This window comes from Eleutherodactylus coqui, chromosome 5, assembly GCF_035609145.1.
Source record: "Eleutherodactylus coqui strain aEleCoq1 chromosome 5, aEleCoq1.hap1, whole genome shotgun sequence".
NCBI classification, from domain to species: Eukaryota; Metazoa; Chordata; class Amphibia; order Anura; family Eleutherodactylidae; genus Eleutherodactylus; species Eleutherodactylus coqui.
In genome coordinates, this window is record NC_089841.1 from 95,675,868 (window position 1) to 95,747,956 (window position 72,089).

The window sequence follows — 72,089 nt, forward strand, 5'->3', positions numbered from 1 at the left end:
CCATCATCTGGCATGCCTGTGCAACATAGGAGGAAAACTGTAAATAAGGGAGATAGAACAATACCCCTGCAGCGCCACCTATTGGAAGGCAGCATTCCTACAAGTCAATGTTAGACTCTTTATACAAGCCTTGTAACAATGACTGGGAACTGAAAGCCAAGTCAGAATCCATACATAGACAGCTGTTTCAGGGTGTTTGCTCCTCATCAGTGTGCAGTAGGTTTCTGGCTTGGCTAGAGAGAGGCCTGTGATGTGGGTCAGAAACGCTATCTTTTCTCCTTAGGGAGAGCACCTAGAAGGTGAGTGAGGAGACTTATAAGGCCATTCATGCTCCCCTGGGTAATATTTGCATATTACCCAAAGGATAAGTGATAGGGTTCCTGACCCACAGAGGAAAACTGACACAAGAAGTTATCTCATTTTAGTCTTTGAGATTGTTCCCTATATATGGCATTTCAGTTGTTGCCCCGGACTTGTCAAGAAACCAGATATCAGAATGTGGGATTTGGCGGTCTAATCTGGCTCTAAAGTATGTCCAGCTATGGACGCCGTACTGGATCTTAAAATACATCAAAATAGCATCAGTTGTGCCTGGCACTGGTGTGAAAACACTGGCCGATACAATTGAAGTAATGTGAAGCCAGCCTCAATCATTATAAAAGCATTTTGAAAACTTTTTCTACGAGCTTGAACATTTCTAGATCAACACGTTCCTATTCTAGCTATTGCCCAAATGGGAACAAGCAAATCCCCTGGTGGGCTTGAGCTAGGAGTGGGCCCCTAGTCCCCACATCCTGCATGAGCGGTGCACAGCACAGTGCACTTACATTACATATAAATAAGGGGTGCTCACATGATATTTCAGCCACCTGTCAAGCATATACATTTTAATGCAACCCCCCCTAAAACATATTGTTTAACCCTTTGCAATCCAGTTTTGGATTCAGGGTTTCCTAGGGGGCTTTCTCTTTCTGCCATTATACAATGGCGCCGTCTGCTGGCTAGAGCCAGTACTGTGGTATGGGACATGCTGGAGAGGCCCCCAACAACAGAGCATTCAGTAATATACAGTAAGAATACCCTGCCAGATGTCTTAGAACATCAGAGCTGTACAGCCTTCAATCAGAATGTCTTCAGATGTCAGACAGTGGATTGGAAAGGATTAATGTACTCATAGGCTACAATTAGTCAAACATAGGTCCAAAGTGCATATGAATAAGAACTCTTTTCGAAACATGTAAGCGCAAAAAAAAAGTCTAAATAAAATACTGTTCTTATTCTGGTATCCGCGGAAGTGCAGAAGGTTCTGTTTTCTATATTTTTGACTATGTTAATCTCCCTTATATTACTACGCTTTTCTTTCACACAAAAAACATATGCTCAGCCCATATGTTTTTTTTCTTTACATAAGGGCTTTTCATGCTCTACTAGCATTACAAAAAAATTGCATAACGCTCGGGAGAAAATAGCGTGAACGAGCAATTTCCAGCTATTAAGTCTCAAGCTTAATTAGCAGTAAAGTTGCCCGTTCTCGCGATCAGGAGGTGCGTGTTACTCTGCTCCCATAGGAGTCTATGGAAACTGCACTAAAGATCCTATCAGGTCCTATGTTTTCTCGCAACACGGACCTTAGATCTGAGCTTCGCACACGCATGTTCTATCTTTGTTGGGTGCGAGCTTTTTGCGCGTCTAAATTCCTTCATCTGAACGTTTCCATAGGAAATCATTGGTTCTATTAGACGTGATCTTTTCACGTGCCTACACTGCACTAACACCACGCTCCCATGAAAGAGCTCTTACAGTCAATCGAAAACGTTTGGAAACATAAAGCTGTACATTTTCATGCATTTAACGTATATACGTTTTTTTCTTTTTAGATGCCCCAAAAAGAACTGTTCAACTACAAAAATTTATAAAAGACCTTACAGTGAAAACCTATGTTTTGATGTAAAAATGGACGCAAACATATGGAGACGTATGGCTATATGTTTAATGTATCTACTAAGAAAATGTAGACGTATGATTATAATTGCATACATTTGTATGTTACTTTTTCAATACACTAAATGAGCATTGTTGCTCTGATCCACTCTCGTCTTGATTACTGCAGCTCTCTACTGATCGGTCTTCCCCTCAGTAAACGCTCTCCAATCTATCGAAAATGCAGCATCTAGGTTTATCTTTTTGTCCAGCCACTACACTGATGCCTCCGCCCTGCGCCTGCCAAATAGAGAATACAATTTAAACTCATCACTCTTATCCATAAAGCTCTCTGAAGAGATTCACTGCTCTATATCTCATCCCTCACCTCTGTCTACTACCCTATCTATGCTCTTCACTCTACTAATCTGAACCACTCAATCCATCTCCAAGATTTCTTCAGTGCTGCACCAGTTCCCTAGAATGTGCTACCCCAGACACATATGGCTGGTCTCCAGCTCATACAGCTGTTTTTGCTTATGTATATAGCACCCTATATTTTAATTTCATTTTTAAATTGTTGCTGGACTGTACAGAACAAGGTTTTAATACGTCTTGTTTCACCCCTATGTCCTTATAGTCTGTAAGCTCTTGTGAGCATGGCCCTCACCACTTTTGTGCAAATTATCCATCAGTTTAAAGCCTCAATCACAGGGGCGATGTGATTTTACACTGAACAAAAACCGCATCTATGAGGAATAAAAGCAATCGAGTCCTGAGATTAATTAGCGTTTTCTCGTCTGTATTGCGGGGGAAAAAACGCTGCTGCGCAGAATTCCGTCGGTCAGCAGAAATCCTCGTAATAACTTCAAATGCCTAACCAGCAGCAGCTGTCTTCTTTTCCAAGTGTTGGGCGCAAGTAAACTCCCTCCCTCTCCCTTTTTTTTCAGCTCCCATAGGAGTCTATGGAAGCCTCCAGTGTTTTTCACTAAAAGATAGGTCAAGACCTATCTTTTGACGCAGCGTGAAAAATTGGCGACCGAAAGCAGTTGTTGATTTGAAGTTTTGATGGTGCAATTTTTTTTAACGTGTCGCCCATGTGAATGAATGCACATATTAGTGATTTTCGGCTGGCGTATTATTTGGGCAAAATAGCCACGTAAAAACACTTGTGTGAATGAGACCTAAGGGCTGCTTCAGATGACCGTATATCGGCTGGGTTTTCACACCCGACCGATATACGGTGTCCCTCTCTGCAGGGGGAGGAGGCTTGAAGAGTCGGGAGCAGTGCACAGAGCTCCCGCCCCCTCTCTGCCCCTCGGCACTATTTTCAATGGGAGTGGTTGGACAGGGCAGAGTCAAGTTCCGCAACTTAGCCCCGCCTTCTCTCATTGCAAATAGTGCCAAGGGGCGGAGAGGGGAAGGGAGCTCAGTGCACTGCGCAAATAAACATGCCTTGTGGACATGTGCAGGTATGTAAAATGCGCCATTGCATGCGCAAAAAAATGCATAGTTCATACTGCAAATATGCACGCAATACGAATGTGCAGGTGCGAAGGGAGCTAAAATATTGGACTATATTGAATAAAAAGACCCTATACGGCATCTTTAAGACATTTTTTCTCTGGCATTTCTTAAGCAAGAAAAAAAATCACTTGTGAATTTTTGTTAACGCCTGCATTTCTTTACAGGCATTTTTTGCTGGTGTCATTTTTTGATCACATATTGTTCTTATTTGGTTTTATTTTTCCTTATGGTAAATTGTCAGAAAAAAACACACCATACCCACCATGCTGTGACTTTGAAAACATTCTATGGACTCAAAATTCTGCAAAAACTGAAAAAATGGCACTAGAAAAACTGCAATGTTGGTAGCGTGTCAAAATTTCCTAATGACCTACAACTGACATCTGGATGCTGCATTTATTGCCATAAAGAAAAAAAAAATGATGAAAAATGCCTGCAGCAAAAACTACAAAAATGCAGCATTTTTGCAGATGAACATGATTTCATCGTGTTTTGCTGCCGTAAAAATCACGATTTCATTTTGACTAGCGGGATTCTCGTACGTTAATACTACGCACGAGAAAAGATAGGACTTGCCCTATATTTCACACACATAGTTTTTTAAAGGGCTTTTTCACACATCTGTATATCGGCCGGTTTTCACGCCCGGCTGATATACGGTGTCTCTTTCTGCAGTAGGAGGAGGCGGGCTGGGCCAGGAGCAGTGCACTAAGCTCCCACGCTCTCTCCACCCTCTCTCCGCCCTTCACCACTATTTGCAATGGGAGGGGGTGGGTGGAACTTAGCTCCGCCCCTATCCCGGTCCTCCCATTGTAAACAGTGCGGAGGGGCGGAGAGGGGGCGGGAGCTCAGAGCACTGCTCCCAGCCCGGCCCGTCTCCTCCCCCTGCAGAAAGGGACACCGTATATAGGGCGGGCGTGAAAACCGGCCGATATACAGATGTGTGAATAAGCCCTAAGTGCGAGAAAATATAGGGCAGGACCTTTCTTCCTACTTTTTTTTTTAGCGCGAAAGTAAAAAAAGAAAAAGATTTTGACTGGTTCATATGCTGATGCGCTTCATAGCGGTGAACGTATTTGCTCATGCACCTTCCGAAGCCGCCCTCAGACTGTGTGACACCTGCCTGAGAAAAGGTTCTCATATACCTGGCTGTCAGACTTTGTTCCATGCAGCATTGTAGTGGATGCTGGAAGGAAACTGGGTCAGAAGTGATCCCATTAGGCATGGCTTCCAACGCATCAGTCTTGATACGATTCCTTCCTGTGCCGAATAAAAAAACATTGTTCGTAGCGTTTTTGTGCGGCTATGGGCTGGGCTGGAGTTTAAGGTCTCTTTTACACAAGAGTCTTTTTGATGCTCAGTTAGCCACTCTAAAAAATCGCGACTAGCTTGGCAGAAGATCATATGAACAAAGAATAGCAGTGGTGGCTATTCTTCGTGATTTTATCATCTATTTACACGGCTGGCTGCGGTGAAATAATGCCGCAGCCCTGAAATCCCTCGGTCGGCAGAATGACTTAAATGGCTTTTAAATGCCTCAGCTAGAGGCACCTGTCATTGTTTAGTAGCACCCTCCACCTTCCTTTTTCGGGTGGCTCCCATAGACTCCAATAGGAGTCTATGGATTCTCCTGCGTTGTGCCCTCAAAAGATACGACAAGTCCTATCTTTTGATGCTGCAAGAAATGTTGGCATTGAAATAATGTACTCATGTTCTATCTTTTGTGGTGAGATTTTTTAGGCGCATCAAAAATCATTTATCTGAAGGAATCCATAGGAAACCATTGGTTCTAATGGACACAATTTTTTGTGCGAAAGAAGCCTAAAGCTGGATTCACAGGAGCATTCTCTTATCAATGAATCCATATTTTTTTCTTTTCAGAACAAAAAAAGGATGTCTAACTGGTGAAAACTGAAGCAAACGGACCCATCGAAACAATGGATAGTTACTAGAGATGAGCGAACACCAAAATGTTCGGGTGTTCGTTATTCGTAACGAACTTCCCGTGATGCTCGAGGGTTCGTTTCGAACAACGAACCCCATTGAAGTCAATGGGCGACCAGAACATTTTTGTATTTCGCCGATGCTCGCTAAGGTTTTCATGTGTGAAAATCTGGGCAATTCAGGAAAGTGATGGGAATGACACAGTGACGGATAGGGCAGGCGAGGGGCTACATGTTGGGCTGCATCTCAAGTTCCCAGGTCCCACTATTAAGCCACAATACCGGCAAGAGTGGGCCCCCCCCCCTCCCAACAACTTTTACTTCTGAAAAGCCCTCATTAGCATGGCATACCTTTGCTAAGCACCACACTACCTCCAACAAAGCACAATCACTGCCTGCATGACACTCCACTGACACTTCTCCTGGGTTACATGCTGCCCAACCGCCCCCCCTCCCCCCCACAGCGCACACCAAAGTGTCCCTGCGCAGCCTTCAGCTGCCCTCATGCCACACCACGCTCATGTCTATTTAGAATTGCGTCTGCCATGACGAGGGACCGCAGGCACACACTGCAGAGGTTGGCACGGCTAGGCAGCGACCCTCTTTAAAAGTGGCGGAGCGATAGCCCACAATGCTGTACAGAAGCAATGAGAAATAGAATCCTGTGCCACCGCCATCAGGAGCTGCACACGTGGGCATAGCAATGGGGAACCTATGTGCCACACACTATTCATTCTGTCAAGGTGTCTGCATGCCCCAGTCAGACCGGGCTTTTTAATTCATAGACACAGGCAGGTACAACTCCCTATTGTGAAGTCCCTGTCGACCCACAGCATGGGTGGCTCCCTGGAACCCACTGGCGGTACACAGAAATATCCCATTGCATTGCCCAACACAGCTGAGGTAGTAATGTCGTGCTTAATGCAGGTGGGCTTCGGCCCACACTGCATGCCCCAGTCTGACTGGGGTTCTTTATAAGTGTACAGATGTAGTAAAAACTCCGTGTGCACCTACAGCATGGGTGGGTGCCAGGAAGCCACCGGCGGTACATAGAAATATCCCATTGCATTGCCCAACACAGCTGAGGTAGTAATGTTGTGCTTAACCCTTTCCAATCCAATTTGTATATGGTTTTCCTAGGGGGCTTACTCTTTTTCTGCTGTTATACAACGGCGCTATATGCTGGCTAAAGCCAGTACTGCATGAGCTGACACGTAGGATAGGCTCCGACAGCAGAGAGGCTGGCAATATACAGTAAGAGAACCCCGACGGACGTCTACCAACAACGGAGCTGTACAGCCTTAAACCCTAATGTCTTCACAGGTCACACAGTGGACTGGAAAGGGTTAATGCAGGTGGGCTTCGGCCCACACTGCATGCCCCAGTCAGACTGGGGTTCTTTACAAGTGGACACATGTAGGTTTAACTCCCTGTGGACCCACTGCCTGGGTGGGTGCCAGGAAGCCACCGGCGGTACATAGAAATATCCCATTGCATTGCCCAACACAGCTGAGGTAGTAATGTCGTGCGTAATACAGGTGGGCTTCGGCCCACACTGCATGCCCCAGTCAGACGGGTTCTTTAGAAGTGTACAGAAGTATTAAAAACTCAGTGTGCACCTACAGCATGGGTGGCTCCCTGGAACCCACCGGCGGTACACAAAAATATCCCATTGCATTGCCCAACACAGCTGAGGTAGTAATGTCGTGCGTAATGCAGGTGGGCTTCGGCCCACACTGCATGCCCCAGTCAGACTGGGGTTCTTTACAAGTGGACACATGTAGGTTTAACTCCCTGTGGACCCACTGCCTGGGTGGGTGCCAGGAAGCCACCGGCGGTACATAGAAATATCCCATTGCATTGCCCAACACAGCTGAGGTAGTAATGTCGTGCGTAATACAGGTGGGCTTCGGCCCACACTGCATGCCCCAGTCAGACGGGTTCTTTAGAAGTGTACAGAAGTATTAAAAACTCAGTGTGCACCTACAGCATGGGTGGCTCCCTGGAACCCACCGGCGGTACACAAAAATATCCCATTGCATTGCCCAACACAGCTGAGGTAACGTCAGCTGTAATGCAGGTGGGCTAAAAATTAATTTGATTACACTGTAGGCGAGGGCCCACAAAAATTGCTGTATCAACAGTACTAATGTACATCCCAAAAATTGGCCATGGCCAGCCAAGAGGGCAGGTGAAACCCATTAATCGCTTTGGTTAATGTGGCTTAAGTGGTAACTAGGCCTGGAGGCAGCCCAGTGTAACGAAAAATTGGTTCAAGTTAAAGTTCCAATGCTTTTAAGCGCATTGAAACTTATAAAAATTGTTCAGAAAAATTATTTGAGTGAGCCTTGTGGCCCTAAGAAAAATTGCCCGTTCAGCGTGATTACGTGAGGTTTCAGGAGGAGGAGCAGGAGGAGGAGGAGGAGGAATATTAGACACAGATTGATGAAGCAGAAATGTCCCCGTTTTGGATGGTGAGAGAGAACGTAGCTTCCATCCGCGGGTGCAGCCTACGTATTGCTTACGTATCGCTGCTGTCCGCTGGTGGAGAACAGAAGTCTGGCGAAATCCAGCCTTTGTTCATCTTGATGAGTGTTAGCCTGTCGGCACTGTCGGTTGACAAGCGGCTACGCTTATCTGTGATGATTCCCCCAGCCGCACTAAACACCCTCTCCGACAACACGCTAGCCGCAGGACAAGCAAGCACCTCAAGGGCATACAGGGCTAGTTCAGGCCACGTGTCCAGCTTCGACACCCAGTAGTTGTAGGGGGCAGAGGCGTCACCAAGGATGGTCGTGCGATCCGCTACGTACTCCCTCACCATCCTTTTGCAGTGCTCCCGCCGACTCAGCCGTGACTGGGGAGCGGTGACACAGTCTTGGTGGGGAGCCATAAAGCTGGCCAGGCCCTTAAAGACTGTTGCACTGCCTGGGATGTACATGCTGCTCGATCTACGCACATCCCCTGCAACATGGCCCTCGGTACTGCGCCTTCTGCCACTAGCGCTGTCGGCTGGGAATTTTACCATCAGCTTGTCCGCAAGGGTCCTGTGGTATAGCAACACTCTCGAACCCCTTTCCTCTTCGGGAATCAGAGTGGGCAGGTTCTCCTTATACCGTGGATCGAGCAGTGTGTACACCCAGTAATCCGTAGTGGCCAGAATGCGTGCAACGCGAGGGTCACGAGAAAGGCATCCTAACATGAAGTCAGCCATGTGTGCCAGGGTACCTGTACGCAACACATGGCTGTCTTCACTAGGAAGATCACTTTCAGGATCCTCCTCCTCCTCCTCCTCCTCCTCCTCAGGCCATACACGCTGAAAGGATGACAGGCAATCAGCCGGTGTACCGTCAGCAGCGGCCCAAGCTGTCTCTTCCCCCTCCTCCTCATCCTCCTCCTCCTCCTCCTCCTGTACGCGCTGAGAAATAGACAGGAGGGTGCCCTGACTATCCAGCGGCATACTGTCTTCCCCCGCCCCCGTTTCCGAGCGCAAAGCAGCTGCCTTTATGGTTTGCAGGGAATTTCTCAAGATGCATAGCAGAGGAATGGTGACGCTAATGATTGTAGCATCGCCGCTCACCACCTGGGTAGACTCCTCAAAATTACCAAGGACATGGCAGATGTCTGCCAACCAGGCCCACTCTTCTGAAAGGAATTGAGGAGGCTGACTCCCACTGCGCCGCCCATGTTGGAGTTGGTATTCGACTATAGCTCTACGCTGTTCATAGAGCCTGGCCAACATGTGGAGCGTAGAGTTCCACCGTGTGGGCACGTCGCACAGCAGTCGGTGCACTGGCAGCTTAAAGTGATGTTGCAGGGTGCGCAGGGTGGCAGCGTCCGTGTGGGACTTGCGGAAATGTGCGCAGAGCCGGCGCGCCTTTACGAGCAGGTCTGACAAGCGTGGGTAGCTTTTCAGAAAGCGCTGAACCACCAAATTAAAGACGTGGGCCAGGCATGGCACGTGCGTGAGGCTGCCGAGCTGCAGAGCCGCCACCAGGTTACGGCCGTTGTCACACACGACCATGCCCGGTTGGAGGCTCAGCGGCGCAAGCCAGCGGTCGGTCTGCTGTGTCAGACCCTGCAGCAGTTCGTGGGCCGTGTGCCTCTTATCGCCTAAGCTGAGTAGTTTCAGCACGGCCTGCTGACGCTTGCCCACCGCTGTGCTGCCACACCGCGCGACACCGACTGCTGGCGACATGCTGCTGCTAACACATCTTGATTGTGAGACAGAGGAGGAGGAGGAGGAGGAGGGTGCTTTAGTGGAGGAAGCATACACCTCCGCAGATACCAGCACCGAGCTGGGGCCCGCAATTCTGGGGGTGGGTAGGACGTGAGCGGTCCCAGGCTCTGACTCGGTCCCAGCCTCCACTAAATTCACCCAATGTGCCGTCAGGGAGATGTAGTGGCCCTGCCCGCCTGTGCTTGTCCACGTGTCCGTAGTTAAGTGGACCGTGGCAGTAACCGCGTTGGTGAGGGCGCGCACAATGTTGCGGGAGACGTGGTCGTGCAGGGCTGGGACGGCACATCGGGAAAAGTAGTGGCGACTGGGAACTGAGTAGCGCGGGGCCGCCGCCTCCATGATACTTTTGAAGGACTCCGTTTCCACAACCCTATACGGCAGCATCTCAAGGCTGATGAATTTTGCGATGCGGACGGTTAACGTTTGAGCGTGCGGGTGCGTGGCGGCGTACTTGCGCTTGCGCTCGAACACTTGCGCAAGCGACGGCTGAACGGTGCGCTGAACTACACTGCTGGATGGGGCCGAGGACAGCGGAGATGAGGGTGTGGGTGCAGGCCATGAGGCGGTAGTGCCTGTGTCCTGAGAGGGGGGTTGCATCTCAGTGGCAGGTTGGGGCACAGGGGGAGAGGCAGGGGTGCAAACCGGAGGCGGTGAACGGCCTTCATCCCACCTTGTGGGGTGCTTGGCCATCATATGTCTGCGCATGCTGGTGGTGGTGAGGCTGTTGGTGTTGGCTCCCCGGCTGAGCTTTGCGCAACAAAGGTTGCACACCACTGTTCGTCGGTCGTCAGGCGTCTCTGTGAAAAACTGCCAGACCTTAGAGCACCTCGGCCTCTGCAGGGTGGCATGGCGCGAGGGGGCGCTTTGGGAAACACTTGGTGGATTATTCGGTCTGGCCCTGCCTCTACCCCTGGCCACCGCACTGCCTCTTGCAACCTGCCCTGCTGATGCCCTTGACTCCCCCTCTGAAGACCTGTCCTCCTGAGTAAGCGTTGCACACCAGGTGGGGTCAGTCACCTCATCGTCCTGCTGCTCTTCCTCCGAATCCTCTGTGCGCTGCTCCCTCGGACTTACTGCCCTTACTACTACCTCACTGCAAGACAACTGTGTCTGATCGTCATCGTCCTCCACAGAAAGTTGTTGAGACAGTTGGCGGAAGTCCCCAGCCTCTTCCCCCGGACCCCGGGAACTTTCGAATGGTTGGGCATCAGTGACGATAAACTCCTCTGGTGGGAGAGGAACCGCTGCTGCCCAATCTAAGCAGGGGCCCGAGAACAGTTCCTGGGAGTGTTCCCGCTCCTGAGCAGGTGTTATTGTAGTGGAGTGAGGAGGCTGGGAGGAAGGAGGAGCAGCAGACAGAGGATTCGGATTGGCAGCAGTGGACGGCGCAGAACTGCGGGTAGACGATAGGTTGCTCGAAGCACTTTCTGCCATCCAGGACAGGACCTGCTCACACTGCTCATTTTCTAATAACCGTCTCCCGCGTGGACCCATTAATTGGGCGATGAATGTGGGGACGCCAGAAACGTGCCTCTCTCCTAATCGCGCAGCAGTCGGCTGCGACACACCGGGATCAGGAGCTTGGCCTGTGCCCACACCCTGACTTGGCCCTCCGCGTCCTCGGCCACGTCCACGTCCACGTCCTCTAGGCTTACCCCTACCCCTCAGCATGCTGTATTACCAGTGATTAGATTTCCCAGGCAGGAAATAAATTGGCGCAAGACTGCAGGCCAAATATAATTTTTGCCCTTTTTGGAAAACGAAAGGCCCCACTGCCTCTAGTGAATGAATAATCTAAGTTTAATAACTGTGCTGTGTCCCTGCTTATGTGTCACAGAACGTGAGGGTAGCAGAGTTATTATAACTCTTGGAGAGCAGGTATTTTTTTTCCCACTTAAGGAAAGCAAATGGCGAACCCAGCAGTAAAGCGTAGCTGGCTGCGTATGATTTAGCAATGTTTTTCACGCAGCTCACACGTCTCCACAGGCGTAAGGACGGACACAGGCTGGACAAATAGATTTGTTTTCAGTTTTTTCCCACCAACAGGCAGCACTGCGTATATTCAATGAACCTGAGAAGTTTAATAACTGTGCTGTGTCCCTGCTTATGTGTCACAGAACGTGAGGGTAGCAGAGTTATTAACTGTGGCAGAGCAGGTATTTTTTTTCCCACTTAAGGAAAGCAAATGGCGAACCCAGCAGTAAAGCGTAGCTGGCTGCGCATGATTTAGCAATGTTTTTCACGCAGCTCACACGTCTCCACAGGCGTAAGGACGGACACAGGCTGGACAAATAGATTTGTTTTCAGTTTTTTCCCACCAACAGGCAGCACTGCGTATATTCAATGAACCTGAGAAGTTTAATAACTGTGCTGTGTCCCTGCTTATGTGTCACAGAACGTGAGGGTAGCAGAGTTATTATAACTCTTGGAGAGCAGGTATTTTTTTTCCCAATTAAGGAAAGCAAATGGCGAACCCAGCAGTAAAGCGTAGCTGGCTGCGTATGATTTAGCAATGTTTTTCACGCAGCTCACACGTCTCCACAGGCGTAAGGACGGACACAGGCTGGACAAATAGATTTCTTTTCAGTTTTTTCCCACCAACAGGCAGCACTGCGTATATTCAATGAACCTGAGAAGTTTAATAACTGTGCTGTGTCCCTGCTTATGTGTCACAGAACGTGAGGGTAGCAGAGTTATTAACTGTGGCAGAGCAGGTATTTTTTTTCCCACTTAAGGAAAGCAAATGGCGAACCCAGCAGTAAAGCGTAGCTGGCTGCGTATGATTTAGCAATGTTTTTCACGCAGCTCACACGTCTCCACAGGCGTAAGGACGGACACAGGCTGGACAAATAGATTTGTTTTCAGTTTTTTCCCACCAACAGGCAGCACTGCGTATATTCAATGAACCTGAGAAGTTTAATAACTGTGCTGTGTCCCTGCTTATGTGTCACAGAACGTGAGGGTAGCAGAGTTATTATAACTCTTGGAGAGCAGGTATTTTTTTTCCCAATTAAGGAAAGCAAATGGCGAACCCAGCAGTAAAGCGTAGCTGGCTGCGTATGATTTAGCAATGTTTTTCACGCAGCTCACACGTCTCCACAGGCGTAAGGACGGACACAGGCTGGACAAATAGATTTGTTTTCAGTTTTTTCCCACCAACAGGCAGCACTGCGTATATTCAATGAACCTGAGAAGTTTAATAACTGTGCTGTGTCCCTGCTTATGTGTCACAGAACGTGAGGGTAGCAGAGTTATTATAACTCTTGGAGAGCAGGTATTTTTTTTCCCAATTAAGGAAAGCAAATGGCGAACCCAGCAGTAAAGCGTAGCTGGCTGCGTATGATTTAGCAATGTTTTTCACGCAGCTCACACGTCTCCACAGGCGTAAGGACGGACACAGGCTGGACAAATAGATTTGTTTTCAGTTTTTTCCCACCAACAGGCAGCACTGCGTATATTCTATGAATAATAACTGTGTTGTGGCCCTGCCTATACAATTCTTTCCCTGCAGTATCAATGGAGGGTGGAATGCTCTGCAGAGGCGATTTTGAGAAGCCCAAAAAAAATGCAGCACAGCCAACAGCAGCCTGGACAGTACTGCACACGGATAAATATGGCCCTAGAAAGGACCGTTGAGGTTCTTGAAGGCTACACTCACTCCTAACACTCTCCCTGCCTATGCAGCACTTCTGTCCCTAATGCCAGGTGCAACGGTCTGCAGAGGCGATTTTGAGAAAAAAAAAATCCCACTGCTAACAGCAGCCAACACACAGCTATCAGTGGCCCTAATAAGGACCTTTGGGGGGTCTTGAAGCCTACACTAACTACCAATTCTTTCCCTACAGCAGCTCCGGTATAAACAGCACTGTCCCTCATCTAACTCACACCGCATCTGAGGCGAGCCGCGGGAGGGGCCGACTTTTATATTAGGCGAACACCTGATCTCGCCAGCCACTCACAGCAGGGGGGTGGTATAGGGCTTAAACGTTGCAGGGGGAAGTTGTAATGCCTTCCCTGTCTTTCAATTGGCCAGAAAAGCGCGCTAACGTCTCAGGGAAGGAAGTGAAAGTAACCAGAACACCGCATGGTGTTCGTCACGAATAACGAACATCCCGAACACCCTAATATTCGCACGAATATCAAGCTCGGACGAACGCGTTCGCTCATCTCTAATAGTTACATTCCATTTGAATCAGTTAAGCTGGGTTCACATTTGTGTTGGAGGTTTTGTTTTGACCCTCCGACAAAGATCCGTCATAAAATGCTAGACTAAATAGTGTAGTAGGATGCACTGTTTCATCTAGGAAAATACTGATTGGAATTCTTTAGGCTGGGAGGACCCCATTATGGTCAATGGGGACCATTTAGCGCTGTTTGGGTCCAGCATGGGCTGGATCTACCAGTTCCTATATTTTTGTTATTGTTGAGAATGGAGCCGAACAATGGAAATAGACTGGAACAACCGGCAAAGGGGTGAATGTACCCTTAAAAATCCATTATGATCAGTTTTTAACGGATCCGTTTATTTGAAATGTAGCCCCGCTTTACATTTGCACACGTGCAGTTTTATTTTATTAATGGATTTGTAACATAGAATACGAGGAAAATAATTTCGATTTGTACCCTACCGCCATAGAGTACAATGAAAAAAAAATGAAAAGATCAATTCCATCCAGTTTTCATTTTTTTGGACATTTAAAAAAAAAATCCAGCAGGTGAAAGCTTATCATAATATCATCAGTTGTGTCTGACTCTGAAGTGAAAACAACGAATGTATGTGAACTCAGCCTTATACAAGTTTGCAATGTAATAGTATGGATACATGACCATTGCTAAGCACCTGCTAGAGATACTGCACAACGTCCAGTAGGTGGCGCTTGCGTCAAGCACAAATCACACTTGTGACTCCTTGTATAAAGACTTCAAGTCTCACTTGAACTGCAATGCATTTTCCCCTTGGTTGACGATAATCCGTATCACTAAATACATGGAACATATATGAGTTGCAGAGGACACAGACGTCCCCTGTGACTCTGTATTTTCAGGTTATTGTAGTATCACTGGCTATAGAGGAGGCACATGCTGCTGTCATAGTGAACTTTGTCACTTGTAGTCACCTGTGACTTGTCGTTTACTCTTATGGCCTGGAAGAAGAAGAACTTCAAGTCTACACAACTGCCAGACAGCTCTCATTGTATGTAACTGCGGAGTAGAAGAAGGAGAACAGCTGCTTGTAATATTAGTAACTGAAACCCATCAGGATGATAATAAGCAGATTGATAAACTGGTAATAATAGTTGCTGATCATTAGTAGTAATATTAATAATAGCAGCCGTCTGAAACCTCGGACTCTTGCTATAACTCCAAGCATATCCTGCGCCTTCCATGCTGGGAGCTGATGTTGCACAAAATCACTATTTGGCGCAGCTGCAGCTTTTGTCATCAGAGTGATAAATGTCGCAGAGATGACACATGTATCGTGCCGGTACTTGTGTAGTAGCTGCTCGGATGATGTGATCTATATTATCCATATTTCCCAGAGCGATACACAAATGATCTGCATTGAGATAAAAAAAACTAAAACATTTCATAATTTGTTTACAAGAAATATCAGTAATAAATGTCATTGATTCATATATAAGAATTATAGTGAAATGGTAAATTGTACAATTGTATAGTTTTATTGTAGCGGTATGTATATGGAAAGGAAACACATCAACTCCTTTCTATTTATATATCTATCTATCTGCCTATCTATTTATAACTATCTATCTATTTATATCCATCTGTATGTAACTATCTGTAACTATATATCTGTAGTTATCGAATATCTATCGATTATCTTTCTATCTGTAACTATCGTTCTGTATCTAATCTTGACTACGTATAATTACACAATAGTTGTATAAAAATACAATATGTCTATATATATCTATGTACTTTGGAAATGTTTAATAATATTCAGGCTTCTGTATTGACCCGGATGTGTAGTAGATTCCCATATACAATACAAATGCCTTGTAAGGAGGTTGCATAATAGACTATATATATATATATATATATATATATATATATATAGTCATGCAGCTTTACAGCTATAAATGGAAGACTTCATTACACTATGGATACTCGCTATATATACCCACTTAAAACATATATATATATATATATATATATATATATATATATATATATATATATATATATATATATATGTGTGTGTGTGTGTGTGTGTGTGTGTGTGTGTACTTGGGAAATGTTAAATAATATTCAGGCTTCTGCATCGACCCGGATGTGTAGTAGATTCCCATATACAATACTAATGCCTTACAAGAAGGTTGCATAATAAATCACACACACACACACACACACACACACACACACATATATATATATATATATATATATATATATATATATATATGTTTTAAGTGGGTATATATAGCGAGTATCCACAGTGTAATGACGTCTTCCATTTATGGCTGTAAAGCTGCAGGACTACCCAATACTACATGCACTAGGTGCTGTGTGCGGTGATGTGTTCGTGTATTCCTGTGTATTTCGTCTCCCTTTAAATAGTCTGCGATATGTTTAACAACAGGGAGATTATTCGCTTAGAATAAAGCACACACGCACTATATATATATATATATATATATATATATATATATATATATATATATATATAAAATACTTCACATTAAGGTATTTTTTGTAGCATTTTGTATTAATGAATTTGCTGTTTCTCAAAACTGCAATCAAGACATAACTGTGATCGATCTAGTTAGCGATCTATTATCTATCTCATCTTATCCCTCTCTAGGGTCAGTGTTATATACACAGTGCTGACAGGGCTGTGTGCAGGGTGAGATGCCATCTCCCATAGCAGGGCAGCACTATTGTCCTGGGCTGGGGGGGGGGGGGGGGCTGCCATGCCTGCACCAGGAGCCGGGGTGACGTTGGCAGCCATGTGATGTCCTGTGTTTGCTATAAGGAGTGTGAGACCCGCCCTCTTGTGGACTGAGAGCCAACCTATTCCAGGAGCAATGCCTCCTCATCCTTTCCTTGTCTCCTGCACCTAATGCCTGCATTCAGCAGGTCTGCTCAGTGCCCCATCATCACCCAAGCTCTGACCAGCACTGCCAGGCTCTGCAAAGAGGAGAGGGGGTCTCCTCCAGCCCCCAGCCATATGAACTGCCCTGCAAGCCATGACTCTGAGCTCTGACATGACCGATGCCTCTGCTCTGGCTGATGAGACCGACATCGATGTAGTGGGAGAGGGGGAGGACGAAGAGCCCAGGGGCTGCCACTATGCTCAGGAGGAAGAGGAAGAAGAAGAGGAGGAGGTGGTGGTGGCAGAGGACCTCCTGATGCCCAGGTCTCCCCAGTGCTCCTCAACCAAAGAGCCCTCATACAAGCCGGGGAGCGCTAGCAGCAAGACCACCCTGGTGAAGCCCCCTTACTCCTACATTGCCTTAATTACCATGGCTATCCTGCAGAGCCCCAAGAAGAGACTGACCCTCAGCGAGATCTGCGACTTCATCAGCCAACGATTCCCTTACTACCGGGAGAAGTTCCCCGCCTGGCAGAACTCCATCCGCCACAACCTCTCCCTCAATGACTGCTTCGTCAAGATCCCCCGGGAGCCTGGCAACCCTGGCAAGGGCAACTACTGGACGCTGGACCCCGAGTCTGCGGATATGTTTGACAATGGTAGCTTCCTCAGGAGGAGGAAACGCTTCAAGAGGCAGCAAACCCCAGAGCTGCTGCTCAGGGAGCCTGGGCATTTCCTGCCAGCTTATGGCTATGCACCCTACAGCTGTGGCTATGGCATCCAGCTGCAGCCCTATCACCCACATTCTGCCTTGATTGCCTTCCAGTCCCAACACAGACAACCAACCAATGCCACTGCTATGCCAGCCCCATCCCTGCTCCCAGATTTGCCCAGGACCTGTACATTCTACCCTCACCAACTCAACCCAGCACTTCCAGCTTCCTTACAGACTGCCAAGACCTCCAGCTCAGCACTCAGCCGCTCCTCAGCCTTCTCCATTGACAGCATCATCGGGGGAGACATGAGCCCAGTCCAATGCAGCAACTCTTCTTCCAAATCGTCCAGGGCCCTTGTGACTTTCTCCAACTCTCCTGTTGCTGCTGCAGCCTTAGGTGGGGCCTTGCAGCCTGGAACAATGCTTACCAATGGGGAACCTTATACCACTAGGATTGCAAACTCTTAATACAAATCAGGCTTGTGCTGAGAAGGTAGGATGTTTTCTATGGCTTCTGCATTACTGTTGCCTTTATATGCCATTGGTAATACAAGGAAGGCCCTAGCAGCCATACTTGCCACCTCTAATGTACTGTATTGTGTGGTCATACCAACCTACAAATGCAAAAAAAGCCTTCACCACAGTAGCATGGTACTTTACCCCCATAAGCTGCCCGTTTGTGGGGTTCTCAGGTCTGCCAGAGTCATAGCAAGTCTCTAGGAATGAAAGCAATAAGTCTCTTCTAGTGCACAAGAATGATTGACATGTTTACACAGACAGCTGTCATTTTTTTTATTCGATCCTGTGTTTTGTATTATAATAGACTGGGGTTTTTCTACTTTTAAGTGTTCTTATTAATGTAAAAAATCTTATGCCAAGTATTATTGTACCGAGCTCATGTCAACATTTTTCACAGTTTTTTTTGCAAAAAAAATAAAATCTGTAATTTTAAAAATACGAAAAGTGAAGTTTATTTCATTTATATCCATCATATAGATACAAAAACATGGAGGCAAACTATTTCCTGGCACTCTGTATTCTATATGTTATTCTATTTTAGGCTGGTATCCTGTATCATAAAATATCTATATATAATGAGGTGCAATATATAATATAACACACAGTGATACAATATCATAAACAGTAATACAATCAGGAAATTATTCTATCTTGGCCGGCCTTACCAGCAATGATCATAATCGTAGTACATTTAGTTGCAAGTGATTTTTTAGTTGCAAATATTTTTTATTCCCTCACTTTGGAAGTGGAAGTAGGAAAGTTTTCAGTTGAGAGAAGATAAAAATAGAAATAAAATGGTGTTTTTTTTATAAAAATTTACCCACACAGAGCGTATAATCTATGACATATATGTAACCTGTGTTACGTTTATTTTATTTTCCTCATCTGATACTTTTATGAGTGCAACAATTCCCGCTCTGTTTTTGCTGGATGTATATATAACACTATATATACATATATACATATATATATATAAATATATATATATATATATATATATATATATATATATATATATATATATATATATATATATAGTGTTTGATTTGTTATGCTATAATAATATATGCATATATAAATAGACGTGTGTGGATTTATTATATATAAATAGCTAGGTAGATTTTATATATATATATATATATATGATCCACCTAGTTATTTGGGGTTTACATGAATAATTAATAGATATTATATACACCGGTAGATAGGCAAGCTCATTCAAGTGCATCTATAGGCTGTGAGATGGAAACACATTTATACATATGTGTATATATATGATTTATTTAGCTATTTAGGGAGTTGGTGGATAGTTAATAGATATTATATACATACAGTATAGTATAGACAAACTTATTTAGGGGCACCTGTAGGCTATGAGATCGGATCAAGAAGATATCTACATGAATCTCTATATAGACACATTTCTGGTTATTGATAAACATGACATTTAAATAGCTAGAGCAAAATTTAAGATAACTTTTTATAAAGTTTGTTTCTGTTATGTTTATTTTCTTAACATTTTAAAACCTACCCAAATCAGAATTTCCTAGACTTCAGTAAACTCCCCCAGACACTGCACGCTCTACTAGGGGCATACAATTTCTATGCATTTCTGTTACCTTGCTGTTATATTACTAAAGCCAGTAATATGTGTGCTGTGCTTGGATATCGTGGCAGTAGTACTATTAGTAGGACAGATATTATGCAGTGTATTCGTGATCTTGTGTAATGCTCATGGAGCAGAATTAGGGCAATTGCAGCCTCTGGAGGTCACTTCTTCACCTCGGGGGCAATAATTTCACCCTGCGAGGAGATGGATTAAATTCCCTTCTCTTGTTCTTCAGCTCCTAATGGACTGGGGACGTAGAAAGCTTCTTCATGCCACTGACATCCTCAACACATTTTTATAATTCACTTCTAATGTATGTGTGCCTGCAGAAATAAAACACCAGTATATACAACATATTGAATATGCACAGTAACATCTATCTGCTTATAATATCTATATATTTATTTACCTATAGAATTGCTCCAGAAATGGGTATATAATAGAGGATTTTGGACATACAATGTTTCTTGTTATTTCAATGAATTAATCCAGTTATAACATACATTTGGAATTTAGTCTATAGAACATTATCTCAAAATGTACTTCTAATCTATCTATCTGTCTCACACCTATTTGTCTATCTATCTCACATCTATCTGTCTATCTATCTGATATCTATCTATCTATCTATCTATCTATCTATCTATCTATCTATCTATCTATCTATCTATCTATCTATCTATCTATCTCACATCTATCTATCTACAGCTTTCTGTCTGTTTAGTGTATTATCTTCCTGAGAAACAGGTCCACACATCTCTCCACAAGGCTTTGTTTGCAAACTCTTTGCTATGGGTCACCTCTTGCATGTAAAATGTTATGAATTATTAAAAACAGAAACATCTTGGTCAAGTGCATGCAAAGCATCAGGGATTTACATTCATTGTAGGAACTCTAATAAATATGTAATAGTAGCCTGCCAACCAGCACAGTGCCAGTGCTCTCCTATTATAATAGTGACTGTATTATTATAATGCCTGTGATCACATACTGTATACACAGTGCTCTCTATACAGGGTGTATATACTCATTTAAACTTACAGATCATCCATATAGTGAGAATAAATTATATTTAACCAGCTCAGCTGCCTTTGTAGGCAAATGCATACAGTGAAGCAACCACATGGTGCACAATACCTCCTATATAATAATCCTATGTGTCCTACTAGGATTTTACTTCTGTAGGGGCAAATATGGTTTACATTCAGCCCAGAATCTAATCCTGACTTATTTCTGGATTGAAATATAAATACAATTTATCTGGTTAAATATTTGTTCAGAAAGGCTAATGGTTACAAGATGCTGTACAGCAGCCCCCACTACAGACGTTGCTTTTCCACCAGGGTGGGAGTTAAGGTGCAGATGTGCAGTAACCCACAGTCAGTATCCCAGAACAGCTAGAACTTCTATGGACTATTAAACCTGTCTACCCTGTTTACTATATGAGTGGATAATATGTTTATATTATACAGCAGTGCTGTCCCTGTACTGTGGGATGCTTTAATTGCTACATAGTATTTAAAGAGCACCTTCCCCTTAAAATCATAATGCAAGCTCATGTGCCCTCTTGAAATAATTCAATATGCTATTTAATTGTTCCTTAGCATATCGAGGTGACAGCCATTGTAGGAGATTAGGCTGAACTGGATTGTTTTATGATTTTTAACTTTACAAACTAAAAGCGAGTCTAGGTGCGCACTCGCGTTAAAAAATACGTACCGCAAAAAAACAGACCTTTTTTCATATGTGTGCAGTTCCGTATAATCTCCGTATTTGTGTCCGTTTTTTTTCTCTGTATGCCATGGATTTTTCATGTCCACAAAAAAACCCTGAAAAAAAAACAATTCCTTTTTTCTGCACCTTTAAAAAAACGAACCAAAAAAACCCAAAACCAGCAGATGAACTGCATCCATGTTCTGTTTTTTGTCTCTCCCCATTGACTTAAATGAGCAAGCCTTGTCTGTGGGACAGATGAGACTCGTCCCTGTTTGTGTGAAAAAACTCACTATTGTGTGTTGCACTATAGAATAATATTGGTCCATATACTGTCTGTGTGTAGACCGCTGGAGTGCCGGAGGCCTATCTATGAGTAACCAGTGTGACCGCTATTATATCTTCCTATAGTTGGTCATGGTCACCCATCTTTTCCAGGCTCCTGAATGTTATATGCACTTCATTTTAAAGAAAATGCTTATGAGAAATACTAGGGGCTTTTGTAAAGTTGTGGCGCTGTTTGTTTTCATCCAGCTTTCTCGAATTTTTGTTGATTTAGGATTATTATATTTAGGACATTCTAATAGTTAATTAATAATATTATTTTGCCCAATGTGGCATTAAGTAAATCTATGCCAGCAACAAAGCAAACCCGTAAGGTTATATTCACATGGACAATTGTTCCATGCCATTTTCGCAGCGCAAAAAATCAGTGAAAAATCGCAAAAAAATAAAGACATTGATCTGCATGGGGATATTCACATGTGCATTTTTTTATTGGATGAACAATCCGAGTATGAAAAAACACGCATGTCCTACTGTTGTGAGATGGTCTAATGAAAACCGCCCATTCTAGTCAATGGGTGCATAAAAAAAAAAATCAAGTTTATACGCATGGAGACCATAAAAAAATAGAGAACCTGAAAGCGCAGAACCTGTACATTGATGTGTTTTTTAACGCTTGTCAAAAATAGATGCGAAACATATGCAAATTGCGCGTAAAAGTTGCAAAAGCGCGTGAAATTTGCACGTAAAATTGGACTGATTATTCAGGACTGAAAAAAAAAATCATTGAGTGTATACAGCTTAAAGCTGACACTTTATTGTACTGACTACTTGTAATATAGGCAGCTGTATCTGACACATAAACTAAAGCAGTGATATATACACTATGCAGGACATGGGCAAGGAGGGTGTGAGTAATGTTTTGTTAGACTGGAGATTAAGAGAACATTAATAGTGTTTAACCTGGTAGTAAAGCCTGGTTTAAGTGTAACCCCTATTATGTGTCCTTGGAAGGACTCTACAGCTGTAATCCCGATTTAGAGCTGTAAAAATAAATGTAAGGCGGTCAGGCCATTGAGAGTGACTGAAGAAGAGAGAGCAGGCCGCAGCGCTGGCAGTGCAGAGGATACACTGCGACTCACAGTGCAGAGCAGGTGCTGGAACAATGCCCCGGCCTGGGCTCACACTGGAGTCCACACATAGGGCAGCACTATTGGCATGCTAATGATCCGGCTCCTTGCCTATTACAGAGCCAGTCTTGTAGTCACACTGCAAAGAAAAGTTACTCAACAAGTAACTGGTGGCCATAACCTCCCTGCCTGATACATAGAGGCTGCAGAAGAACTCATTAACCCGCAGCCATTGCTAGGGCCTGAACCTGTGGTGGGAGCAAGAAGAAGAAGAAGGAAGACCACACAATAAGAAGCTTCTTATTCCTTGTGCTGGGACTGTGCAGCCTGGGCTGTGGTTACAAGAGGGGGTCATAATGAAGGCCTTATGGGGTTTGTTATGTGCCACACACAGAGCCTGCAGCGAGTGTTATCCGGCCTTCCACATACTCCTCCTGGTTTCCTCTCATTGATTTATTTATTCTAACTGGGAAATGCTGGATCTCTGATGAAATCTATCATTATCATCCTCATCAGCTCAGACAGTGCACAGTGCCGCTATGTAATAACCACACTGCATACTCCAAATAATTCACTTTCCAGGTAGCAGGCGTCAAGTGGCTCTTCATCACTCCTTTCTTCTATTCCCTCTCTTCAGCTTTCAACCCCACATAGAAAAATGACATGAAACAAATATGCTTAGACCCTTATTGTATGGAAGCTATAATGCTGTCATTTCTATCTATCTATCTATCTATCTATCTATCTATCTATCTATCTATCTATCTCATATCTATCTATCTATCTCATATCTATTTATCTATCTATCTATCTATCTATCTATCTATCTCATAGCTATCTATCTATCTCATATCTATCTATCTAGCTCATATCTATCTATCTATCTACCTTCTATCTATCTATCTATCTATCTATCTATCTATCTATCTATCTATCTATTAGCCTATGATTTATGAACAGATGTAGCAGGATTTGTTTATTTGTATCCTTTCTGAATTGTTTCTGCATCCATATAATTCTAAGTAGATAATGCAACAAGGTCGAGTTCCCATGTATCCAGCAGTCTAACTTTTTTGCAGTCTGGTGTTTTACGGAAACACTGGAGGGAAACTTTTGTCAGAGCTGCTCCCATAACTTTGTATGAGATCGTTTATGGCATCCACCACATCAGTTTTGATTCTGGGTGCTTCCCTATGCCAGACAGGAAAACATCGCATACAGCATTTTTCTGTCTGGCTATGTATGTGGGGGCACTAAAATGTCATCAGTTGTGTCCTGCTCCGGCATAGAAGAATTGGCTGGACACTACTAATGGTATATAGTAACCCAGCCTAAATCTTTTGGAAGCCCTGTGTGCCAAATGTAAAACTTTTAAGTGTGTTATCTATCTATCTATCTCTCTATCTCTCTATCAATCTATCTATCTAATATCTATCTATCTCATATCTATCTATCTCATATCTATCTATCTAATATCTATCTATCTATCTCATATCTATCTCATATCTATCTATCTCATATCTATCTATCTATCTATCTATCTATCTATCTATCTATCTATCTATCTCATATCTATCTCATATCTATCTAGCTATCTATCTATCTATCTAATATCTATCTATCTCATATCTATCTATCTAATATCTATCTATCTGATATCTATCTATCTAATATCTATCTATCTACCTAATATCTATCTATCTATCTATCATCTATCTATCTATCTAATATCTATCTATCTACCTAATATCTATCTATCTATCTATCTATCTATCTATCTAATATCTATCTATCTATCTATCTATCTATCTATCTAATATCTATCTATCTGATATCTATCTATCTATCTATCTATCTATCTATCTATCTATCTATCTATCTATCTACCTAATATCTATCTATCTACCTAATATCTATCTATCTATCTCATATCTATCTATATATCTATCTATCTCATATCTATCTATTATCTCATATCTCATATTTTTGCTAAAGATTCACTAAATCTTTAGCTTGTAGTTACCAATGTTCAATCAGAAAAAAAACTTTCCACCCAAGGTAAACGGAAGATATTTCGGGAAGGTATTTCTCTACATGCTGCATAATTACTTTAGTACTTGAGAAAGATTTTACAAGGTGAATTACATTTTTTTCTATTGCTGACAGCGCACTTTCAACCACTTTCAGGTAAGTTCAGGTGTCTAGGGAAATATGGATCATGCAGGTTGTATTTTATTCTAGCAGAAACCAAGGCTGGTAGCTTTGGGCTGATAAATCATTTACTGGTCTATGGCGAAGAAACAATATAAAATAGCTGTTGTAGCAAAAATGGCATAAATGGTAAAGCTAGTGTACAAGCTGATTTCAGATAAGCGTATTTTTACTCCGTATTTCGTCCATGTCTTCCGGGCCGCAATGTGGAGCTGATGTAAATCTATGTATCTAGTCACATAGTCATATTTTTCACAGCCATGTTTAAAAAATACAGCATGCGCTACTTTTGTCTATTTTTGCCTCTGTATTCATTGGCTTTATTTTCTATTGGGCAAATCCGGATCTGTATTTGCCCCGTAAAAAATAAAACCAATTGCAGCAAATACGGAGGCAAATACAGATCAAATACAGATCAAATACCAATGAAATACTGAGGACATAGGGTTGTAATGTTATCTGTAACACCTCCGTATTGCGGGCAGGTGCCAATATGCCCATCTGAAACTGGCTTAATAGTGAGATAATTGTTTGAAAATAAGGAATATGCACTGTTGTACCATATATATCATAGCTATATATCACATACATCAGTTTTATTTTTGCCTGAACATAGCTGATAGAAAAACAATAGATCTGCGTACCCACATATCATCGTATCCGTGGACAGTAAAGTTTTGCATGTAGTGTTTTTCTGTGGATGCCGGCAATCTACCAAGTGCACAGCTTTGTTATCAGTTGTGTACGGCTCTTGGATAACACAACTGGGCACCCACAACTGATATATGTGAACCAGCCTAAGCAATAATATGATGCATGTGCATACTGGACGGCTGGGTATGCAATGTAGTTTGAGTGAATTACTTAGTCTAGGTTCTCGTATATCGCTTGTGTCTAGTCAGTGGTTTCATCCCAGAGTCGAACACAACAGATGACATTTTGGTGCACTTTGAGTACCGCTCCAGCGTCCAGAACCAGACAGAAAAACGCTACAGGCAATAGTTTTCTTGTCCGGTGTAAAGAGGCATTTGGTGTCAAAACTGATGCAACAAATGCCATGAATGATCCCATATAAAACTATGCGAACAGTTCTGGTACCAGTTTCACTGTTGTTTCACTACAACGCCAATCGGGAAAAAGTTGGACAGGCAGATAAATGGGAACCTTAATAATGGGAACTATATTAATGGGAACCATAATAATGGGAGACTTATTAAACTTCCCCAAAAAGTCAAATAAATGTTTAGTACATGTCTGGACTCAACTGGAGCACCTATAGGAAACCTACACAAGTAAGGGGAGAATAGAATGACAAAGCCTGGCTTTTTTCCCCAGCAGAACAAATATTCAATTTGAATCCCCTTCCCCACAAAATAATACATACACATTCCTTTGTGCTTACATGGATTTATAGTCTAGCAGCCCAATCATTAGGCTGCACTGCTTCTCCTGCACTGTGCAAAATGAGTCTATAAATAAAATATGTACCCTTGTTATCTTCATTATTAACCCTTGCTAATGGTGCCCACTCAACACCCAGGGTAAATTCCCCACAAATTCTCCCTAGTTATCCCCCAGAATGATCATACGAACTCAATCCAGATGCTGTTTTGGTCAGATTTGAACCAAAGAACCCAGTGCTACAAGACAACATTGCTAGCCGGGGCGACACCAAGTATAGAGAAAGTATTTGATGTGGAAGACCAAAACTCTGCTATTTCATATCTATAAAGTAACAGAAATGTGTGTCTATAACGTCATCTAGCCAATGGCGTATCTTTATTTTAGTTCCATTAAAAAAATAAATAAATTAAAAAAAAATAAATATATATATATTATATGCATGGAGAGCTGTAATGCAGAAGCTAGAGCTCTGGTGCACCCTATGATAAGAGGAGACACCAGCGATACGGAAAAGAGCTGACTTTTTATTGATGACCAGCGTGTGTTCAGTGGTCACAGTACATGTTCTAAGTGGTTTGAACATTTCCCATAAGGTTTCCATTGTTTCTTTCCTCGGTAGGAGAATACAGCACATTTGTAAACAATGTTACAGTCTGTCATGGAACACTTTTTAATTTTTACCAGATAAATGGATGTTAATGGATGTTATATGCAGCCTTGTGAATGCTTTTCTTCCCCTGCAGCTTGGACTTGCAGTAAGGTATGATCAGCCATACTATAACCCAACACATGCAATACATAAGGAGGTGTATGTATAGTTGATGTGTGCATGAGGATGTATAATTACTGTATCTGGATACCTTCCACTCATTACCCAATCACAGCCGTCTATCATGCATGGTAATGTACACAGGATGTTGGTCATTCCAGTTTGTCTATAGTCTTTCTATTTTCAGAATCTTAAGTACAAGCAATTTAAGCTCAGATGTTAAACAATGAATATGTATAGAGTAAGCGTTACTAAAGCCGGGCATACAGACATAGGTTTAGTCCTGATTGGAATTTTCTAGATAATCAGACCACATGTTATGCTACGATTGAAGATTTTGTGTCCATAGGAAAAAATATGATAATACAAGTCTTCCATTCCCCCTATAGGATAATTGCTGGTCTACATTTTGATCATGTACAAACTCTAAGTTGTTCCTTTTAGATGACTTTTCCAAACTTTCTATATGGATGGATATTATTTTGTTTTCTGCGTATTCATACCACTATGTAAAGTGACCCTCTGGTTTTGACCTTCTTATGACATTCAGTATCATACTGACGTATAAGAAGATTGCACAGGTCCTTGAGCAGTGACCTCCCTAATCGCTAGAATGAAATGCCCTTCTATATACTTCTTGAAGTCTTTCGCCTAACCTCAGAGATCTCTTTCTGGCAGGACTGAAAGGACTGCCAGGTTGATGTCCCTCCTTCTCGGAGTAAAGGTGGCCATATACCTTCAATAGCTGTTAGCAGAACGCTTCTTTGGCCTACAGCTATTCTTATCGACACCAATATATATGCATGCTTGCGTCAGAACCCTTCATTCCCTTATCAGTGACTGTTCTTTTAAGTGCAAGTTAATCACATCCATGTCTGTGCCCTGTCATAAGTATGTGTGTATAAATATGCATGCTTCTTCAGATGCATTTCATTTTGCTTTGATGAAGGACTCTGAGAGGTCCAAAAGCTCGCATTATCCGGATGTGTTTTTGTTAGCCATTAAAAGGTATCATATCTACAAGATTACTTGGTTTCTCTTGCTGAGAACAATCACAAACAATCACATTTAGTTCGGATGAACATGCATGTGTTGTCAATAGAGAGAGAGGAATAAGCTGCTGTCAGACACCTCTTGCGGTGGCTTATCTCCATTGCCAACAAAAGGATCAGGCATATTTAATTCCAACATGCCAAACACTCGCCATCGGAGGAGAATCAGAACACAATAAATCGTCAGGTTTAATGATCCTTCGTCCAGTTTGCATACCTCCTTTATAATGCAGATTCCTGTAAACTGATGTGCATCTTTGAATTTTAGTTCGGCAGCCAAATCTTCATTGCAACCTGCCTGGGCACTGCTACTGCTGGGTGGCACTTCTGCTTTCTTCGACAATGCAAAACAGGTCTGCAGCTATATTAATGTTAGATTATTAACTCTTTCTGCTGGTGCCAGTGGTGTGCTTCTTCCACATGCAGGACCTTGGTCACATGCTTTGCCTTTAGCTACATCCCTGGGGATTGTAATGCAGAGAAATTTACAGTCAATTAGTTCTGCAATGGTTCGACAGAAAGTAAATAATGACAATGGTTACCTAAGGGGGGTTTACACTTGTGTTGGGGATTCCGCTTCCCTGCTCCATCCAGGAAAGGGGAATCACCATTGCCAAACAGCGCCAGACGGACCCTACTGACTATAATGGGGTCCGTCCGCATTCCAACCAGCTGCCTGGCTTTTGGACAGATGAAAAGGAGTTGCATGCGCCGCTTTTTCTTTCTGTATGCTGAGATGGATCTGTGGTAGAACCTCCAAACAGAAGTTCCGAGGCAGATGTGAAACCAGCCCTAGACAGCCATGCTGCATTTAATGGTGGATTTATCTGATATACACGTATTTTTCCGTGTATAGGGCGCATTTTTTGGACAAATATTTAGCTCAAAAATCGCACGGTGTCTTATACACGGGATGTAAGTTTTCGTTGGAAACGATCCGACAAACACTTACATGAATGTCAGCTGCAAGGTACCACTCACAGGTGTATGGGAACCCTTAGGACTCCGTCACACTACTGGAACGGGGAGGCAGAGCAGCGGTGCGCAGAGTGGCAGCGCCGAGAAGCAGGGCAGCGTTGCGGCTAGGTGAGTATGCCTGCACCCTCACGCATGCGCAATACACGCACATACACATTACACACACAGCAGATATACAGTACATACATACATGCATACATACAACACAGTCTACTCACCAGCCGTCTCCTCTCAGCGCTGCCTGGCCAGTCTTCTGTCTCCTGCGCCTGGTCCCCATAGCAACCTCCTGTGAGACAGCGGGGGTGCTGTGAAGAGCTACAGAGACCTGTTGGGTAGCACGGAGAGGACGATCCGATGAGTATAACAAGGGCCTGTAGTGGGATTTAAACATAGAACAGTACTATGTACTGTTTTATGTTTAAAAATTTTTTTTTCTTAATTTTGCGTGGGAAAGTAGGGGGGTGTCTTATACACGGGGAGGTCATATACATGGAAAAATATGATACTTTGTGTAGTTAATTAATCTACATTGCATTTAGATTACGTTTACTAACAACGTGATTGCTGCTTCCCATTTCACCTTACAATGAAAAGTAGTAAAAGTAGGGACTTTCTAGCTTGTTCAAAGCCTGTCTTATATAGAGGTCCATTTAGGACTGGTGTTGACCAACTATTGCTGTTGTTTGAGTTCTAATCAAATTTGTTTTACTTTTTAAAGAAGATCTAAATTCTAATTAGATGCGAATGAGTATAAGGGGTTTGCCTATTTTGGAATGAGTCTAGTAGGAGGAGTGTGTAGCCTTGTTCACTGGCAGGTATGCTGAATCCTATACACTTTTGCTCAACATGGGTTGTGAGGTCACATGACAGACCATTTAGCTGTCAGCATAATGAATAAGTTGCTAACCTATGTCTTACAAGAGGGTGGGGCAGAGGTCGACCACTAATAAATATTCATGGTCATCCATTACGAAATTCAGGAGGTTTTTAATGTAATTTTTAAAGAGGTATTCTGGAGGCCAAAAGTTTTTTCAAGTTTTTAGCCATCTGCTAGATGAGTGAAAACTGATAGATTAATGGGGGTCTGACCACCAAGACCTCTAACATCCCAAGAATGGGGGTCTGGTTGGTCTCTAAAGGTAATGGAGAAAAGGTCACGCAGGTGACCGAATTACCGCGTATCACACACGCGTACCTCGCACGCATAATACATGATAATCTTATGCTTGTGTGAGCCCGGCCTAAAGTGAAAAACTAGTGTGAAAGATATTTCTTATATTCTGTATATATTAAATCAGGTGCCCTATCAGGGTACATAAGACTCTAGTCCAACCTGTAGTCCAGAACCAGTATTTGCTTTTTCCAACACAAAGCAGTTGGAGAGTATTGTATAAGCTGCACTGGAAGGTAGAAGAGAGATGAGAAAATCATTTGGCAGTCTTCAAGTCTTTGAAAAGTTTTGTGGAAAAAAAAAAAACAGAACAAGGTTGTAAGATTCCTCAATGTGGATTCCAGGACATTTTCCAGAATGTGCATTATCACCTCTTCAAATTAATTTAAATATTTTATCTACAAAATCCCAATCTGCAGATGCTTCACCAACTTCATGAGGAATAGATGCATCTCCCCTCATGTGTATGTCTCTGGGTGGAGACGCAATTATGTAATAATAGGTGTGTGGTGTTCCACATAAGGAGATTCTGCATCTTATAGGAAGTCTATAATATATTTTTTTTTTATGTTGTATTTTCTGCACAGCTTATTCAAACCAATGGAAAACTGTCAATGATTCTGTTATTTAGCTTTTTTTTGGATCTTGTTCAGTTTCCAGTATCCAAAAACAGTGTTTGGATTCTGTAAAAAAAATGTAGATTCAAAGTGAATCAATACGAAGTGATCTGTACAGGAACAGGCTTTGCTTTTAATTCTCAGTCATTGTTACAAGGCTTGTACAGAGAGTTTAACTTTGGCTTGAAGGAATGCTGCCTTTCAATAGGTGGCACGGTGGAAGTATTATTCCATCTCCCTTATTTGCATATTACCCAGAGGAGCATAAATGGCCTTTTGAGTCTCCTCACTCACCACCTAGGTGCCCTCCCTAAGGAGAAAAAATAGTATTTCTGACCCCCGTCCCAGGCCTCTCACTAGCAAAGCGAGACTCCTACTGTACACTGATAAAGGGCAAATACCCTGGAACAGCTGTCTGTACATGGAGTCTGGCTTTGCTTTTAATTCCCAGTCATTGTTACAAGGCTTGTACAAAGAGTCTGACTTTGGCTTGAAGGAATGCTGCCTCCCAATAGGTGGCACTGTGGAAGTTTTATTCTATCTCCCTTATTTGCAGTTTAAATCAGTAATACCGTAGAGTACATTTCCTGCATTTCCAGAAAACTTTATTTTTTTGCCAAAGTACTTGTTTCAGTGCTGGTGTGAATTTCAATTACTCATCCCCTTATAATATTTCCCAAATACTGGACAAAATAATTAGTAAATGATGCTAGGTTTGGAGTGCAGAGCTTCTCTTATTATCACCTCTTTACCTTGATGCTAATGTGATGCATCGATGAAAGTGATCCATTCGGTGCATGAAAAAGTGTTTTAGTAGTAATATTCTATTAGTAAAAATGAAAAGTAGAAGTAAGGTAACATGTGTAGTGAGACTTTTCAGTAGAGATGAGGGAATACAGGTTACTGGTTGTGAGATATTTATATGCTGATCTGGCTTATTTTATGGTACTACCCTGTTTTCCTGAAAATAAGACATACCCTGAAAATAAGACATAGCATGATTTTCCAGACTTTTTGAGGCTGCAAAATGATTTTTCAGGCTTTTTGAGGATGCTTGAAATATAAGCCCTACTCCAAAATTAAGCCCTGCTAACAGTTAATTTAAAAAGTCAATTTAAATAGTGTCCAGGCAGCTATACATGTAAAAAAAGTTAAACCTTTTTGAACAAAAATTAATATAAGACACTGTCTTATTTTCAGGGAAACAAGGTATCAGCTGTTAAAAGGGTAGTCCCATAATCACAAGTTATTCCCTCTCCACAGGATAGGGAATAACATGCTGATCAGTGGAGGTCTGACCATGAACGAGGGTCTGGAGTGTTCAGTTCTGAATGCAGCAATGGCCACAAGTGTGCAACACTGCTCCAATCACTCAAGTAGAAGTGCGGAAAATACAGATCTTCGGCACTCCCATCGAAATGAATGGAATGGCAGTGTGCTTACACTCCCATCGGGACATTCCTTACTGAACATTCTGGACACTTGTTCTGCGGATCAATAAAGAACCCAGTGGTCCTTATTCTGTGCGCAGGTGATAACTTGTGACTATGCTAATATGGCCACCAAATTTCAAAAGATCTCACAAAATTTAGCTGGATCTGCCATTGGTCTGCAGATAAATATCTCAGGTGTATGGCCAGATTCATAGCTTTTTTTTAACCACTGCCCTGCTGCCTCTATCACAGGTTCTCTTTTCTCTTTGCTTACTTCACTCACCTGTACTGAATTCTGTTAGATTTGGCTCCTGGGCTGGAACTTTGAATGTGTCAAGTTGGCAGTGCCCATTGCACTGATTGATGACATCAGATTTGATCGACAGTGACCTTTGCAGACCACCCACTTGACAGTTTCAAGGCACTAAATCTAATGTGACTAGGTACAGGAAATAAGGGGAATAGAAACAAAAGAAAAGCTGCGATAGAATCAGTGGGGCAACTAACTCGAGGACATGGAAGTCCTTTTTAAGCTACTATGGGTCATTATAAAATGTAACTATACTGTGACTAGATTTGTGTAAAAGTGACCATACACATAAAATGAACGTCAGCTAAGCCCATCAATTTCAAGAGGACTAGCTGACCTTCTAATGTGTATGGGGTATCCTGACTTACCCTCATTGGCAGATGTCAAGGTAAAGAAAGATGGAAATGCTTTGGATTTCAGTATGTCGGAGGAGAAGAATAAGGCATGTTGGATTTCAATATGTCCAATGCTTAGTTCTCAAGGGAGTTAAGCTGATGCTTGAGGTGGCCAAATGTGCATATGTTGTAATAGTTGACAGCCAAATGAACGTTTGACTGACAGCTATCTAAGCTGTATGGCCACTTTTGCTGCCAGTATGCCGCTAATTCTAATTATTGCAGTGGTTAAGTATACAGAGTGTCCTGGAGCATGTGCCCCAAGTGTCAGGTCCTGAAGAGTGGCTAACCAACTATTCTTTGGCTGGAGTATTTAGATCCCAAACAAACACGATCATAGATCTTCCAGATCTGGGTCCAGGATTATTATTATTTTAGGTAATATGTTTCTTGGTCTTTAATCTGTTCCCCTTCCCTTCATTTCACACGTTGCCCCTTTCTAGATAGGTTGTTCCATTTACGTTTTTACTTCACTTACTTATTTAACAGGGGAAGTTATAATTAGTATTATAAGACATATTACATTGGTTATATAGATTTACTGTTTACCGCTGTCAGTTTAATCCTGGGACCCTTCTTTTTGTCATGTGATAGTCTATGAGGGGCAGTCAAGTTCTAAGGTCTCCTAATTTTTTTTCTAAAAAACTACTTCCCCACGAAAGCTGAAGATACTGTCACTTCTCAACATAATGTTCCTCTTGACATACACATTTTACACAACGTCAACATCATGATTGCCTGGCTGCTGCAAACACTTCTTTAGGGGTCTGTATTGCCCACTGGAAAATAGATGATGCAAGAGAGCCACTACTGAAAAACGAGACCACGGAGAGTGTCTTTCATCCATGTCTCATCAATTGTAACAATTGGTAGAATGAAGGCACCATTCATGCCATCATCACCTGTCAAGATCACTTGACACATTGCCACGTGCGCAGCCTTATGATCATCTGTCAACATTCGTGGCACCCACCTGGATGAAACTTTCCACACCTTCAGGTCTACACATAGGATAGTATGCACAGATCCTACAGACATTTTTCACGTCCATTACACCTTCACTGCATATCTCACTCAACTGACGATAAATGTTGGGTGTCATTCCACGCAAGTGAAGAAAGTGAATGATTACATACTATTCCTAGAATGTGAACGTAGCCATTTTTTGTAATGAACACGCCTCTAACTCCAATGCTCTCATATGGGTTCTGTTCACTGGCCGATGCTGCCAACTGCCCCACTCATTCCTGAAGAATGCCCGCAGTTAGAAATATGCCCCATGTTTCTATCTGTTCCTATCCCCAAGAAAAAAATTAGGAGACCTAAGAATTTCAGTGCATTTCTTATTATGAACTGCTTTTAATGTTTTGATAAACTATCAATTTGATGGAAGATCAATGCTTGAGTTTGTCTTTGAGTATAATGATTGAGCATTCTTCATTGCCTAGAGCCTTAGTGAGAACCCTACAGTTTGTATATTAGTATATTTAGTTGCAGTGCAGCTAGAGAAGCAAGCTGGGTCTTTTGCCCCCAGTGGAGGTAAACCAAGTTATGACTAGTGAATTTCATTGCTGGACAGAGAAATCTGTGTGACCAATCATCATGTCACTATTAATCCTCCTGGAGGTTGCAGTGTGTAGCTGGCGCAGCCGTCTGGCCATTGTGGTCCTAGCAGTGTATGAGAAGCGAGTGTGTTACTAGTTGTGTGCCAGTCATTAGAGTGTTCTGGATGATTGTATTACTACTGGCTGTGCATGAGAAGCTGGTGAGTTACTAGTGGTGTGTCACTAATCATCATGTAGCTTGTACTGTGCCAGTCATTAGTGTGTAGCTGGCACAGTGTTTTGGATCATTGTATTACTCTGCATGAGAAGTTAGTGTGTAATGTCAGGCAGCAGTCACAACGCCTCTAACAGAGTGGAAACATTGACTTGTTCCAGTGACTTCATTGTGACCTCTGGGCATTCCTAGTGCAGCCTGCTCTTTTATCTGAGACGCACACAAAGACACCCTCTCCCCACTCCAAATCCTCTTGTTATTAAACATTGGCACGATTTGTTTGCGGACAATAATTGCGGGCTTAGCATAAGCTATGTGTTTAATAAGAGAATAAGCTCTTATATAATATCTGTAATTACTTATGTTTATCAATGGGAGCATAACATTTCTATCACTGTTTATGTTTTACCTACAGTTCATACACAGTCTCCTAAACTGTAATCACTAACCATGCCTGACTAGTCCTGCAAATCGTTCACTAATCCATCATTTTTTTTTTTAGTATGTATTGCACCAAAGGGGAAAAGTTATACCCAAATTATATACTTTTTGAGATTAACTCAACTACTGGATAATTTAAAAAAAATCACACTCCCAAATTTCTCAGGCTGGAGAGAACTTCCGGTGTCTACCCCTGGCATGGGTCCTCCTAACTACCAATATATTGTCCTTGGTTCCCTTGCAGCAGGGATTATATATAAAAAGGCTACATATCAATAAGTACCACCGGTCGAGAAACGCATGCTTGTTTCTAAGAGAAAGTTCCTCTGGGAAGTTTACTCACCCTCAAGGCTCCTCTGGGAAGTTTATGCAAATAGGAAGATGGAAAAATACCTCTACAGCACCACCTATTGGAAGGCAGCATTTCTGCAAGTCAATGTCAGACCTTTTAAGAAGCCTTGGAACAATGACTGGAATTATAAGCCTAAACCAGAGTCTTCCCCAGAAGGAAAAGATACCCATGTACAGACAGACTGTTTTGATGTTTTTGCTTTTTGCACCTCATTGGTGTGCAGTAGGTTGCTGGCTTGGAGGGGGGAAAGACCTTTGACGTGAGTCAGGAAGGGTATGGTTTTTCTGCCTTCCAATAGTAGAGAGGCTGGCTTTGTGCCATCTTCCATTTGCATGAAATTCCTAGAAGAGCGTGGTTGGCCTTATAAATCTCCTCACTAAGTGCTCTTTCTAAGGAGACACCATACCCTTCCTGACTTACATCATAGACAGCTCACCTATCTAAGCCAGCAACCTCCTGTACACTGATGAGGGCAACAACCTGAAAGAGCTTTTTGTGTATGCCTATCTTTTCCTTCTGGATTGGTTTATATTCCCAATCATTGCTACAAGGCTTTCTAAAAAGTCTTGCAGGAGTGCTACTTTCCAATAGGTGGCACTGCAGAGGCATTGTTCCATCTTCCAATAAGTACCACTGGTACTTCTCAAAATGAATAACAACTCTGAATCTCCACAAGGCCATAGAGATTTGGCTTTATTGCCTGGCAGCTGCATCATTTTTTAATAGGCAGCAGTCTCAAACATATCCAGGCGCTTACTTTGTAAACAGTATGGGGGGAATTTATCATCAGGGGAATTTTTGATGCCAGTTTTCTGCCAGCTTTTTTCCCTTCTCCAATTTAAAATGCTACAAATTTCTCAACTGACGCTGTAAATTTATTATATTTTTTAGTACTGTACGTCTAGAGATGTAGAATCATTTTGTATGACACCCAGCTACTGGACTGAGATTGTAATAAATTTTGCAACTTTATGAAAAGTCACAATTCTTCAATTTGTCTAAAAAAAACCTCACTCCACTCAAGTCACGTCCCCTTTTCTAGACACTTTTGTAAATGGAGTAAGAGGCTTAACATCTGTTCTTTTTGGCACAGATCAAAAGTAAATTTGTCTAAATTGTGCCCCCAAAATGACACAACTTACATTAGAATTCTGGTGCAACAGCAGTGAAAATGTGCTTAGAAACTATGCATTAAAGTGACCCTTTGGTTATGGGATTAAGTTCCATCCAATGACAGGAGAGGGGTTGTATTACTTGTAGCTGTTCTTCCATTCCAACGCTGCAATCCAGCGGTTCTAGGCTCCATTTTCAGCTGTTCAAGATGCCTGCAGCGATTTTCTAACTACCTAATGCACACTGTGCACTGCTATCTGATTGGCCACTATTAATCAAATGAGCAATGCTGGCTAATCAGAGAGCAGGTATAGGACATTGGTAGTCTAACACTAGAAATTCACTGTGGGGAAGAGATAGTCTAAATATTGCATCAGCCACTTTGGATGCCCGAAAACAGGATCTGAAAGGTCCTGTAAGCAATATTAACTCCGCCACCACCCCTCTGCCCCCAACCTCCTCTGCAGTACTGGGATGGAATTTTGTCCCACAACCAGAAGGTCATTTTACGGTAGTAGCCTCCAACCTATGACAAAATTACAACTGCCACCCTGCCGTAACTCCACCGAACTATCGCTGCCAACATGTCCAGTCGCTGCAAAACTACAATGCCATAATATATAGAGAATTATAACTCTGAAACAGCTTGAGAGCAGCACGTTGAAGACTACTTCATTGGGGAATCTGAAAGACTCAAATGTTTTCTATCTTTATAAATATAATATTATAAATAATAAATGCTAATTTTGCTGTGACTAGTCAAAAATGTGATACCTATAAAGCTCCGGGACATAATGGGAGTTATAACTAGTGATGAGCTAACTTTTCAAAAGTTACATTTGGACGGTTCCCGAACTTTTGCAAAAAAAAAGAGTTTGAACTGAATTAGAAGTTCATGCAAACCCCTAAAACTGTTATATAACGATGGTTAAGAGCCATAAAAGCCTTGAATAACACCCTGAGAGTGTTATACTGGCTTTTAGGGCTTTTAGAGAGTGTTACACACCAGTGTTCAGAACTAGTGTTGAGCTAACCAAACCAGTAGAATCCTGTTTGAGGTAGAACTTTACTAAAAACTTGGTTCAGGTTCATGCCAAATTGAACCTTTAGCAAAGTTTGACCCAAAAGAGGGCCCTACTGGTTCGGTTCACTCAACACTAGTTATAATGTCCAAATGGAAAAAAAACCTTTAGGAATGGCCAGCCCACCAAAGTGTGCAGTGACAATATCTAAAGAAATGTAGACCACCATAAAGTCAGCTAAGCTCAGAATTTATGATTCTACAAAAAAGGGATTGAGTAAAGGGATACATTTTGCGACCGTATGCCCATTAAATGTGGTGTTAAGCAAATACAGCATTAATATCATAACTCACATTCACACATGGCAGTGTTAGGGTGATTGTATTGGGAGGTTTTGCCATTATTGCTATTTTTGAAGGAAATTGGGTGAAACCATGAGCTCTGCACTATACTATAAAATTCTTTAAAAGTTTAATTGACTGTCCATCTTTATGTAGTAAGACAGTGATCAGAACCACAAGACATAATCTGAATGGCTGAGGGAGAAAAAAATGAACTTTTTTTTCTAAACTAGTCAAAGTCCTAACTTGAACCCAAAAGATATGCTGTAAAATAGTTCATGCATGAAAACCTACCAATATGTCTGAAATAAAGCAGTTCTACAAACAAGAGTGGATTAAAAGAGCATTGAAAAAACGTATATCTAATTACAAGAGTTATGGTTGAAATTAATGGGATTGCCTGGCTTGAAAACCCATTTTCAAATACCCTTTGGATTTTTAGGGGAGGGGGGTTCAGTTCAAGGCCTCATCTACTATTAAGAAAAAGCATCACAGCTACAAATAGCTTCTCTCACCATGGAGTAACAGAAGTGCACACTTCAGCACTCATACACATTTAATATCTGGATATAATATATGGGGGCTGGAGAAAAATATGGTAACGCCGTACGAAATGCATGCCTTAAATTACATGGGATTATAAATCATATTTTAATAAGACATGTAGAGACCGATTTTAAGTGGAGGTAATATGACAGAAGGGAACATCAGCCCAAGCAACAATGTTCCATTAGTCAGGGGTTTGAGCCACTCAGCTGCTGTTACCAGCTGACTCCCAAAACCACCCAGAGCAGGGCAAGAGGTGCGGTAAATACAAATTTGGTGGGAAAGCTCTCATCAAGCAGGGGTCAAAGGGCAGCTCAGTGCTCATGATTGAAATCCCATGCATTTTGTATGGTGTTTCCATATTTTTGTCCACCACATAAAAATAAAAGGTTCTTAGCGAATATTTTGATCAAAACATGTGAGCCCATCTGTCACATCTGTGTAAACATTATTGAACAGGTTCCTAACTCTAAAAGACACCTCTCTTTGGACCAAAAGTCTCAAGTTGTGCACTAAGAATCTAGCATTTGTATGCAGTTAATATAAACAACAGTTAAGCAATTTTATTTAGATATTAAATGAGTGCTGAGGCACATGTTTCTGTTCCTGTTTTTGTTTCAGTCATGGTTTATGTGCAATTGAACATGTAAAGAGGTTGTACGGTTATAAGCTGCTGATGGCCTATCCACCAACAATAGTAGATGGCAGGGGTCTGATTCCCCCTGATCAGCTGTTCCCTGGCTGTTGTACTTGTGTACTAATCCGGCAGCTCTGTTCTTACTGCAGTGGCCAGGGTTGGTATTGCAGACCAATTTCCCATTGAAATGAGTGGGAATTTTACCTGCAATACCAAGTATGGCCACTACAGTTCAAATGGAGCTGTCCGCTTCCTGCAGAAATCAGCTCACTGCACAAGCATGCTGGCCCAGCAAACAGTTAACCATCAGGCAGTCGTAGGCAACAGATTCATGCCAATCTGCTACTGATGACTTATCCTGAGGATAGGCCATCAATAATTTACAACCAGACAACCCCTTTAGTGTATTTGTTAAAAGTGCTGACTTTGTTTTTTTTTTGCATCTATCACAGTGGAGAACCCAGCTCATCTGTGCATTGAATTTTGTAATGCTTAATTTCCCCTATAGGGATAATTAGCACTTGTTGCTTGGTTGTTGTCTGAGGAAACCTTCAACTGAAAAGGATTGTCCAGAGCAGATGACCTTCTTAAGTTTCATGGTGCAATGGTTTAGTTCTTCATATAGCAATAATTGAAAAAAGCAATTCCTTTAAACAAAATTATGTTTATAAAATGCATATTTCTGGATGCATTGTCTCAGCAGCCTTCTTCAAACTTGGCCAGATAATTTCAATAGCATTTAGGTCAGACTTCTAGAATTGACCATTGTTGTCCATTGTTGAGTCACTGCTGTGTTGTATAATGCTTCATGTTGGATGAGTCAACCTCTCTGAGTTGTAGAACAGACCCCATGACATTCTGCTGTAGAATATACAATACTGCTACAGCCTGAGAAATTACAATATGTACATTGTCCAAGTAATTACCTATTTCTTATCTGTCAAGAACATGATTCCAGTAGCCCACGAGTAGTGTAGTCACCATGAATGTGGAGGTAGGCAGCAATTTTGTTCTAGTAAACAGTGGTGACCTTCCTTGGACATAATTCTAGTTCAGTGTACTATAAGGGTAGCTTCACACATAGCATTTTTTGGAAAACACACTAGCAGATTTTGATGCAGTTTTTTTTTAGCAAAATTCAGAAGTGATCTAGCAGGAAGGAGAAGTAGAAGTCCTTCCTTTAAGGATCTCATTCTTTTTTAATCCACTTCTGGCTTTGGTTAAATAAAACTGCATCATAAACTGCAAGAGTGCTTCTGAACAAATGCTGTGTGTGAAGCCACCCTTACGGTTCCTTAAAGCACTTTTGAATATTAGAACATTTTTTTCACTGCATTTTTTGTACTGCTATCATTTTTTTGTTTTAGAACACTTAAAATATGCATTTTTCTAGCATTTTCCAAATCCTATTGCAAAGCCTATGGGAAAATGGCAGAAAAAAAACCACCATTCCCAGAGCATCCTGCATTTTGTAAATAAAAGCCACAACCCTCACCCCCCCAAAAAAAATAAAAAAAATAAAATAAAATAAAATAAAAATATATCAAAAATAAAATGATGTGTACAGTAGGAAAATTATTTAATATTTTGTTACAGATGTTTTTTGGGGAAAAAAAGCCTTGAAATGTTTCAAAAGCTGTGTTAATGCAGTGTATTACAGATATTAATAAAAACAAGTGTTGTCCACAGATCCTAAACTGTCACTCCAGGTCTTTTTGTTATTTAATTGAGCAGTCAGCTCTAAATTATGAGGAAAGAAGCAACACTGCTACATAACTGGTTGTGGACTATGGATGTAGGTGTCTATTAGAAATCCGTAATTAAACTCTGCAGTCTTGTAATCTATTCTTGTTAGGTCTTCTGAAATTCCTTCCTTTATTGTCTTCCTCCTTCTAACAGTCAAATTTAATAATATAATAGACATGCATATTACCCTTATGTTATTAATCTACAGATGTACCAGAGTTGAATTTGCCATTTAACATTAACTCTATCTATCTATCTATCTATCTATCTATCTATCTATCTATCTATCTATCTATCTATCTATCTATCTATTTCCATAGAAAGCAATAGACAATACTTAATTTTATTGGAATTTAATAGATAAGTTGTAACTATTAAGGGTAGCTAAATAAATGAGCTCTGGATAGAAGAATGTGCCAATTGTGACTGCTCTTCTCCCATTGTAATATAGAGCTGACACGAAGTTTGCAGTCATCATGTCATAACCCACATTTGGAAATCACCATTTAAATAATTGTTTATTATGCATTAAACTACTGGAACCTCATTTTATCCCAGAGAGAAATGGTGAGAAGAGCGATATTACACTTTCAGCAACTCATTCCGGGCTGTGTTTAGGAAAAAAAATATTATGTATTATATATACAGATTATTTATCATATATATGATTTTAACACTACTGTGTCAGATCAGAAGATAACGTAATAATTTAACATTTATGGTGTATGTATATATATATATATATATATATATATCAGAAATTATTTCCTTCTCCGATAAATGATTCATGGAATAAAAAAGAGTATATAACTCAACCCAACAATTCTGTTATATAGCATTTTATGAAATCAATCTCCAATAGTAATAATTACTACTACTGCAGGCTCTTAATAATCCTGCTCTTGAATTTTGTGTAATTGCCTTTTTTTCTAAAATAGGGGTTTTGAAACAGAATTTAAAAAAGGAATACATAAAACATAATTTTTACACATATAGTGGAGTTTAATCTGCACATTTTTTATACAGCGTGTGTGTGAGCGTCTTATGCCATTAGCATGGAAATGAGTGAAATGTTCTGGAGACAAATAAAAAATTATTTAGTTTGGAACATGCATAGATAGGTCGATAGATAGTGGATGGAATATAGATATAGTTCTTTTGGATTATTCTTCGTTTTGGCCATGTCTTCATTAGGCAGCGCCCCCAGCCGGGGTTCTGCTTTTCTCCATCCGTGAACCCGCCGAGCACTATATAACCGGGACTTCTGCCCTGCAGATCATCTCTTCTCCTTCTACCAACGAATATATCCATGCTGTACTAAACTACCTCTGTCTACAAATACCGCTGAAGATATCAAATACCTGCGATCAGATCCGCCTGCATATTATTGTACAATGTAACGATTATTCGATTGTTCAGATCGGACACAAAGCCGCAACCCAGATATGTATTTACCCTCTGCGATCATTTATTTTCCTGTATGTAATAAATGTGTAAATGAGATTTCTTTACGTTCCTTTCAATATTTCTGTACGTGGTGTTTTATTACTTTACTTTTAGTCATCTTCTATTTCTATTCTATTGTATCAATATACAAATTTTCTATTAATAAAAAATAAAATAAAAATAAAACATATTTTAAAATAACAAAACAACATACAAAAAACATAAAATCAAAACATTAGCATTGTAATCTTCTGCACTGAGTAGTACAATCAATATAATTACAAGATCAAATCCGTTTCTGCCCTCCGACAATTTCATTCTTCTTCTTTCAAAAATTCCCACTTTTCTTCAAATATGCAGAAAAAAAGGATGAAGAATTAACAGACAATTAATGCAAGCAAAAAACATTAGAAAACTACTCGTACAGAAGTAACAATTATAACCCCGTAGTCCCTTGTTGAATCAATAATATCACAAGGGGAAAGCAGTGAAAATGTCAATCTGTGTAGATTATCAGATGGATTTGTACTATATGGATGTTCCATACATGTTATATTATATAGTTATTAGTTATAATATTAGAAAGCCTGTAATTTAGGGTGGGGATCAGAGGTAATTTACAGGCACATACCTAGCAGTAGACACTACTACAGTGTACTCCAGACATGAGCTTTGACCCTATTACTGCAGCTCTCATGATGACTTGGCTCACAGTTATTATAATGTGGTCTTTAAGAACCCCCTTCCTCTCTGCACTGCACTTGTGTTTGCAGTCCATGGACAGTTATATCCAATAGGGGGCAGACTGCTGTGACTGAAAGCAAAAACAGATGTGCCATTTACCACACAACCAGCACTTTTCCTTAGGAGTAAACAGGGACAAGCAGAATAAACAAAGAGTAAAGTTTGTAGAAAGTGAATGATTTCATGTTACATTTGCTTCCAGTACTGTCCCTCATTGGCCTTGAATTACACATATGAATATGTTCTGAAGTGCAGTGACTATTACCTCCAAAAAATCCTCTTTAATGAAAGGGACTCAAGATTAAAGCAGCCTGACAATATTTGCAATGCAGGTTAACAGGGATTAATTCATGTAAGTAAAGGTCATGTAAATGACAAATCTCCCTCCAATAGACTTCTGATCTTTGATTGAAAAAATCAGATTCTTTTTTGCAGCCGCAGTTGACAGGAAGCTAAAAGGATTAGTCACATTCCACAAGGGATCATTTTTATCTGCAACAAGTAAGAAAAAAGGAAAATTTTAAGAGATGCAGAATTTAGCCCAAGGATGTGACTGGGCACCAGTTGTATGTGTGCTGCAGCAGCAGTGCCAGCTGTGGGCTCTGTATAGTGCCATGCTTCCAGCACTCACTACCTCCTTCTCTGTAATTTCTATCTACTCTCTCATCTCCAGCAATCAGCAACACGTGTCTTAGGATGCAACATATATCTATATTCTAGCCCCGCTCACATTGCCTGTTGGAAGAAGAAGAAACTGATGAGAACACGGGTAAGGAAGATGATAATTTACTGGGGTGGTGGGAATAACTTATGTGACATACTTCAGTATGAAGCAAGGCTAATAATGGCAGATGATTTTCTTTTGCAGGTGTGACATCACAGTTTCACAAATATAAATGATCTTATGGAATTCTTTACATGTGCAAAATATTTCTGCAACAATTCACAATAACGATTTTTCCATCCAATTTTTATGCCAAAAAAATCAGACCAAAGTCAGATGGAAATAAAGCATATTATGGTTTTATGCATATGGGATTTTTTTCAATCTGACAAATAGTTTGAGCAAAAAAAAAAAAAAAATCTTAGCATTTCCTATTTCGTTGCAATTTTCAGATCAAAATTGCGATTCAAGTCTATGAATGCGATTGTGATGCGCTTTTATTGCATGTTAACCATAAAAAAGTGTGCAGGACCTTTAAAATTCAACGGCAAAACTGATGAATATCATCCTCAAAAATACGGAAACGCCAAAAAAATCATGTGACGATTGCATGAAGACTTGGTTTGATTCTTCAGGACTGAAAAAAAAAAAAGTGAATATACCCAAAGCTGCAGAGAATTCTGCACCAAACTATGCATATATACAAGCAGGTTATGAAGCAGAAACCTACAGCAGCAGGTTAAACTGTGTCTTTTGGTACATTTTGCAGACATGTGAAAGGTCCCAATGGGAAAATGTCTCTTCACACCAGATATGAAAAGGTGACAGATTGTAGAAATAATATCTGCACAGGATTAAACTGACCAGATTCATCAAAACAAAAATAATTTGTCCAAGTTCTGATCCAATCACTGTAATCAGTCATATAAATTGAGATCAGATGAGAAAATCCAATTATGGTGAATAGTAGGAAATAATTTTGTTACAATGTGGACATACAGAACTGTCTGGTAAACTATTCCTATGGGCAACTCAGATACTTATAGTAATTTAATTTAATAATCTGGATCTGCTGATCCTGACCCAATAATCCTGGATTTATTGGGGACAGAATCTGTATGTGTAAACCCAGCAGTTGGAGTGATGTACAATGCTACTGTACTGATTTGAGCCATTTTCCGCAACTTGCGGTGCAGAATGTGGAAAATTCCACCCGTGTTAAATGGCCCTGACTATACCTCTGTGTGCCTTCAATTACATGCACAAACATGCACACACAGCAGAATTCTGCATCAACATTTGTAAACCAAGGCCAGGAGTGGGTACAAAATAAGGAGGAGGCGCACATCTTTCCATTATACAGTACTAGTCCTCTGTGTTTGTTCTACTCCTGTTTTGGTTTACAACTACAAAAATAAGCAAGTGTGAAAGTAGTCTTAGGTTTCCTACATAAATAGTCTTTTTCTAGAGTTTTTTTTAGGCTTGTGAAAAACATAATGAGTTTCATGTGTTTCTACAAGCGCTTTTGAAGCACAGAGTATTTTTTTTTCTACAAACAAGTCTTTTTTTATTTTTGTTTTTACCTATAAAGAAGCCTAAGAGAAAAAAAAAGCTGAAAAAATGCTATGCCTAGACTATGCTTCGATTTGCAAAAAAATGCCACACACCTAAAAAATGCACAAAAGCTAACAAAAAATACGACAAAAAAATGCACTATTTGTAATGTTTCATAATTCTCTATTGATCTACGCTTCACATGCCAGTTTAAAAAATTGCAGAAAGCACAACGTTTAAAAAAAAAAAGAAAAAAAAAAGTTTAAACAGTATTTTTGTGACATTTTTGCCCCTAAAAAAGCCAGTGATTTTTTTTTGTTATGTGTTTAGGAGCCTTTTTTGTGTAACTTGTTTTTTTAATGCATTTTTTCTAGTGCCTTTTTTTTCTTCTAAAGATAAGCTCAGGGAAAACTGCTAGAAAAAAAGCCGTACCTATAGCATGCTGTGGTTTTAAAGAAATGCCAATGACACCCAAAAAAGCACCAAAAATGAGAAAACGTAGCGAACTTTATAAATCCCCATTGACCTATGCAGCATTTTTGTTACAAAAAAATCCAGTATCAAAACCACATAAAATGTAGCATTTGTGACATGCAGATGTGCAAAGTATATGAAACCTTGTGGGAATTTTCAAATACAGGGTCAATAATATTGTATATATATATATATATATATATATATATATATACACACAATATTATTGACCCTGTATTTGCCAGATTCTATAGGCAAAGTATAATGTACATAACTTTTCATCTTCAGATTAGCGCATACCTCTCTCTGAACTGTCCTAAAGTGTGTTCAGATATACCGTATGTGTAAATAATGTGTGTGTATATATATATATATATATATATATATATATATATATATATATAGACATGAAACAACTGCTTGAGCTACACAACCTTGGTTTATAAATATTCACTTTTCTGCATGTGATGGAATAATATGTTAGCTTGTATTAATATTAGCTTGTATTAATATAGTGTGTGAACTATCTGCTGTATTTACTAACGATATCTCATCCAAAATTGTGTCTTACCACAGTATCCTTAAATGAATAATGGCAGAGATAATAATCATTACACAGGGAAAATAATGATACTTTATAATAAATTATTCAGTGGTTTTGCAATCTTTCAAGAGAATAAGTAACTATAGCAAACAGAAGACAAACACTGAATAACCCTAAACTGTTATTATTTATGTTTCATGTTTGTGTGTTTTTTTTCTCTATTTTTCCCATTTAGGGACCTTTCACACATGCGGCATATTTCTGCAAGATGCACATAAAGATGCAGAAAATTCTGTACCAAAATCCGCAAGTATACATGTAGGTTATGGAGCTATTGTAGTTTAAGGGCTTCTTAAGGTTGATATATTTGCACAATACTCAGAGAATAGAACCCATTGATGTCAATGAGTTTGTTCTCATTTCCTTTCTTTTGGGCACCCATTTCTTGTGCACGCAAAAAATAGGACCTGCTCTATTTTTGTGCACATTTGCACACCAAGGTTCCCCATAGACGTCTATGGGAGGTATGCAAATGCGCGATACCCTACGCAATTCTGTGTAAAGAAGAACATGTCTGGACCTCATTAGGCTAAATAGTCATTTAAATTGGGGTTTGTTTGTTTGCCGTGCGGAAATACTTGTAAAAATTTACTTAGTTTCTGGGGCAAATACATTGCGCTGAAGCACGTGCATTTGTACATAGGTCCGTGTGAAGCTGCCCTTCAACATACAGCTTGAAAAAAAATATGCACACAGCAGAGCCGCGTGTGGGGTCTATATGGGCGCACACTGAGTCACATTTTTGGAAAGGGGAACACTGATTGCAAATGCACAATGTAAGAATATCATGATGGAAAAAGGGGCAAGTGCTCTGGGACCCTCACCATCCAGTGACATCTATAACTACCTCAAGGGCTTAAACATATGACCGTGATTTGGTCACGGGACAAAAACACACGCATGTGTTTAAGTCCGAAAACCCAATTGATGTCAGTATTTTTTTTACTGTAAGTCTCCTAGCAACATACGTAAAAATGCAGTGAATTCACATACAACTGTGTTTTTACACTATCTTATGCACTTTAATGGACAATCTTGGTCCATGACTACGGACCGAAATAGGAAATGCAACAATATTTTTCATGCGACTGGTTGTATGTGACAAATTTGCTCATCTAAATAACCCAATGCAAATCAACGGGTTTTATAATGTCCATATTACGCACATTAAACACCTGAGCGTAGTGTGGACAGAAAATCTGGTGGTGTCAGTGCGCCCTCACAATGTTCTGCCCGGGCACCGCCACAGACTTTCCTTCAGTCCAACAAATATAGCAGTGTGAATAAACTGCAATTCAAATGTTTCGTTTAACTTATAACTTTATATACTCATTGCTAAGATATGTGCATATTATTTCCTTAGTACAGCAGAAAGAGGAAGGAGGCTAGTTAAGAAGCAGAAAAATGGATGAGAACTAGAGATGAGCGAGCATACTCGTTAAGGCGATTTACGCGAGAGAGCATCGCCTTTTTCGAGTACCTGCTGGCTCGTCCCTGAAGATTCGGGGGTGCTGCGGGGGACGGCGCGGGCGGCAGAGGGGAGCGGGGTGGAGAGTGAGAGAGATCTCTCTCTTCCTCCCGATCCCCTCCACAACTCCTCGCTCACCCCCGCGGCCCCCCCGAATCTTCAGGGACGCATGTACCTAAAAAAGGCGATGCTCTCTCGAGCAAATCGCCTTAACGAGTATGCTCGCTCATCTCTAATGAGAACTCAAGAAATCTAATTCACATGCTGCAAAAAAAAATCCACACGGAAATGTGGTGCGGATTTCAAATCTGCAACATGTCAATTTATGTCGTAGATTTTCACCATGGATGACATTCTGTGCAATGAATGGGATGAAGCCTTCTACTAGTCTGCCACAAACTCGCATGCAGCAGATTCATTGCAGTTTTTCGGTGGAGTTGAAGAAAAATCTGCAGCTGAAAATGTTTCTGTGCCATAGTTGTGGGGCTCTGTGCAAAAAAGGCTATAACGTCCGTGAGCCCCAGGAGCCACTGTTTCTTTACTATTGCTATTGTGTTGTTTGTATTTGGGCAACGGAGTAGTGTAGGCAGAGGCGTAACTTGAAGCTCCCAAGCACCGATGCAAAACTTGTAACAGGGTCCCCAACTATAATGCTTTACTTATAGTACTGGGTTCCCTATATGGAGAAGAGAGGCCTTATGGGCCCCCTAAGGATCCTGGGCCCGGGTGCAACCGCATCCCCTGCACCCTCTATAGTTACGCCCCTGAGTGTAGGCTAGTAGACAAGTATTCTGCCCAGTAGAAAAAGAATTGAAGTCAGTGGAAAAAAAAGGCAGCAATTATTTCATGTTTTCATCTCTGCCTTCCGAAAGCAATAACGTTTCCATTTTTCATCGACGTAACCAAATGAGTGTTTATTTTTTGCAGGACGAGTTGGTATTTTTTAATGACATCATACAATGTATTTAAAAACTTTTAAAATATTTTTGTTAGGTGGAATAAAAGATAAAACAGCAATTGTGCATTTTCTTGAGATTTGGATCATTATTTGGTTTCCATTTTTTTAAACTTTGTTTTTAAATTCACTGTATTTGCGCTGCGCCGCCACATTTGGAGCAACATAACTTTTTTTTTTCCATTGATGGAGCTGTGTGAGGACTTGCTTTTTGCTGTAGTTTTTATTACTACCATTTTGGGATACATTTGAATTTCTGATCACATTTTAGTTTTGAGAGACAAAGTGACAAAAAAAAAATTGTAATTCTGCAATTTAATTTAATGGTGTTTGCCATAGTAGAGAAATAACGTGATATTTTAATAAGTCTGATTGTTACAGTGATGCTAATTATGTTTAATTTTAATGTAATAAATGGGAAAGGGGGGTGTGAGCTTTCAATTTTTTCAATTTTTGAAAATTTTATTAAAGGGGTATTACAAGACTTTATAATTTCTTTCGATTGATGACCAATGTATCATTAACAGATGACCGTCTGGGACCTGCCGCTGGGATCCTCACTGATTAGCTGATTCCCAGGAATGCTGCCAGTGCAGACAGGACTGGAAGCAGAAAGTGCTGACCATAGTGCAGCAGCCTGGCTTGGTATTGCAGGTGCAGCTCTCATTCAAACGTTTAAAAGGTTGTTCTGGGACTTTTACATTTTTTTCCTGTTGGTCATCAAGAGAAAGAAGTTAAAAAAGTTTCAAAATAACCCTTTAAACTTTTATTACTAGGGGATTTATATCAAGTAATTGCTTATATAATGCACTGTACTTCTGGGCATCGAGGCTCTAGTACCCTGTTGTATCACCTCTAGCTTGGATACAAGATATGATATGGCAGGGCATGGAGGCTCTAGTACCCTGTTGTACCGCCTCTAGCTTGGATACAAGATGTGATACGGGGGGGCATGGAGGCTCTAGTACCCTGTTGTACCGCCTCTAGCTTGGATACAAGATGTGATACGGGAGGGCATGGAAGCTCCAGTACCCTATTGTACATCCTCTAGTTTGGATGTAAGATATGATATGGGAGGGCATGGAGGCTCTAGTACCCTGTTGGGCCACCACTTTCTTGGATACCAGATGTGATATGGGCAGGCATTGAGGGTGTAATACCCTGTTGTATCACCTTTAGCTTGGATACAAGATATGATACGGGAGGGCATCGAGGCTCTAGTACCCTGTTGTACTGCCTCTAGCTTGGATACAAGATGTGATACGGGCGGACATGGAGGCTCTAGTACCCTGTTGTACTGCCTCTAGCTTGTATACAAGATGTGATACGGGTGGGCATGGAGGCTCTATTACCCTGTTGTACTGCCTCTAGCTTGCATACAAGATGTGATACAGGTGGGCATGGAGGCTCTAGTACCCTGTTGTCCTGCCTCTAGCTTGGATACAAGATATAATACAGGCAGTCATGGAGGCTCTAGTACCCTGTTGTCCTGCCTCTAGCTTGGATACAAGATATAATACAGGCAGGCATGGAGGCTCTAGTACCCTGTTGTACTGCCTCTAGCTTGGAAGTAAGATGTGATACTGGTGGGCATGGAGGCTCTAGTACCCTGTTGTACTTTCTCTAGCTTGGATACAAGATGTGATACAGGCGGGCATGCATGGAGGCTCTAGTACCCTGTTGTATCACCTCTAGTTGAGATGTAAGATGTGATACTGGCAGGCATAGAGGCATACAAGTTCTGTCAAAGTTGGCCATAGAAGAGTCCCCGCTGAAGCCTGTAAGTGGGTGAGTAGTCACGTGCACAATGAACGGCACATGACCACCTACCGCTTCTTCCAGGTCCCGTGCAGCAGTCATTAGGGCTGCAGCCCTGGACAGGAAGCCACCAGGATAAGTGAATATTCAATTTTAATTCATCTTGTGTCCCTGAAAAACCCTTTAAATGTCCAATTGATCGGATTCAAATCTGTCTCATCTGATCTGACATGCTTAAAAATCTTTCTGCTGATCTCAATGATTACACTGTGCAACAAATTTCTTAAAAAACAGAAAGTAATTGATGTGTTTCTGTAAAATTACAACTTGCTGATTCCACTGGTAACACTGAATACCAGCGGCACGTCTCACTTTCAAGTTACAAACAATTTCCTTTATTTAAGATGATAACAGTTTGGACGTGCCGTAATATTACTATTCCACTGTGTTTGGTGGAAAATGACGCTTGGATCTTGACTTCCTCCTGTAAGAAACATTACTTTCCCTCTGTAAGAACCTGCAAGAGTCGCCCTTCAATGACTGAGATGTCCTGTGTGCGTAATATGCAGTGAATGGAACCCATTGATTTCAATGTAACAAGCCATTGAAGTGAAGGAGTGGGCACAAATACGCAGCAAGTACGCAGGAAACCTGCTTATTTGCACACCATTTTAATGAGCCCGTCTACGTTCTTTATTGCATGCGCAATATGCAGTATATTTGTGCACGTAAAACCACGCCAGAGCAGGTGAAAAACATGGGCATAAGCAATTTTAGTCATGCAAACACATATCGCATTTGCACAATTGAAACGTCCATGGGAATGAGCCCCAATAGTGACTCCTATAATAACCCAAGTTGTAATAGTGACCCCTACAGTGGCCACAGTAGTAAGTGACCCCCATAGTGGCCCCAGTACTAATAGTGTCCTGTATATTGGCCCGAGTGGTAATAGTAACCACCATAATAGTCCCAGGGATGCTGCCCAGCCATAGGCCAAAAGCAACCCTCCCAATGGATCAGGAATAGGTAATCTGAGGCGCAGGTTTTATTGCAGAAGGTATATCTGGATACAGAATGCTATCTTTCTGGTTACTGGAGAAGCCTTTGGTATTTGTCATGCAGAAGTAACAGTCAGTATGGTGGTCTCCTTGTTCTCACCGTACCATTGGAATGGCAAATGGCATTTTACTCTTGGCTTCCAGCCACTGTGTGAGATGAGTGTTACATGACACACAGATGATGGCGGTGCTACTTCTTATCTTGGTCACCAAGCTTTATTCTGAAATACTTGTGATGGGCACACTGTACCAAGGATATTATTTTCTTCTGCTGTGTCTTTGTTGTGAACTGTCCGCAGACATATCAGAAATTGTCTGGTTGTTCAGACATCCGCGCCGCTCAGCCATATTGTTATTACATTTTAAAAAATAGTCCCAGTCTAACCAATGACCTGTAAAAACACAGTTCATTAATTACAACTTACTGGTGGATGATCGCAGCGTTTCTGCCACGTGGAAACATACCCTATATGTTACATAAACCTACCCTTATAGTGTTCAGTCAGTGCGCTGTGTGTAACAGCGAATGCAAATAGTTGCGCAATCACTATTGTTCTTTTTATTAAGCAAGGTTAATGGCGAGCCGACTGGATTAATAATATAGGCAGATACCCAAAAAATAAAGTACAACAGCAATTGGATTACATTATTCCCCATAATTGGAAAACCTTACGTGGCAGAAAAAAACGGATATCATATGTAAATTCAGCGCACTAAAGTTACTATGAGCCGCCTATCTGCTTATCTGTTACAAAAATTGTGTTGCACAATGTAATTGATATCTGAAAGACAACTCATTTATTAGGGAATAGAAGGGATTTATATTAGGACAATTATAACCGATGAGGAACATGAGAATTAGTTCTATGTTAATAAAGTATGTGCATAAACAGTCACAGACCATTTTCATCACCTGTAAGATTCGTCTGATTGGTCAGAAATAGTTCTTTGGCTGATCCTTCAGTTTCAGCAAATATAAAAAGGCTGGCTGATCTACTATACTTCTCCTCATGTGAACAGAGATGTACGGCCGGCCTATGGGGATATACAATCATAATCACAGTCATTCACCACCATGAGCTGATTCTCGGCCCATGTGAAATAAATGAGATGAGCGCTGACTGACATGCGTGCCGATCAGCGCTCATTACATCAGGCCAAGAATGTGACTTGTTTATAACGCTTAGGCCAGAATCCCTTTTTTGCGCATAGATCAGCGTATTTCACTCCATTTGCGTACCGCACAAAAATACACACAGATTGAAATGGCTAATTATTAGTCTAATGAGTTCCAGATGTGTTGTATTTCCTGAGCAATTACACAGTGTTTCACGCATCTCCTAGCGCATTGCTTGTGCATTTACGCATCCCCATTGTCTTCTATGGGAACTTTTGGGGTGCAAATATGCAAGAAAGTAGAGCATGCTGCGTATTTTTTTGCGTGACTGAAATGCGCAGGGACAATACACGCATGTGAATGAAGGCATTGAAAATAAATACGCAAGCAAATACACTCATGTAAATCTGACCTAATCATGAATGGATATTAGTCCAAATGTTTGTTCACCCTATCAGCTGCCTATTTGATGGCACCACCAATCACCCAATGAGCGAGCGGATGCTCGTTTGTCAGATGATCACATCTTTCATGTGACACAATAAATCATCATTGTCGGCAGCACATCTCCCCATGTAAACCGGGATGTGCTGCTGACAGTGATGAAACAGTATGGGGAACGAACGAACAATCCCTGAAAGTGTCTGCACCGGCCTGTGTGAAGATCTCATTGCTTATTACATGGCTTAGATCGAGTTGTCAAAAAAAAGGATAATGATTGGCTAAACAAGCATTCATTCCCAATCATTTTCCTGTATAAACATCCTAGCAATCAAGCCTACAATGGCTGATTGCATCTTTTATGCCAGGGGTGCACAATCTGGTGCCAAGAGTCTACATGCAGCTCCACAATGCCATTCTGTGTGGCCCCCAACCATCCCGTTACAGAAATGCTTGTCTGTGTCTGGTGGCTGCGCTATGTAGTTTCTGTGTCTGGGAGAGGCTACATGCATAAGGGCGCTGAAAAAGTTGCATCCGATAGTCTCAGGTGCAACTTGGATTGGACAGCACATGGATATACCGCCTATGCGCTGCCCATTGTGCGGGACACTGAATGTAGACTTGTAAGGGCTCCTTCACATGCAGGTTCGTTTTCACTATCGAGATTCTTACGCACTAATACTAGGAGAGAGAAAAGTAAGGACTTGCCCTATCTTTTTCGCGCGTAGTTTTTCTACATGCAAGAAAGATAGGCCAGGACCTATCTACCCCCCCCCCCAATAAAAAAAAAGAATTGTCCAATTAAGTAATATGCAATTTAGAGAAGTAAATATCATACTAAGGGCTTATTCACATGAGCGTATATCAGCCACCGTTTTCATGGCACTGTATTCCGGCAGTGTAAAAGCACCCGGACGGCCAACATAGCGCTGGCCGCTTTCACGCCGGGCAGCAAAGATAGTCCTGGAACTATCTTTCTGCCCGGAATACGTCGGCCGCTGCATAGACTCCAATGGGAGCCAATGACAGCGGCCGGAGAAGGGAGGTGGGAGGGAGTTTAGCAGCGTGCTACACTCCCACCCCCTTCTCTCCTCCTCTCTCCTCTCCTCTGGCTGTTTGCAATGGGAAGGGGACGGAACAGAGGTGGAGCTAAGCTCCGTCCCTCCCATTGCAGGCTGCGGACAAGGGGTGGTGTGAGGAGGGGTGGAGCTAAACTTCACCCCGCCCCTCCCATTGCAAACAGCTGGAGGGGAGGAGAGAGTAGGTGAGCTGGCAATGGGGAAAAGGGGGAGACAGCTTTGCAGAGCTAAACTGTCTCTCCCTGCCCAACCGCATTGCAGCCTCAGTGTATATTTGCCGGGCCATGGGCCGCATATTTATAGCCATTCCCTTCGGGCTGCTGCTGCGGATTGGCAAGAAAATACGCAGAAGCACGGAAAACCATCGATCACTAAAAAAGGTTCGGAATGACTAATAGTGCTTAAATTGGGCCAGCTGTGTTCTTTTCCCAGCATTGTACGCCAGGTAACTTTCTCACCCTCCCTTACATTGAATTTTATGGGAGCTTCCTGCATATTTCAGCAAAGGATAGGGCAAGACCTATCTTTTGACACGCCCAAAAATCGTTCATCTGAATGAATACATTGGAATCCAATGCTTTAGATGGTTGTGATCTTTGGGTGACTGTATGCGTTTTTACGTTCGTCCAAAAGCCCCATATCATCGCATGAATAAACATTTGACGCAATCGAGTCCCTGTCTTTAGTCACGTATTTCAAGCTATGCTGCACTGAACCGAGGCGCAGTACCTGATGTTGTGAACAGTAACTTCTCCAGAGAGGTATCAATGGTGATCGCTAGCGGCAGAGATGCAGTAACGAAGTCCAGGCAGAAGATCAGGCCTGCCAGCAAACAAGAGTGAAGTCCAATATCAGAGCCGAATAAGGAGCACAGAGGTCAGAATAGCTGACAGGGCTTAAACAGGTGACCAATCACAACCGCAAAACGTTGGCAGAGCAAAGACATTTCAATGGTTTTGTCTTGATGGCCATGATTCTTGCACAATATTCCTATGCAAGAGGAAAGATAGGCCTTGCCCTATTTTTCTGTTGTTTTTTTAACGCATACAATAGCGTAAAGTTTGAATGTTCAAAAAAAGAAACCTTTTACAGGTTGTTGTGCAAATTTGCTGTGTAGTGGCGAGAGTATTTGCACATGCACTCATCTATCGAAGCCCCCAAAGCATGAGTCAGAACCAGAGCAAACACTACTGGGGCTTTGTCATGATGGCTAATATTGACCACCCTAAGGAATGGGACTGGAGGGGGGAAGCTTTAGGGAACATGTGCTGGACCTTTTTAGAGGGGGGTGAGCCCTACGGTCAGACACTAGGGAGCAAGCAGAACATGCAGAGTGTAGTACAGGCGTGCAGGAGCAGGAGAACATTGGCACCTGACCACGACTGTGCCTAAGTGAATGTGGCAAGGTTTACCCATGTGCGCTGCTGCTACACTCATTTCAATGACAGCACTGGAAATTGTTGAGTACTTAGCAATCTCCGGCACTGTCATGGTAATTAATGGAGTGACCCATGTCCAATTCTTCCAGGGACCATTGGTACCCCCATTTCCAGTGGTTAAACCCCTATCAATCTTAAAGTTATCCTCTATCCTCTGGATGGGGGACAACTTTAGATCTTGGTAAACCCCTTTAATACTATAGGCATACCTGTTAACAACAGTAAATTTCAGTGTCAGCTCAAGAATGAGAGACACAGAGATAAATAAAATATGGTCCCTTGGCTCCAAAGTGCAAAACCCATCATTGATCTACCAGTAAATTCCATCAAAAATATACCACATACGCTATCCTACCAGACGTAATTGGACATCTGAGCAAGAACTAAGAGTAGCATTTATTTCCATATTTCATTACTAAGTGGGGCTCCTTTGGCCCCATTGACATTGGGTACTCTCTGTGGCACTTTCTACTAATGTCTGATATACTTCAAGTAGTTTTTCCCTCCATTCATCCTGCAAAACATCTGGTGAGTTCTCTGAAAGAGGATGAACACTATTCATATTTCCTGACCCGATGTTCCAGTTTCTCCCAAAGATGTTTATTAGGGTTCAGGTATGAAGTATTGCCACATTGTCGGCAGTACAGTACTATCTAGAATGTCAAGGTACACCTGCGTGTGTCTACAACTAACAATCCGAGACTATGCTACGTAAAACGTCTCCAAACCATAATGGAACCTCCTCAGTATATAACTGTTGGCACAACACCCTCAGGCAGAAGGAGTTCCCCCAGGATTCTCCACAACCAGGTACGTCCTTGTGATTTGAAGATGGAGTAGTGTGATTCATCACTTCATAGAATGTTCTTCCATTGCTCAACTCTCCAATGACGATGCTCCTTGCAGCACTGTAGACGCGCCGATGCATTATGCTTTGTGATGGACGGCTTGTGTGCAGCGGTATAACCCGTATGTCCAATAGTGTGCAGTTCCCATCACAAACTATGTCCGACACCTTCAAGGGTCTGCATCTTAGGTAGCATGGTGTAGGACACATGATATGCTAATAAGACACAATTCATTCAACTGATAGGGATGTCCAAATAAATATGGTAGGATAGTGTAAAGGTGCATTTAGACGGAACGATTATCATTTACAAAATCGCTAGATTGCTTGAATTTGACCAATCGTTCAGTGTAAGCGCAGCCAACATTCGAACAATGAACGAATTTGTTCACTTATTGTTCATTATTCATTTCATGCAAACATGGAAATCATTGTTGGCTCGTTCACTAATCATTCAGTTTAAATACAAATCATTTAATCATTGTCAGTCACTTATAGAGCGAATGTGAATGTGTAATCCCCGCCTGCTAAAAGGGCTGTATCTGATTGTCTGAGTGCTCAGCCAATCACAGGCAGCTCTCAGCCATTTATTGAAAGACAGCTGAGTGCTGCCTGTGATTAGTCACAGTACTCAGCCAATCACAGGCAGCACTTGGCCATTCATTGAATTCAATTACTCCCTGCAGGGATGAAGAAATCCTGTGCCACAGCTGTCACAACTATGACAGGGGATTCTTTACTTCCTGTGGGGAGTCCCCCTGTTACTGAACACTGTGACAGTGCTGTCACAGTGTTCAGTGACAAGGGGACTCCCCGCTGGGAAATATTGACATGCACCCGGGACCTATGGTGCACACATGTCCTATGTTTTGCAGGTACGTGCGTTTGTACACCTGTAAAACATGGACATGTTAACACACCATAGGGAACCAATGGTTCTAATAGGTGCGTGTTTTTGTGCGCACCTATGTAGGCACATAGACACACTCGTGTGAATCCACCCTTAGCGCAGATGTTGTCCCTGGTCCGACTCAAACTGAACACCGTAGTGTTGCAAAGCAGCATTGCTAACCACTGAGCCACTATTGCAAAGCACAAACTTTATTTTGATTCAGGTGGGCATGACCACGTGCATTTTAGCCCTTGTTATACAGAACCGGACGATGCACTAAATTGCCTGCAAAACTGTTCCATATTGGGTTTCATAGTCAATACTGTCCCCTAGAAGCACTGGATCTAGGGAACAATACACTCTGAGATCCGGCATCCGATGGGACAGGTAGCATTATTATGTGGCAGCAGGCATATCCCCATTGAAATCTATCAATACCAGGTTCAGGATTCATGAAGTACGGATCCTCTTTACAGCCAAGTACATGAGAGCCAAGGAAATGTGATGTTTATTAATCAATTCTGAATAATTGAAATAGTTTAGAAACTTTTCACATAGAGAATTCCCCCCTCTCCGCACTCCCACCCTGATATGCACATATATAGCTGTGTGGGGCGATTCTCTCACAGTCCAATGTTTTCTCATGTCTCTTGCTGTTTATCTTCCTGTCAGGTGTTTTATCGGGGCTGTCCAGCTGAGGAAGATGGGACCCGCCATTATTATGTTCCCTGGGCCGTAGAAACTGCTGGTGTGTTTTCACAACTGCACTGGACTACCACATGGCTGTGACGTGATTAATGGCTCAATGAATCATTCAGTCATTGGGGCATCGTAGTACCACCGGCTGCTTAATTATTCCTCCTGAAAAATAAATAGATATGATTTAGAGTCTGGATTACCTATATGCCTTCTAAGTGTTGGAATACTATATTACATATGATGCATCGCTCACTTCTACCAGCGTGCTGCACTTTTTTGTACAAAACTTATTTACATTTGAAATCAAAATGATTGAATCCCCATTTCAAATTAGCATCGGGTGCTCTTGAGACAACACTTGATTTTCAGATGTGTGCCCTTATGACGGAATCTATTAGGGAGTATTTAGGGAGTTTAATAATTCTGAGACTGCAGTAGTCATTCAAAGTGGCAATTTGTGTTGAATTTGGAGAAACCACTTGTTATATTAGTTGTGTTGATTTACTTAATTGTTCTTGTTTGATTGTTTTTTTTGCAAACAGCTGAAAGTTAGTAAATTTGGCAAACTAACCAAATTTACAATGACCCATGGTTATGTGCTGCATTAGCGCGTATAGATGTCATAGAGGAAGATCCCCTGCTTATGACCCCCTTTACATGGCAGAATGCAGAACTGCTCTAATAAAGTGGTATTGTGTGCTTGAGAAAGGCAAAATTGTAATTGCTGAAATGTGTTGCATAATAAAATATAATCTACGGACTAATTAGTCTGATACTGATCCCTCTGGGTTCCGAAGCATGGGGATATTTTCTTCATTGATTATACAGGTATAACAAACAGTGATGTCACAGCACAAAAGTATCACAAATCTGAAGTCATAGGAAAGAGTTATTACACATAATAATGCTACTTTATGGGAATAATGTGCATAGTAATCCCAGTAATCAGGAATAATGCCACAGAACATGTATAATAAGCCATATGTCACAACAACAATGCTTAGAGCAACAGTGATGTGACACAGAAAATATAACTATATAATGCAACGATAATTCACACTGATGCTACTGAACAGATATAATGTCACAGGTAAGGGTTAAGAACGAAAGTGATGTGACAACTCAGAGCTATTCAAACAAGGGTGCTTTCACATCTGTGTTTGAATCTCCAGTTGAAGACTCCATCACAAATCTGGCACAAAATGCTGGAAGAAAAAGCTCTGCATGCAAGAAGATGGGCAGCTGAGCGGAAAGCGAATGGACCCCATTCTAGTCAATGGGGTTCTTTTGGCACTGTTTAGTTCCATCCTAAGATGGACCATTCGGCAGCGGCGATTACCCTTTCCCGCTCCGCGAATAGAGGAAGAAATCGGAAACCCCTGACGCAGGTGTGAAACCACCCTAAGCTGTCCTCCAGAAGGAAGAAAACTACCTCTAATGCCACCTGTTGGTAGCGACCCCGTAAGTCAATGTCTGACCCATTAAAGAGCCTTGAAATTGGTTTGACATTAGCTTACAGGGTGACTACCTGTAGTTTGCATTAGAAGGATAGATTTTTTTCCATCTGAAAGAGAGCTAATTTGCACACCTTTTCCCAGGAAACATTGTCTGTAAGACTCCCTATGCCAGCTGGTGATCTCCATAAAGAGAAAGAGTACTCCCCAAGACCTACCTCCATAATAGCAGATACAGTATTATACTATAGGATTAATGCATAAAGTGATGCCACAGTGCAAAGCTAATGAACACAATGGGGCTTAGGTTGACATTTTGCATGCTGATCTAAGCAAACTGTAATACATTTGTCTCATCTGGCACACGGAAACCTGTGCGACTATGTTTTTAATATCATGGAATAAATTTTGTTGCAAGACAATACCTGTATTTAAGCATTCAAACACCTGCTGATGATGCAGAGTTTATTCTTTACATGCACCGCTTATGAGGACTGTAAACTGATAGATATGAGTGCACAGTGAGATGAAAAAACTTTCTTATTTATTATCCATATTCAGCAATGTAATACATCTGAAGAATAGCATCCAACCCCCTCTTGAAAAGGTTCAATGTATTGGTTCATTATAACATAGCCTGAATTAAAACAAAGGTTTGGTATGGTGTTAGCCAGTAAAGCAAAATGTGATTGTTACCAGCAAGAAAAATCAAGTAATCTTGTAGATATGATACCTTTTAATGGCTAATAGAGATGAGCGAACGTACTCGGTAAGGGCGATTTCGCAATCGAGCACCGCGATTTTCGAGTACTTCACTACTCGGGTGAAAAGTACTCGGGTGCGCTGTGGGTGAACGGGGGGTTGCAGCGGGGAGTGGGGGGGAGAGGGAGAGAGAGAGGGCTCCCCCCTGTTCCCCACTGCTACCCCCCACTCCCCTCTGCAACCCCTCGCCCCACAGCGCACCCGAGTACTTTTCACCCGAGTAGTGAAGTACTCGAAAATCGCGGTGCTCGATTGCGAAATCGCCCTTACTGAGTATGTTCGCTCATCTCTAATGGCTAACAAAAATACATGATATTAATGTGAGCTTCCGAACCAATGCAGGGTTCTTCTTCAAAAATAGTACAGCAGGACTTTCCTAGATGCTTCATTAGCATAAAAAACCTGGGCCATTTACAGACTTACTGCTGGGGATTGAAAGTAAGTTCAGAGGTAATAATGACACCCATGGAATCTGTGTTTCCTCAGCTATCTGCATACTATATAGGTTTTGGGTGGTAGGTTCATGGTGACAGATTCCCTTTTAAGGCAAAGAATGATCTCCATCACTTAAGCATCATGCATCTTCTAGAATTCCTCAGTATCCTCGGTGGACCTTATTTTACAGTCCGTGTTGCCAAGCTTCAACATCGTCTCATAACAATCATTAGCTGTATTTTCTTTCTATTAAATTGCCATTCACCTTCAGCCCTACATGAACTCTCCTACTGAAGGATAATTGCTTATACAGCTGGGAGGTGATCCATCAAAGTACTGCTTGATATATATGTCCTTCTTGTAGGTTGACAAGTTATTGCAATTGTAACTTTTTAATAAACATTGTAACACTTCATGAATGTGCTGATAAGATACACAAGTATGATATTAGAATGGTCAAAAACATCACTGTGGGGAATGTCACACTCAGTGCTGCAAACCACTAGAAAAATAGTGATATCATGTAGCCCAAAAATGGCATATTCCATCATACTATACGGGACTGAATATAAAGTTACGTCCAGAAGTACTTGGACAGTGACACAATTTTCATAAATTAGCCTTTATTCCCCACCACAGTGGATTTGAAACAGAACCATCATTATGTGGTTTGAGTGTAGACTTTCAACTTTAATTGAAGGGGTTTAACAAAAATATTGCATTAACTATTACGGAATTGCAGACATTTTTTACATAGTCCCTCCATTTTCACAGGCTCAAAAGTAGTTGGACAAGCGAGTAACAGAGAGTTTCATGGTCCGCTGCTGCCTGTTATGTCATTATTTCATGACAGTTTAAGGAAAAAAAAGGTCTGGGGGTTTATTCAAAGTGTGAATTTGCATTTGGTAGCTATTCATGAGAGCCATCAATATGTGGTCCAAAGAAATACTATATGAATATAAGTGAACGCAGCCACCGTTAGACTGAAAAAAATGCAAAACATTTATCAGAGATAGAAGAAACTTTAGGACAGGCTAAATTGATAATCTAGTACCGTGTTACCCCGACAATAAGCCCTACCCTGATAACCAGCCGTACCCTGATTTTTGAGGGGGAAGGGGCAGCTTGAAATATAAGCCCTCCCCCAAAATGAGCCCTAGCTACACTGCATGTTAAAAAAAAATGAAACAATACTCACCTAGCAGCCTCGGCTGTGGCGCTATTGCAGGCTTCCATGTCCTCCGGCATGCCAACAGAGCAGCTCTTCCAGTTGGCGGGGCTTGAATACCCTGCTTCCAGCAAGCTAATGCTCTGATTGGTTAATTGAGCGCCGCATCAGTCAATGAAAGCCGGTGCTCGATTAACCAATCACAGCCATTCAATGATGTCATTCAATGAATGGCTGTGATTGGTTAATTAAGCGCCGGCTTTCATTGGCTGACGTGGCGCTCAATTAACTAATTAGAGCATTAGCTTGCTGGAGGCGGGGCATTCAAGCCCTGCTACCAGGAAGAAACTACTCTGTTGGCGTTACGGAGGACGCAGAAGCTAGCAGCAGTGACGAAGACCCACGTGAGGGACCCGAACACTGGCTGCTAGCTAAGTATTATAAGACACCCCCTGAAAATAAGACACTAAGGGAAACTTTTAAGGGAAAAACAAAAATATAAGACAGCGTCTTATTTTCGGGGAAACACAGTACATCCTTATATAGAAGGAAAATGCTGAGAACTCAGCAACACCAAAAAGCTTTGAAAGAAGACAACTTAAGGGGATGATTGCAGAATTACTTTCTTGGTAAAGAAATACCCTTCACAGCATATAAAACACTCTCAAAGAGGTAGGATATTCTTGTCAATGTCTTCTATCAAGAGATGTCTGCATGAATCTAAGCACAAGAGGTTTCTCTCATCATGCAAACTACTGATAACAATAAGACCATCTACTAAAAATATCTAAACCCTCAAAAGTTCTGGAATAAGTTTTTTTGGACAAACAAAACCAAGAATAACTTGGACCAGAATGATGGGAAGAGAACAGTAGGAGATGGAAAGGAAGGGCTCATGATCAGTAGCACCAAGTCATCTGTCACAAATGCTGAAGGCAGTGTTATGGCATTGGCATTTATGGTGCCAATGGGACTGTGTCACCGGTGTTTACTGATGATATGACTGTGGATAGAAGTAATAGGATGCATTCTGAAGAGTAGCCAGAGATACTTTCTACTTAGATTCACTCAAATGCTGCGAAACTGATAGGATGGTAGAGATGGATAATGACCCAAAATGTACCACAAAAGCAACTTAAGAGCTTTTTTAAACAAAGAAATTGAATATTCTTCAATAGCCAAGTCAGTCAACTCACCACAACCTTATTGAGCTTTTCATTTACTGAAAAAACATGAAGGGTCGAAAGACAAACAAGCAGCAACTTTAATCTGATGCAGAATAGTATACACCCTAAGGGAGGAAACTCGGTATTTGGTGATATCCATACATTCTAGATTCCAGGCAGTCATGGAGGTATGTGCCTCTTAATACACTTGTGGCACTGACACTTAAATGCAGCTATGAAATATTGGTCTAAGTAACTATGTCCCAATGACTGCAGAAATAGCCTCTCAACTAGCCAAACAGGAAAGGTACTGTACACTGACAATGGGCAATAACCCCAAAACAGCTGTAGGTACATGGATATTCTGATTTGGCTTATATCCCTACTCATATTGCAAGGCCTGTTATATGGCTGGATATTGACTCATAGGGGAGCTACCATTCCAATAGGTGGCGCTGTAGAGGATTATGCCATCACTCATTTGCAGAACTGAGTTCCAACACTCATTTACTTTTGAGCCTATGAAAATACAGGAATTATATACAAAATGAGTCCTAAACAGTTAATGTGATATTTGTGTTAGCGCTTTGTATTAAAGCTAAAAGTCTACACTTCAATGAAATATTGATGGCTTTGTTTCATATCCATTGTAATGCTTTAGAGCGGCTAAACATTATAAAATAAACATAATCCATACCAAAAACTATGCGGCTGTTCTGGTTGCAAAGAGTTTCAGTCTTTTATTTCATCTAAATATTTCTATATGAACTCACATCTGCAGAGAAATCGTTCTGACTCTTAATTACATCAGTTCACTGGCAGAGTCTCGTGATTCAGAATTAATTGCTGTTAAATTTCACCGTACTGAAAAATGATCCATTGTCATAGGTATAATGTGTCAGTGTGTTCCACAGATTTAAACAAATAGAGAGACAAACACTGGAACAATAGAGAAGCACAAACCCGATTTCATATATTAGACCTTCCAGGCCTTTTTATTGGCATCTACATTTCCATCAAATGTAATGATTATATGTAAGCCCTGGCTCTGTCAGCGGTTAATCAGGGATGAACTGGCCCACCAAGGAACCAGAGGATTTTCCACTGTGACCCAATAATGAGCACCAGCAGAAGACAACCTCAGATGGAGTTGACTTTGAAGCCAAATACTTGCCACTAGGGTTTATTCCTTATGGGTCAAGACCCAAATCAATGAGACTTTATTGCTGAGGTATCTTGTGTGTACAGTGATAACAATGACTGCAATGCAATTAGGACAGGTTATATGTTCTAGAGCCTCGTTTCTCAAGATTTATGAGCCAAGTACCTGCTAGTCACATGATATGAATATACTCACAAGGCTATTATCATACACTGGGCTGCAGATTCAAAGTGCAACATGATGACAGAGCAAGTACTCCTTGGAGACATGGCATCTACTCCATGGGGTACCCATACCAAAGGTTGACTGGTCAGGTTCTAGAGCACATGTCCATATAGTATAAGATAATAACCATAATCTTTATTCAATAAGGCCAGATTCTCATATACCTAGCCATCCAATTTTTAGTTTCCTCAGGTGTTGTAAAGAAACGTTCAAGGAAAACTGATGCCAGAACTGATCCCATAGTTTTTTATGGGACAGTTCAAGGTATCTGGTGCATCAATTTTGATGCCAAATGCCTCCCTACGCTGGATAGAAAAATGTTGCATCTATAATTTTTCTATCTGGCTATGTCCAGTAATAGACCCGAGACTGATGCAATATGTGTACCAAAGAGGCATCAGTTGTGTTCGGTTTTGGCCTAAAAACACTGGTCACACACAACCAATGCATGGGAACCCAGCCTAAGGCCAGTCTCACATGACCGGATTTGTATTGCTGATTCCATGATCGCCGTCTGCACAGATGATCAGTGGTAAAACACCGGCATTGAAAGGCATGTACTTTCAATTTTTCCTTCACACTCGGATTGCATATTCTGCGAGTGGAAGAAAAATCACAGCATGCTCTATTTTGCAGCGGAATCCGCAAGGACAGCCTCCATTTAAGTCAATGGAGGCGTCTGACCCACAGCCCATATGCAATTAACATTGCGTATGGGCTGCGGGCACCTGCGTCCATGCTAAGTGATGGCGTGGGAAATACAAAGAAAGAAAAAAAACAAACAGTACAGCGCATGATCGCATGCAAGCCTCTGCGGTCATCTGCAGTATAGTTTAATAAGGTATGCAGGGTCACCGGCTGGGCTCACAGCCGGAATCAGATGCAGGCCTCCTGCAAGCGGAATCCGGCCCGTTCATGTGAGCCCGGACTAAGGGTGACTTAACATAGGACAACTGCTTTCACAGATAGATGAACAACTGCCAGTTTAACCCCTTAATGACATGGCCTATTTTGGTGTTGAGGACCAAGTGATTTTTGGTATTTATTTTTCCATCTCTATTTTTCAGAAGCCATAATTTTTTTATTTTTCCGTCGACGCGGCCTTATAAGGGCCTGTTTTTTTGCGTGGCAAGCTGTAGTTTTTATCGGTGCCACTTTTGGGTACATAGACTATATCATGAAACCTTTATCATTTTTTTATGATAACGGAGAGAAAACGCATCAATTCTGCCATAGATTTTTTTTTTTACAGCGTTAATCATGCAGCATAAATGACACAATCCATTTTTTCGGCGGGTCGGTACGGTTACAACGATACCAAAATTCTTATATTTTTTTTAGGTTTTTATTTTTTTTTGCAATAAAACCCCTTTTTTTAAGAAATGTTTTTTTTTCTGTATAGCTACATTCAAAGTCCTGTAACTTTTTTATTTTTCTATGTACGGATCTCTATAAGGGCTTATTTTTTGCGAGATGAGCTGTGGTTTTTATTGGTGCCATGTTGGGGAATGTACGGCTTTTTTGATCACTTTTATTGCATTTTTTGGGAGGCAAAATGCTAAAAATTAGCATTTTGCCTCTGTTTTTTAGCGGTTTTTTTTAACGCTTTTTGCCGTACAAAATAAAAAGCATGTTCAACTTTTTGCACACGTCGTTACGGACGCGTCAATACCAAATATGTGGGGTTTTAATTTTTTTTACCTTTTTTATGCTAATATTAGAAAAAGCACAAAAAAGGTTTTTTTTTTACATTTTTCTTTTCTTTTTTTTTTACACAATTTGAGTCCCTCTGAGGGACTTACAACACTGTACCTATAACCGCTGTAATAAGGCATGGCAGAGCTACTGCTCTGCATGCCTTATCGCTTATACAGCGATCATAGGCATTGGCACTACAGGACGCCAGTGTCTGGTGTCCTGTTGCCATGGCGACAGGCCGGGCTCTCACGATAACACTGCGAGAGCCGGCCGGAGACACAGAGGGAGCGCGATCCCTCTGTGAACTCTTTCCCTGCCGCGATCTACTCAGATCGCGGCAGGGAGGGGGCTAACAGCGGAGGGCGCATCTCCGATCAGTCATGATCTCGCGCTATCCCGATGACGTAAGGGTACGTCATTTTGCGCGAAGCACCAGCCTGCCATGACGTACCCTTATATCATTGGGCGGGAAGGGGTTAAACAATCCGATAGTCACTTGTAATTTAGGTGAGCTACAAAACCAAGTGATTCCAACTAGTGAGCGATTCTTGCTCACTTGACCTGTTGGTGATCACAAGTCGCCCGTATTTACTCTTTTGAGCAATTACTCGGACAACTATCAGTCCCTATAAAAGTACCCTAAGAACTTATGAAGAACTACAAGTTTTTAACCTTCTTCCAATGCTCATAATCAGTATTGTTCTATGTACCCCCAGAGTCCTGGTATGAACTATGTGATCCCAGTTTTGAGAATTCACTTGTTAAAATAATGTACAGCTTTGTGTAAAACTGGTCATGGTATTGGCAATTGGACTATTTGACTAGATTTGGGTGTAAATACAGTTCTTTCAGCTTTCCAGGTGGAAATATAAGGTGCGATTTTTCCAGGTTCGTATTGGTAATAGGGTTTGACCACAGACTTGAAACGCCGAAAGAATTTTACAGACTTTAGTAAATCTGCTTATTAATCTGGAATGAGCATTTTACAGCTCTCTGGATTTACATCACAGCCAAATTCTACCTTTAACAGGCTCTGCTTTGCACCTGCATTTCAAGGTTATAAAAACAAGTTATGCACTATTGTATTACTGCGAAAATAAAACAAAGACTCCAATAGTTTGCATTACAAAAAAAGAGAGAAAAAACGTAAAACATCATCGAATACAGACTTTGGCAAACACGGTAAAATATTTAATATATTTTCCCTTACTTGGCAGTTTTTTTTTGGTCCACATAAAAAACCTACTTACAATGTTTTTGGAGGAAAAGTATAAAAAAAAAGCAAAAAAACCAAGTGAGAATAATCCCAAAGACTAACGAGGATTATGGGGTGTGATGAACAAATAAAAGAGATTTTACAGCTTGTGTACTGAAATATTAATTGGGGTGTTTAATGTGTTTGGAATCACTAAATTATGCAGCAGATTTTTGTCGGTAGGTGAAAATGTTTGTTATTTTAGACATGTGCAACTGATTATGGCCAACATGTGAATTATTAATCCTTGAAAGCTATTCTGGAAAGATTTGGCATGAGTGCACAATTTATTTTTATGTTCTGCTCTGCTAAACGCTAATTACTTAACAAATGACTGCAGAACTTTGAAATGTCCAGATTACTTTGATAATTCATATATAGATATTAAATCTGACACTGGTACAGACACATCTCACCGTTTAATAACTTCCTAAACTAACTGTTGAAATAAAGACTTGATTTACAGACCTTTCAACGAAGCCCTAAAATATCTTGCCACCATGAACCTTCTGGCAGTCATTTCAATAAATACCACTGGGACGTCGCTGAAAAGTGAACCTTAAAGGAGTTTTCCAGGGTAAGTCATAAATAGTTGACTGGCTGGGGTTCGCTGCTCAGGACACTAACTGTCAGTGTTGCAAAACAGAGGGGTTAGAGTGGAAGCAGCTGCTCCAGCCCCTGTGTAGTGGCTGGTGCTTGTAACTGCAGGCAAAGCTTTCATAAAATCAATGAGTTCTGCACCGATAGTTACAAGAGTCGGTTACTACACCAAGGTTAGAGCAGCTACTTCTACTCCAACTCCTGTGTGGTGCTGACAGTGGGCACTAATCAATTGATCGGCTGGGGTCCTGAGTGGCAAACCCCAGCCAAAGAACTATTGATCTATCCTGATGATAGATCATCTATAGTATTTTTCTGGAAAGCCCCTTTTGTATCACGCAAAAAGCAACACAAAAGTAATACATTTATCTTCATAGATCCCACAGAATGGGCACCTCACAAATATAATAATAATAATCTTTATTTGTATAGCGCCAACTTATTCCGCAGCGCTTTCAGGCATGGATAAATGCAAAACAATACAACAATTACAATATAAGGTACATTGGGTTAGACACAAATGGGTTGAGGGTGGTACAGGAGGTGCAGGGGTTGGGGAACACAGGCAATAGGAAATTTTATGTACAGATCATTTATCAGAAGGCAAACAGGGTGGAGCACCATAGGGAGGGGCGAGGGACTATGTCAGGAGATTTGGTATGCTTCCCTGAAGAGGTGCGTTTTTAAGGCACGTCTGAAATTTCGTGCATCGGGAATTGTCCGGATGCCTTGGGGGAGAGCGTTCCAGAGGATGGGTGCTGCTCTGGTGAAGTCCTGTAGGCGAGCATGAGAGGTTCGTATTACAGGGGTGTTTAGTCTGAGTGTGTTAGCCGATCGGAGTGAGCGGGCTGGGTGGTGAACTGACAGTAGGGAGGCGATGTATGGTGGTGCAGCACCATGCAGAGCTTTGTGAGTGAGGTAGAGGAGTTTAAATTTAGTTTTGCAGTGGATGGGCAGCCAATGCAGCGACTGGCATAATGCAGAGGCGTCTGAATAACGACTGGATAGAAAAATGAGTCTAGCTGCTGCATTTAGTATGGATTGGAGCGGAGCGAGTCTAGTGCGGGGGAGGCCAATGAGTAGCGAGTTGCAGTAGTCGAGCCGGGAGTGGATGAGCGCAACCACGAGCGTCTTTAGCGTGTCCGTGGTTAGGAACGGACGTATTTTAGCAATATTTCTGAGGTGCATGTGGCATGTTTGGGCCAGAGATTGGATATGGGGGGTAAAGGAGAGGTCAGAGTCCAGTGTGACCCCAAGACATCGGGCATGCCGTCGGGGGGTTATGATGGTGCCAGACACTGGAATGGAGATGTTGAGGGGAGGTCGGTTAGAAGGTGGAAAGACAAGGAGGTCAGTTTTAGAGAGGTTTAGTTTGAGAAAAAGGGAGGACATAGTGTTAGAGACAGCGGACAGACAGTCAGTGATATTTTGGAGGAATGGTCCAGAGATCTCACGAGAGGAGGTGTATAGTTGGGTGTCGTCAGCATAGAGATGGTATTGGAGGCCGAATCTGTGGATTGTTTGTCCAATTGGGGCAGTATAGATAGAGAAAAGAAGGGGACCAAGGACCGAGCCCTGGGGTACCCTGACAGCGAGAGGAAGTGGAGCAGAGATAGAACCAGCAAAGGAAACAGTGAAAGAGCGGTCAGAGAGGTAGGAGGAGAACCAGGAGAGAGCAGTATCCTTTAGACCAATAGAGTGGAGCATAGTGAGAAGGAGATCATGGTCGACAGTGTCAAATGCAGCAGACAGGTGAAGGAGGATTAGTAGAGAGTAATCACCTCTCGACTTTGCAGTCATCAGGTCATTTGTTACTTTTGTAAGGGCAGTTTCGGCAAAACCATGCTACACATATTATTAAAAAAATCTTGGTATTTGTATAACTCCAACTTATTCCACAGCGCTTTCAGGTAATAATTATTACTTATTACCCCCCACCAAGCTGGGTTCTCATTTTACCAATCTCGGAAGGATAAGTCAACCTTGAGCCGGCTCTACCTGACTCACGCGGGGATCAAACTTGCAACCTTCAGGTCGTAGGCGACAGCTTACACGCTGCGCCACACGAGGCTCATATTGTACCACATATATGTAGGGCATGTACCCATATACCTGATAGTCCATCTTTTTTCCTTCCAGCATTCTAGTTTTCTATTCTATTATTCATGGCATCTGGCGTGAACATTTCTCATCCACCCTAAACCATCCACCGGCTAATCCATGCCATGACCTCAATGACCTCGCATCCATTGCTGTGGACGGCCATTCTGTGCCTGCAGATGCTCCGTAATGGGAAGAGGTCCGCTCTGCTATTCAAAAAATTAGACACGGACGTGCCGCTGGCTCAGATGGCATTCCACCTGAACTGCTGAAATGTGCAATTGAGCCAATAATCACTGCTTACATCAACTATTTCTGCGCAGCTGGTCTTGTGGGAAACTCCCTGTCGAATGGAAGGAGGGCATCATCCTCCCCCTGTACAAAGTGAAGGGCCCAAAAACTGCATGCACTAGCTACAAGTCGATAACACTCCATTCGGTTCCCGGCAAGGTCTTCGCGCACGTTCCACTCTCAAGGGTACAACCACACCTGACCTCCAAGTGGAGACCCCAGCTGTCAGGCTTCTCGGCAGGCTACTCCACCATAAGTAAATTCCATAGAAGGGGAGGCACTGGTATGACAAACTTGCTCCACCATAGATGCCATACTCACTCTTAGGCTCCTCTCAGAGATACACATAGAATTTAACAAACTGCTCCTCGTCGCTTATGTTGATCTCAAAGCAGCGTTCGACTCGGTCGACAGAGAAGCTCTTTAGAAGGTCATGTGTGGCATTGGCGTCCCCACCTCCCTTCTAAACCTACTAAAAAACAAGCATCAGGGTAAATGTGCCAATGTCTGTATCAACAATTCAACCTCAGCTAGTTTTGAGACCTCGTCTGGTGTTCGACAAGGTTATGTCTTGGCTCCCACACTCTTTTGCAGGGCCATGGACTAGATTCTTCAGCGAATTGTCCAATATGATGGGGTCACTCTTCCAGAGTACCACTTCGCTGACCTGGACTATGCCGATGATGTTGCACTCTTGGATGTCACATCTAATAATTTGAGACACTCACTGAAACAGTTCGATTTTGAGGCGTCCTGTCTTGGGCTTCACATCTCCTGGCAAAAAAACAAGCTGCAGAATCTAGCAGTCAGCGCAATCTCTTCGGACCTAGACGTAAACGGACAGAGAGTTGACGCTGTGAGTTTGTGTACCTCGGAAGCGTTCAGCACACAGATGGGAGGGCGCTTCCAGACATCCTGCGGAGAATAGCGCTGGCAGCCTCGGCAATGAGGTCCCTGGATAAACTCTGGCGGAGGCAGAACATAACAGTCAGGACTAAAATTCGATTTTACCAGACCTGTGTAATGCCAATATAATTGTACGGCTCGGAGACCTGGACCTTGCTGTCACAAACCACTGAGTGTCTGGAGTCCTTTCACATACAATGCCAATGCTAGATTCTCCGTGTCCGTTGGTTTGGCCTCATCAGAAACAGTGAGATACAGGCTTGCATGGGGCTTGAGTCAATCACAGAAACAATAACAAGGAGACGACTCGCACTTTTTGGTCATGTTGCGCGCTTGTCAGCAGCTGTCCCTGCACACGGTACACTAACCGCAGCAATTGCTAGAAGAATCAAGAGACAGCCCCCTGCCAGATGGCAGAGGACTCCTGGTCATCCGGGTGCAACAGATAGGCAACAGTACCTCCGATATCTGCACTGAATGGAACAATGCTCTCGGTCGCGGTCATTCTAGATCGGCGCTATGGAGCCTCATTGTCCAAGAGTGATAACTGACTAACTAACTATTCTGGCGCATGAGTTTTGGTTATGGATGCCTTCCTTTGATGAACAGAAAAGCTTTGCATGCAACTTTTTTGCCTCCGGCTTTTCCTGGAT

The 72,089-nt window shown here is 41.8% G+C and overlaps 1 protein-coding gene across 2 annotated transcripts; it reads left to right on the forward strand.

The window, feature by feature from the left end:
- The first annotated feature begins 16,666 nt into the window (after positions 1–16,666).
- FOXD1 (forkhead box D1) lies at positions 16,667–58,444 on the forward strand. 2 transcript variants are annotated; one of them, XM_066601890.1, is made up of 2 exons: positions 16,667–17,892; positions 58,188–58,444. In XM_066601890.1, the coding sequence occupies exon 1, from the start codon at positions 16,839–16,841 to the stop codon at positions 17,865–17,867; it is 1,029 nt and encodes a 342-aa protein (XP_066457987.1). In that variant the 5' UTR covers positions 16,667–16,838; the 3' UTR covers positions 17,868–17,892; positions 58,188–58,444. The 2 variants fall into 2 exon arrangements, with proteins under 2 accessions (XP_066457987.1, XP_066457986.1); XM_066601889.1 differs by lacking the exon at positions 58,188–58,444 and adding an exon at positions 43,836–43,890.
- The last annotated feature ends 13,645 nt before the right edge of the window (positions 58,445–72,089 follow it).

Bases quoted from the DNA above. Each gene is read 5' to 3' on its own strand.
- FOXD1 (XM_066601890.1), top strand. From the start codon at position 16,839: ATGACTCTGAGCTCTGACATGACCGATGCCTCTGCTCTGGCTGATGAG.